Source organism: Sinohyriopsis cumingii, chromosome 3, assembly GCF_028554795.1.
Source record: "Sinohyriopsis cumingii isolate HCF-2022 chromosome 3, ASM2855479v2, whole genome shotgun sequence".
Classification (NCBI taxonomy): Eukaryota; Metazoa; Mollusca; class Bivalvia; order Unionida; family Unionidae; genus Sinohyriopsis; species Sinohyriopsis cumingii.
The window spans coordinates 154,627,786-154,699,874 of record NC_142963.1 but is presented as its reverse complement, the minus strand read 5'-3'; the positions used below and the strand labels follow the sequence as shown (position 1 = coordinate 154,699,874).

Genomic DNA, 72,089 nt, shown 5'->3' with positions numbered 1-72,089 from the left:
ACTTTTTCCAGAACTCTTGTCTGCATGCTAAATTAATTAATTAGGGTTGCAGTTAAGTTTATAATAGAGAGAAATTTACTAATTGAAGAACTTGTTTAAAATTCTTGTGCATTTTATGCATATATGTGATCTTCTTGGCAATAAAATATATTTAAACAGGTGGTTTCTCATGACAGATCGTAACGCAATGTGATAAATAACTTTGTACATTAAATTATGGTCTCAGAACAGGTGGACTCTCACAGTAGTGGTCTTTGAAGACATCTTTTACTGTACTAACAAAACTCAATCTCTATTTCTGAAACATTTTTTAAAAAATCGTTCCAAATATTTAAGAATTTCAGATGCGGTAAAGTTTTGGAAATATTTCACTGCAAGTACATTTGTAAATGTAAAGATGTCTTTTGCAACAATCCATAATTACCAGTACGATTTCAGCTGCAACCGTTAGCAGCATTTGAACCTACCTCTATGGATTTAGCACATACAATCGTGATGAAGAGTGCACCAAAGTCATGTGAACTTGATCCAATTCCATTATCACTGCTGCTTGATTGCTCAGATTTATTATTGCGTTCACTAACAGTAGCGAATAGGGACGATTCAGCCTCAATGGGAATTAGCATTACAGACCCCCCCCCCCCCCCGGGACTGTTTAGCCTCAATGGAAATTTAACGTTAACCACCCTGGGACTGTTTATCCTCAAGGGAAATTTAACATGGACGAAAAATCGTGGGACTGTTTAGCCTCAAGGGGAATTGAACATGGGAATATGGGACTGTATAGCGTCAAAGGAATTTAAACAGGGTGGGACTGTATAGCCTCAAGGGAAATTTAACATGGGATTTTTTTTTTTTAAATAAAAATAAAAAATGGGGTAGGCAATGGAAAGTCAATCTCTTTTCGAGACCTATGAGTGGCCCTGAAAAGGGCCTTAGGTTTCATCATCATCATCTTCTTCTTTTATTTCCTCCACTTCTGTAGCCATCTTCTAACTTTTGCCATTATTCCTGTCTTCTTCTTTATTTCTGATTCAGACATCCAGTCAGGATGACATATCGCTCGGAATTTCTCCTGTATTAGTATCCAGTTATTGTTGAGTTTCTCAAAGCTTTCTTTTCTCTTTCTATTTTCTTCTTCTTTTCTTTCCTTAGTCCACTTTTCTTTGATGTTCTTTACCTCTTCCGTCATCACTTTCCTCATTACTTCTTCCGTTTTTGTCAGCTGGTCCAACCCCCATTTTATGTATCGCCACTCCGTCCAATTCAATATCTTTTCTAAGAAGCACATGACTTCGATGACATTTTCAAGTGCTTCCTTTAAACTTCCCACTCTTACATAAGGCGGGTCAATCAATCCTCTCAGTCTCTTTTCCTCTTCTTCCATCATTCCTGTTACTATCTCCTTTGATACCTTCAAATTATTAAAACAGTCAAGACACTTTTCTAATTTGAATTCTTTCTCTATCTTTTCCATGACACACGTAACATCTACTATCCAATAATAAATGCCTATCAAATGATTCAGTAACGCTGTTGCTACCACCATTTTCTTTGTCTTTATTCCGTGGAATGGGTTATAATGGCTAACACTGTTAGCTTTATAGTTAAAGCGCGGACGTGATGGAAAACATCCCCCTAAAACAAAATTGATATTACCTAGATTATCACTTAAAACGCGCGGACGTGAAGGAAAACATCCCCTACTTTTCTCATTTCATATGATCTACTATCCACATAGTGAAGCATCAATAAACAAACCCCTAATCTACTATTTACACACGCAAAGCATTAAAATTAAACCCAAATCTACTATCCACACAAACCTACGTCAGCGCTTACAAACACAAACACAAACATTATAAAAAAGAGTCAGTGTTTCTATTCACACTACTCTACATACACACATTGGCAAATCGATTGTTATTTCTTTTCTAAAGGTTTGGGTAGCCCTGAAAAGGGCTGTTTGTTGTTTTTTTTTGAACTCCAGTGACACCTGATGGCACCTTCCAGGCCTGGCACCACACACACATCTTCTTCCCCAGTCTCCTTTTACCTCTTTTCTTGGGAGTGCAGAGGCTGGATAAGTGGCTTCAGAATCCCAATTTTCTTTCTCTGGGATTCTGAAATTTCTTCTCTCCTTTTCCTCCTCTTCTTTTTTTCTTCTTTCCTCCTCCTCTTTCATCCTTCCCTCTTCTACAATGGCCTCCGCGGCCAGTTCATTTAACAGGCGCCTGGCATATTCCAGGTGCATCTGGAGTTCTAGAAGCTTTACAATTCTGGTATTCATTGTCTTGTTAACGAACGAACAGGGTAGCTAGACTCCCAAGCGATTTTCAATTTATACTAAAAGCGCGGACGTGAAGGAAAACATCCCCAAAACAAAATTGATCTTACCTAGATCATAACCAAACAACGCGCGGACCTAAAAGAAACACTCACTCACTTTTTTATACTACCCATTACTAATTTAAAAATTTCATTAATCGCTTCAATATACTATCCACATACGCAAATCAAACCCCAAATCTACTCTCCCCGCACGTCAAACAGCAAAAAAAAAGACATGATCTTAATCTACTATCCACACAAACGTACATGAGCACTTACAAACACACAATCATATACACAAACACATACCCTCACACTATAAAAAAGAGTTAGTGTTTATATTCACACTACTCTACATACACACATTGGCAAATGGATTGTTATTTGTTTTCTAGAGTATAGGGTAGCCCTGAAAAGGGCTGGGGTTTTTTCTGTTTTTTTTTTTTTGTTTGCTATGGCAATCTTTTAGTTTCTAAGAATGCGACGTCCTCTGAGGATAGACTTTCTGACGATAGGTCTGCTTCTTCGGAAAGAGAAGAAGAACTCTTTGGTGTCGATACGACAATCTACAAAGCCTCTGTCAGGTTCAGGTTGCTGCTGCTGCTGCTGTTGTTGTTGCTGTTGCTGCTGTCTCTGAAGTCTGTACTTCTCTGTCCATTCTTCTTTCTCCCTGTTCACTTCTTCTCTGAAGAGCTCTTCTATCAGGTCTTCAGTGACTTTTAACATTCTCACATTCTCTATCTCTTCTGACTTCGGTATCAGACTGTGTCTGACCCTATGCAAATTCACGTAGGCTTCGTTTAGCTTAGCTAGTTTGGAGCACATCTTCGTAAGAGGATGAGTCGACAATGGATGGTTAGACTGGAAACTACCCCGGTTCTTAAAGTCAAAGCGCGGACGCGAAGGAAAACATCCCTCCACGGTTTTCGAGCCGCAACGTTCAATGAGTGTCATGAGAGGGATAGTAAGAAGTCAAAGAGCATGAATCAACATTCTTATAGCCAAACAAAAGACAAAGGCATTTTTTCAAAACACAACATTTTTTTTATTCAAAATCACTTAACACTAACAAACAACTCTAACATTTTTTAACAATAATCCAACAATATAACATCAAACATTTTTTCAAATCTCAAACATTTTTTTTCAATTAACACTCTACTTTAAACAGGGTTGACAACGTTGTGAATGAAATTGTGATTTCCACTGATGGAAGTCATTAGGCCATTAATGGACACTACGTTTCCTAGCTTGAGACAAAAGATAAGCATAATGGACACGAAACCATCGATCTACTTTCACATCGTTTCTAGAAGAAGAACGAGGATCAAAATGAGTCACTAAATGTTCTAAGGAATAGCCCAGGCTGCGATGATGCAGAAAATACACACAGTACTGTCCACACACCAAGGAATCTGTGCCTTGTAATTTCACATTATTGAATCGGGTGGTCTGAGCATTTCTTCTCATAAAGTCAATGATATCGTCTTCCAAAGGGGGCAATCCGTACGAATCAAAATATTCCACACATCCTTCTTGAGGAAAGTAGACGGCTACCCAGTGGGTTCCTGGGAGATGACTGTCGTCCGTGTTGATCACATAAGCTAGATGGTCTTGAGGTTTGCGATGAGGGAGTTCATCTTTAGCACAGACGACAGGATTCCAAGAAGCCGTATACGAACTGTGGTTCAAAAGGTAATAAAGTTCCCAGGTATTCATTTTTTGTTTCGTTTTTTTTTTCTTCTTCACAGGTAATAACAAGTCATCAATTCGATCCTGACTTTTTGCTTGAAAATGTCTGACAAATAACCGTTTCTTCGTTTCGTCTCCTCACTCTGATTCAGGAGAGCTTCGATACGATGGATCTCTTGAGTGGTTAATGATGGACAAGAATGTTCACGCAAGTCTTTATACCACTGATGCAACACGACTTCGTCCGAGATGAGACTCCAAGCTTCGTCCAGATACTCGTCCAAGTTTTCTTCTTGACTCAACATCAGGCATTTATTGTGTTGAATTTGACTGGGATGATCGTTTTGACATCCATAGCAATCTTTTTTGATCAATTTCGTCATTTTTTCGACCAAGTGTTTGGCAAAACAGGAGACTAAATGGGCTTCTTGTTCTGGCCATCTTGACTTCATCATGACAACTTCTTCGTCTTTGTCTAGGGATTCTTCTTCCACGATCTCCTCACATTCCATCTCCAAAGTTTCTCCACTAGGTAAAGAGGGATAACAGTCTTCCATGGCTTCTAATAATCTAGAATGACTTCTCTCAAACTGTTGATTTATATTGTATTATCAAATTCTGCATACAGGATGACGTTCACCGTTTCATCAGGGTCTCGTTTTGCAAACTGAATTTCCAAACGAATCTGGCCGGATTTTATAGGGTGGAAATGTCCCTCGTCGCTGCCTTGGTCTGGAGTGAAATCGAAAGCCCACAAAGCATAGCCTCCTGCATAATCCTCGTACGTAATGCCGTGACTTGTGTTGGTTCCTATCTGTCCGGTGGCTTCGTACAAGGACAAGTACGACCTCAAGTAATTTTTCTTCTCAAAGTCAGGTTCGAAAGGTCGGGTACACAAGGTCTTGCCATCGCGACTGACTTCGATCTTGGACACGCCAAAGTGTTGAAAGTAGAAAGGATTTTTATCGGCAGCTCCGTTGAAGGCTGTATTCTCGACGATACCAACGATCAAACGTTTGGGTAAATGTCCTTGGAACAGATGATCTTCGATCATGGATCGCTGTCCTTGGGAATGGTGAAGGTTTTCACTTCCACGCGTCGTATGGGATACTTGGCGGTCGTTCTGCTCAACGTCTGACTGATGTCGTTACCTACTTTAGGTAACACTTCCACACGGCGTACGTAGAGTCTGGCTTCTTGGATTTTAGTTTTGTAATCGTCAACACCAGCCATTAAATGGAAAGCGGTACTGCTACGATTCAGTCTCAGGCGGACATCCACCCCGTTCAGCAAATACTTTTCTTGTAACCACATGTCCAAATGTAAACGATCCATCAGTTCTAAACTCTGTCCATCTTTGATTTTGTTTCTTCATTCTACAAATCCCTCATTGTATTCTTTCTATCAGCTGTATCAGTTTCCAATAATTCAAACTGGCCTGCATCGTCAGCTTCCCATACCACACAGGCATTGAGATGAGTGTTCTTGGCGTCTATTCCGTAGGTCAAGAGATTTTCCAGGTAGGCACGATAAGGGTAAGTATCCATGCTGCTACTGACTAGTTTGTTATTCAAGTACAAGTCCACTCCACTAAACAAGGAATGCATGAAATTGTTGACGGGAGCTACTGCTTCAGTGTCTATATCACCTCTTGTCTTATCTAGAACTTTGACTTTCAGGTACAAGTAACTGCTATTCAGATCGATGTAATCTTCGGGCTGTCCTTTGATTTCAAACTCGATGGGAGCGGAATCGGTCAATGAGGAGAAGGGATGAAATTCCACCCACAGGGATTCTTGCATGGTCATCATGGTGGGTGGCATGGAAAACAGATCCAGTTCCGACTTGGAACAAGCGCAAGACTCTCGGTGCTTCATTTTTTGTTATTTTTCAATAATCGAAAACGTCTAGGTCTCGAACGGTTTTTCTTTTCTTTGCCTTTCTAGAAGTGTGAAGTCTGGTGAAAGGGTGTTTTCTTCGTCGTCTCTTTCTACCTTGTCCTTGCTGAATGACTGACTCGGTAGTGTGCAGGGCATTTATAGGTGTTTCTCGTCGGCCCAAAAGGTCTTTACCCGTTTGCAACAAGATATTTTTGCCTGCCCTCAAGAAAGCTTCTTTGGGGTTTTGTGTGTCGATGATGACATTTTGGAGAAATTCTTTGCCTTGCGTTAGTGCCGCATCTTTCAAGGCGTGCAATCCGCGTGTCACCATCGGTTTCAACAGGGGGGTCACCGAACGAAAGGCTGATTTTAGTATATCTCCTAAACCGTGTCCTCGCTGTCGAGCAACCCCTCGGTACACTGGATACATGACTTACGAATCGTGAGAGAACCGTTTTCGAAAATGGAGTTTCACCGTGACTTTCCCTTTGGTGAATGGAATATTTTGTCCCAAATCTCCTTTTATAGCAATGTTGACCGTGTCCAAATACGACTTGCTGACCGGCAAATAGTGAGGATGTACAAATTCGCGGTGGACGTGGTAAGTGTTTCCACCTTCCTCGTCAGCGACCATGGCAGAATCCACTTTGAAAGGAATGACACGCAGTAACGGTACGGAGGTGTGTCCCACCACGTTATACTCCACCACATCGGAGTACACAAACATCAAATTCAGTCCTTGGTTCAGTTCTACCGGGGCACGAAAAAACTTGCTAAAAGAATCGTTGTCGTAAATACCTGCTGATTCGCCTTTTTGTTGTTCTACTTTCTTCCTCAGTTCCATGTCTCCGCCCAACATGTCAAACAATTCAGGACAAAATAAAATGGACACGATTTTACTCCCGTCAAATTTCATCAAGAAGCGACGAGCTGCTTTGTGGTATTCCATAGTGAGACTATTTTGGACACTTTCCAAAGCTTTCAGAAACACGACATTAAACCTGGAGGCAATGGTGCTCGCCAAATGTTGACCACTAAAATAATAGCCTGGGGGGAATGAACAAGTGATAGGTGGTCCACTTTTGATTTTGTGTGCTACGGGTTTTCTTGTCATATTTGACATGGTTATCCAAGTACTGTTGCACTTGCTCGTCATGAACTTCCACATCAAAAATATTTTGATTGGGAAGGACATTGAGGACTTGGGTTGGGTGAATGATTTCTACTAAAGCCACTTCCCAATGGGCTTCGTAATCTAATGGTATCGCCTGAGGTAATTTGGCCGTGTAACAGCACAACGTGTTCTTGGGAAACACCTCCATGGAACTGTCACTGGGTAAGGTTAAGTAAAATTGGTTTTGGTGACTCATAATTCCAGAGTTCTGTGCTGTCAGAGGGATTACTGGACGTCAGAGGTGTGTCTCCGCCCAAAATGGGGTTGTTGTTGTTGTTGTTGTTATTGGAGTGGTGACTGGCACTGGCACTGGCACTGGACACAAGGTTCCCGTTCGAGGAGAATTTCAGGGAGGGATTGGGAAGCAGGTAACCGATGCAACTGCTCAATAAAATGGTCCACAATTGTTTGTCTCCTTGTTGCAAACTCAGATTGGCGATGGCTGCCCCGATGACACAATACACCACGAAGATTTGGCAGAAAAAGACGATTTGCGTTTTAGGCACACGTTCTCCACACCACACCCACAAAGGTTGTTTTTGTAAATCTTGCACAGAAGAACTAGGTGAAGGAGTGGTCGACGTAGCCGCGTCTGTGTGAAAGGGCATGATGGTCACTTCTTTTTATAGTCAATGACTTGCGAAGCGTCGATCCAAGAATCAAAACTGGGTGGATATCCTTTCCAACGTACTTTCACTTCTTTGACACGTCGTTTGCCCACTTTACGGGTTCTGCGTTCGAGAATGCTTTCGATGTCGTACACGTCGTCTTCTTTTTTGGTGACACGTTGTAACTCGGGCAAATAAAACGTTCCTTTGAGCACTTCTCCGTTCATGTCTTCCAATTTATAGACGGCAGGATGACGGCCATGCACTCGTCCAGTGACACGAAACAATTCGGTCGTCCAGTTAGGTAAGTAACCTTTGTCGAAAGTGCGTTTGGTTTTGCCAATGCGCACCCAATCTCCTACGGTCAACACTCCACTTTTCTTGGGGACAGCCCTCGTCGGGGATGTACCAAACAGGCGCTCAAACACCAACACTTCGTTGTCGGGAGTCACTTCTTGCGGGGCACGTCCAATGTTTCGATGGTAAGATTGGTTGTACGCTTGCACCAGGTGCGGTAAGATGTCGATGTACTTCAGAGTGTGGTGATGCGTAAAATACTTCCACATGCGTTCTTTCAAAGTGCGTTGAAAACGTTCCACGATGCTGGCTTTGTTTTCGGGATTCTCGGTGGTAAAAAAATGAATGTCAAGTTTCTTTAATTCTTTTTGGAAAGCTTGGTTCAGAAATTCGGTACCTTTGTCCGTTTGCCATCGAAGAGGGTGACGACCGCTTTGTTTCCACACTCGTTGCAGGGCTCGCACTAACTCGCTGCTGGATTTGGAAGTCAAGGGTACGACCCAGGCGAATTTGGAAAAGACGTCGATGCTACTCTTTTTCTCTTGGGCGACTTTCTTGGATTGCAATGCTTTGCGTGTGCGACCGGCAATAGGTGTCGAGAAGGATGTCGGAACAGGGGATATTTTTTCTTCTTTCACTTCTGTCTTCACTTTCTTTTTCTCTTGTGATGAAGAAGGGGTGGTCATCATCTTATTAATCCATCCAATTCTGGAGGTAGGTGGTGTTGTTAACTTGCGTACTTTTGCTGGTGAAGTTTGAAACCCTTCCTCTTCTTCTTCTCCTTTTTCTGTCTTGGTCACTGGTAGTGGTGGTACTGGTACTGGTAATGGTGCTGGACTTTTCATCAAGGTCTTAAAATCTTTCAGAGTGGGTAGAGCTGTTTCGTCTAAAGCTTTCTGGTGAAAGAGTTGCAGTCGTTGCAAGAGTTGACCGTACTTTTGCGATTTTTCTGTTTCGGACAAATCTTGGCGATCATCAAGGACTGCAATTCGTGTTGTAACTGGGACATCTCGCTCAAATGGGGATTGGGAGGTAAATGCGGGGTGCGTTGTTCTTGCCAACGATGGTATTCCATCCATCGTTTGTAAGGCACTAAAGCTAGTTTTCGTCCTTCCATGGGGTTGTCAGGGGTCGATTCTGAGATCTTGGGACTTCAGAGCGCCTTTTTATCTTTTTCCCACCAGTCCTCCCAACATGGTTCCCAAGACTCCTTTCAGTAAGGGGCCTAACAAGAGGGGTAAAATACCTTCACGTTGGACCAACATCTTCTTCTTTTGACGAATGGGAATTTTCTTTTGAACCATTTTGCGAAGAACGTGACGATGTTTGCCTAAGCAATGTTTCTGGTGTTGGGACAAAAGGATCGTGCCTTTCAAGACGTTCAAACAACATTCGCACACGGTATCGATGACCTCTTTGGAGGCCGATTGAATGAGTTTTATTCGTAGGGGTGGAAAAGCTTTGGACAGGAAAGATAACATGTCCCCATGTTTGACTAAACGAGGAGGCAGTCCTTTCCTTTTCTTTCTTTGGGGTTGTTTAGAAGAGGGATGTTTTCTGGAGGGTGACATCTTCAGGAGCACCAAAAACACTGATACCCCTACTTGGTCACATACCTTTTTTATACTGGAACGCGTCGCCACTGATTGTCTTTACGTCGTATCAATTTGAGGACAGGCATGACACGTCGTGCAGGGGTACGCAACGGACTAAATCGAGCCAGTTCTTGCTTGGACAAATCCAGTAAACTTTGTAACATGCCCGATCTTTCTTGGACTTTGATTTTGGGAGAAGGTACTTTGTGAGCAGCAGCCACTGTCACTAAATTGGAGGGTCCTGCCACTGGATAAGTTCTTGGGGTCATCAACGGAGAAGTTCTTGGTGTGATCAACGTCTCCAAGTACTCTTCAGTTCTTGGTGTCATCAACGGGGAACTGGATGAACGTGAGGCTGCCGCAGACGCAGTCACCGCCGTGGCAGGTCGTGGTTTGCGAGTGTAAGGTTGCGTCGTGGCCGAAGTGCCTCTCTTGCGACTAGTTTTTTGTGGACTTTTCTTTTTCTGGGGACGTTTTCTCTGTTTCTTTTTCTGGGGGCTTCTTTTCTTTTTCCGGGGTGGTGTCTGGTAAGAGGAGGGTCCCGCCACTGGAGAAGTTCTCCTTGGGGACCTGGTCTTTTTCTTCTTGGAGCTTCGTTTGACTTTTTTCTTGGGGAGAACTTTGGGGGCATTAGGATCCCATCTTAAGAGAGAGCGAATGATGACCCCTCCTAGAGTACCGCTCCCTCCAGGTTTCAAAATGATTTGTTTTTTGGTTTGAGTGTCGATGCGGGGATCGGCCAGTTGGGTCAAAGCGACTTTGTTTCGATCAAAAAAGCGTTTGGTTTGATGAGGAATCTGAATGATTCCTTGGAGTAATTGACGTGCCGTCACCGTGAACCATCGTAAGACTTCTTTGAAACTAGCTTCTAAGACACGAGCTCGTATTTGTGGATTTTTTTCTCGACTGATGCCATACAAGGCACCAATCAATTTGACGGGAAGATGCGACTGAAGGGACGTCATGTTCAAAATGTGTGTGAGACAGACGAAAAAGGTCTGAGGCTTTTATAGATTTTTTTTGTGGAGTGAAATTAAGTCGAGGACGGAGACGTGTACAGGACAGGCCCTCCGTCCTGGCACCAGTGGTGAAACAAGTGGGTACGAAATCGCAAATCATCGGGGGTCGTAGGTTTCAAATCGACGAGTAAATAGGCGTGTGGAGCTTGAGTGGCATCGTCATACGCCTGAGTCAGCCAAGGCGTTCCAACTGTTTGGCTAAGACTTGCACTTGCGATTTATCTCCAGAGCTTTTAAACAAGACCACATAATGCGCATTGAGATTGATGGTGCGATGGGCTTTACTTTGTTGAAACAAATTTTGGGTGATGTAAACGAGACTGGCATTACGGTGATGCCCTTTGCGCGTGAACCACAGTTTAATTTCTTCTTCGTCTTCTCCTAACATGTCGTCAAAAATGACCAAATGGGTTTGACGGGAGTCAGAGACGATGCCGTCGTCTTCTTTAGGAATGCCTTCCACAAACACGATGGAATCGCCTTGACTTTCTCGCAAGAGGCTGTACGCCGATTGGCACTCTTTGTAACACCACACGATCCGCTGAGGTGGTCGATCGATCAAATGATGTTTATGTTCGATCAAACGTTTGACGAATTCGGTTTTGCCTGAACCGCTAGGTCCAGCAATGAGCATGTTAAAGGGATGGCGAAGATACAAAGCCTCCCAACTGGCACGATCTAAGTGTTCGTCGATGACTTTGACAGTGGAGGAAGAGGGAGCAGAGACAGCAGAAGTAGCCATAGTGTCAGGAATGTCACTTGTGACACGAAAACAAACAAGACAAGAGTTTATATACTTTTTTCAGAACACGTTTATTGAATGTTTTAAACATGAATACGAAAGACAAAAATACATAAAAGCCAAAGGCTAGTACAACGATAAAAGGCACATGAAAATCATTAACGTGGAATAAACACAAGTGTCTGTACAACATGTTTTGGGTAAAGTTCTGACCAGTTCTATAGGGGGTAAGGTCACACAAGTGTCCTCCCGAAAGGGTCTTTCAGGCCTGTCCACGACAGTCCTGTCCTGGGTGACGGGTTCTTCTGGCACCATCACTAACACAGGTTGAAAAGTAACTTTTTTCTTTCAACGTTGAAAGGAAGGATCACAACTCTCGAGCATACTGGGCCACTTCTTGGGTCCAAGCCTCAAAATCCCATTTTCTCCAGGCACGGACATCTGTCCAATGGGGGTGTAAGTCACAAACTACACACACACATCGTTATACACGTCTTGGGTAGCTAAAAGTTGACGAATCTTTTTTTCCCGTAGAGGTCGAGAAGTATCCAGATGAAAACGTAAGGCTTTGCGCAAAAGGAGTCTCTCGTGAACATTTAAAGGCACCACTTTCATGTTGAATGGGGTGGTAAATACTGTTCGTAAAGAGTCCACAAGGAATCGGCTGGTAAACGAAATCCCAGAAAACAAGTCACTAAGACACACACCACTTGTCGACCCAAACTGAATGGATACAGTTCTTGTAATAATTGATGTTAATGATCCACGGTTTGAATATGGTCATTGAGTTCCTTCCACGGAATCTGTTAATCACTTGTGACATAAGGCGTGGCACGGATTCCGGTTTTTATACTCTCTTTTTTTCGGAAGCAATACACGTACCCAGAAATCTTCGTTCTCCAGTAGGAAATCTAGAATACTGTAACCTACAGTTCAAACTTCGATTAGAAGTTTTCTCTTCCACTAAGCAGATTCCACGTAAAATATGTTGGTAATCCTTTAACTCGTCTTCCTCAATGCGTTGCTCTAGATGAATCTCGAAGTAACCAAAATGATGAACATTTCGTTCATTCACTATCTCACTAACAAGGTCTGACCACTGAAACAATTTCTGACGAATCAGTTCTTTTATACCATTCAGGTACCAGTGATTAAACATCTGGTGACGTAACGAATGCAACTGTTCTTTACGTTTCACTTGTATTTTCACCAGCTCTCGGTAAATGCGTTCTCTCAACTCCACAGGCAAGCCCAAAATGTTCTCTTGTAAAGTATCCATAAGTATATACGCTGTTTCTGGAATCACTGGGTGGTGGCCAATAGCCTCTTTTACCTATGTGACTGATGTAATATCCACTCATAATCAGTCTTCTTATACTTTGGAACAGAGCATAATTTAAAAACGGATGAATAACTTTGCGTTTGCGTTTCACTTGTATTTTGATCAGTTCTCGGTAAATTCTTTCTCTTAACTCCACAGGCAAGCCACGAATGTTCTCTAGCAAAGAATCCATGAATAGGTCAGTTCGTACAATTCACAATCTTCTCCTAGAGCAAAAGTAATCCACATAGTGAGTAATTTCTGACCACTGCCATTCAGGGTAACGTCCAAGAATGTCACTGAACTCTTTTGATGTAAACGGTCTAGAGTAATACAATAGGATGAATGCACCCTTGACCCAAAGAAATCTAACACACTGGTTGACTTTCTTCACTTTCCTCTTATGAATTTCTCGGCACAAAAGTACTACAGTGACCCATTGAGATTTCACTCTGGCAAGTCCCTGCCACACTTCCTTGTAAATCTTCTCTTGTAGTTCTTTAGGTAATGATTCAATATCGTTTTTGAAATGCAGTTTAAATACTGGTCTCGGTGATGTCCAACATTTGACTCCTAGCCAAACTGGTTTCTTCTTCGTCAACGATATGGTAAGTTCCTTTAATGTCTCGGTCCCACTAAGGGTAAGTAATGACAATTCGGTGACCAACGAGCATGTTCTACGTAGGCCGAATCTTGCGGTTCCCAGTGGTGAAGTGACACACCGCAACTGAAGCACTTGACTTTATCCCCTTCGCCCAAGTAGAACAATCCGGCTCTGGCTAATTCTTCGGGGGTCGGTCCTCCCAGATACTTAGGCCATTTTCCTTTGAACGATTGAAGACGATTTTCAAAGTCTCAGTATTCCGACAAACGCACAGGAAACGAATATTCGTCTTTCACAGGTTCGTTTCGATGAGGGTTGGGTGACATGGACAGGAGTTTGCTCAGAGCTGGATGACATCCGTAGGGGGGTAGACGTGAAGGTGAACATCCCCCTTTAAAACGAAACCCAGTAAAATGTCCAAGAGGACGAGCGGCATCGCTTTCGCATCCCTCAGGTTTGACACGCACAGCATCACTTTCCATGATAGGGGTAGTGAGAACAAAGTTCCCATGATGCTTTACGGCATCGCTAAGGTCACAACGTACAGCATCGTACCCATCGCAAGGCTCACAATCGCACTCGTCTGCAAACTCCGTTACGCAATTACAATGGTAACCACATGGACAATCGCAGTTTCCTTCCGGACATTTTCCGTCGCAATGCCTGGGTCTTATCCATCCAATATTAGTCACACTAGAGGAAGATACAACTTTTTTACAATCCCCAAACTGGAACGATGTCTCTTTCAAAGTATTCATCTTGTTCGCTAAGTAGTCACAATGAACTATCGATCTTGCCTAGAGTTCCTTTTTATATACAGACCAATACCGACGTGTCCATACGGTAAAGTGAAATGATTGGGAAGTCGAACTCGCTTCTGGTACACGATTTGATAGACTTTTTCCAAGGGTCGACTGGCGATGTGGTGAGTGGGTAAACGTACAATCTTGTTCGGTTGATAGGTGGTCACTTTAAAGTGTTCATCCTCTCCGGATTGCAAGGCTTCTTTCAATACCCCAAAGTTGACCACACGACTGGTACGATAATTCAGAGTCAATCCTTTCACTTTGCACGTCGTGTGCACTTCTCCTTGTGGGTCCCTGTATTCGTAGCCGTAATTTTTGGGACCGCCACTGACGAAACTTAGAATCTTGTCGTCGGGATGCTCGTCTGTCCAGGCTCCTAAACGGTCTCCTTCGATGTCAGGGTGCTGTTTCTCGGGTGATGGATGTAAATGCAACTGTCCGTGTCAAAGTACAGGACGCGTTCCCCTAACAGTTCTAAAGCTTCGTACAATTTTAAGCGAGCATGGGCTGTCACGTAAGCCGCAATGATGACATTTCCAAAAGGGTCGTCTTGTACAAAGTCCAGATCTTCTTCGTAATTGGCCAAGATCAAATCCTCGCGAACGACGTCCACGTGTTTCATGAATTTGGTTTTGTCGTGAATCATCTGGAAGTAGCGGGAAGGTTCGGTCAAATACTCCGTCTTGGGTAAACACGGTCTTTGTGCCATTTTACCCCACAAGCAATTTAACATCACTTTGGCAAACGATCTCCTGCCTTCGTTTTTCTCGATGTGGTCTAAAGAGATGCCTTCTTGTTCATAGTATTTCTCTTTGAATTTTATTTGGTCTTCGGGAGTGTGACACCAGGACGGATAGCCACTGGCTTCTTGCTTCAGTTTCAAAAAGGAATCCACGTAGTCGGCGAAAATGCCTTTATGCGTGGGGTCACCCTTGTGGTATTGTTGTGTCTTGGGAAAGTGGCAAATTTCGTACACTTCTAACAGTTGGTATCCCATGTCCAGAGCTTTGAACAATTCCACGCTGACCCAGGTTCCCGTCAAGGCACGTTCTTCCTGGGTGTGCTGACAAGGCTGATCTTGGTTGCACGTTTCGGCACAAGTACGGCACAAAGGAAACATCAGTTTGCCTTGGCAATGGTGAGGTAACACGGTATGGTACAAGACCGTGGGCGGCAAATCTTTACACTTGATCAGACCTTCGTATTGTCGAATGTTTTTCAGATCGATGTGGTCCATGAACAACTGTGGGTGCCCTACAGGAAAGCGACAATATTTGCACACGTAGGGATACAGCGAACACACGTCCAAGTATTTGATTTCTTCTCCTTTCTCTTCGTCGGCTTGGTACAGCAAACAGGTGGCATTGGTCCTTCCTCCGTACAAACTATCCCTCGGGTTCAGCGGGTCAATGAACTGGTAACTTTCCACGAGGCGTTTAAACTCGGGATCGGTTTTCAAACGGTGATCGAATTCGTGTTCCCACATTTCCACCACTTGGTATCCTTCCTGTTCTAACTTTAGGCGTCGCTGACAAGTGGCCTGGTACAAGTCTTCCATGGTTCGTTGTAAAAACTGATTTTTAGTGCCACGGTCAGGATAACAGACGGGACATCCGTGAAATAAGCAACCGTTAAACTCGTACACGATCTTGGGGTTTTCTAAGTCCCAGCCATCGACCGAATGCGTTCCGATGGTCTTTTCGCCCCCTCCGTTGCGGGCATGCTGAATCCACTTGTCTTCCTTGTCGCATAAGTAATGTAACTAACGTAGGGCTTTGACCGAGTATTGACGTTTGACATAGTTGGTCGTTTGAGGACTGATGACAGCTACGGTGTTTTCAGGCATGAATCGTGGGCGGTACACTAAGGAACACGCTTTGGCAATGGTGCAAGCTTCCTTCAAAGGATCGACCCCTCCGTGTTCCATGAACAGTTCTCGAAATTTTCCACAGCAACGTCGTAAAATGTCCAAGTCGAAACGACAATACTTTAGCATTTCTTCCTGAAAGTCGAAAGGGTCGGAGGCGTGAGCCTGGTACCAAGCGTAGAAAGCTTCTCGTTGCTCGGTACGCATGTTGTCGGGGTCGTAATAATGAGCCTCAGGTAAATGGGGTAGAATGGCGTGTTGATTGGCTTCCGTATTGAAAAAGTGTGGAAAATACCCTTTAGCCATTTCTGTCATTCCAGACGTTTTAGGCATTCGGCTCAAAGGCATGGCCAAGTAACTCATCGAATCTTTAAACTGTATTTGTCCCACTTGCATGAAAATGATTTTGGCTCCGTTCAAAGTGACTTTAGGAGGCTCGGTGCCATGTTCCGTATAGTATCTGAGAAGAAACTGTCCATCGTATCCGGAGAAATTGTGAGCCATCACCGTGGCATGACGATGACAATCTCCGTAACGTTCGATGTCCTCTTGGCTCCACGTCTTGTCGATGGGGTCTAAGAGCCATCGAGCGAAATCGGCTAGCGTGTTCGGTCCCCGAAAGATTTTTTCACGTCCTCCAGGAATCTTGCTGCAGTGATGGCAATGACTGAAGATAGGTTCTTGAATGCATTCTCGCACGCTCGATGAGCCACGCAGAAATTAGGAATGTGAATACCGGTCTCTTGCATGCATTCGAAATCAAAAAAGATGAAATTGCCTTTCTTCTTGTGACCGTCCTCTTTCTCTGGTGGGGGCTGGTATTTTTGCACGTAGCATTGGTGTTCCAAGTCCACGATGTGGTGACAAATGTGACATTTTTTCTTTCCTCGACATACGTGTGTCTTGGCACTGTTGGTACATAGGCCTTGTCCACACGTACGGCACAATCTCAGGAGTTGACAAGCACATTTCTGCTGTGAACCTTGCGTCTTCAGATGTTGTTGGTAACAGGCAGGGCTGACAAACGTGCGCAGACAAGCAGGACAATGTACTCTTTCTTGTCCTTCGCTCAGACAGGGTGGAGAGGCCAAACATCCTGAGCATTTCAATCCGCAATGTTTGTGTTGCTCTCGATTATTATAACCATGGTCACATTTCTCACAGTAATAACCGTATCCCAGGAATGCAGTGATACTGGTAATGGTATCGAAATGGTCATCGTGATAATAGACATGAATGTATTTTCCGTCCTTAAAGTCTTTCCCTCGAAACAACAGAGGTCCGCGCACTTCTTGAGGGTGCACTTTCAAGGTGTAGAATGGAGCTAGGACATCTTGCAATTTTTGCATTTCAGGAATGCCACAGGGTGTGTCTTTGGACAGTCCGGCTTGTTGCAACAGGAGTTCTGCTTCGTTTCGTTGTTTGGCTCGGTCCGATTGTCGAATAGTTTACCAGGCTCTTTTCCATTCTGTCGTGTCGTTCTTGTTGGCATAGGTTCGTCCCACCACAATGGATCGGGCTAAACACATCTGGTCTTGAGAATTGTGAATTTGGACTAGACTCTTTTTGGTGCTGCGAAGGTCGTTCACCAATAACACCTTATTGCGTTGTCCAGTCCCTTGAGGAGGAGAGACGTGGGTCATGTCCAGTGTGGCTTTTCCATCGGTGATGTCAAACTGGTCATTAGATTGTTGCACGTGTTGAATCTTGTCCATGACTTTGGAAGCAGTCAATTCTGCGTGTCTGCTAAACTCGATCCAAACGGGATTTCAAACCGTCGTGTTGTATGGAAAGTCTCAAGCGATCGTCTTCTCTGGGTTGACATTGTCGCTTGAGTGCGGTGAGCAAAGAATCCCACACTCCAGTGATGAACCCTTCTGCTTTCTCTAACGGTACTTCAGCCTTGAAATCTTTAAACTTCACTGAGTATTTGTAAGCCGTGGTTCTAAATTTTCTAGAGGAGCGCTTTTCCGTCTCTCGAATGGAATAGTACTTTTCAGGGTTGACTAAGGGTGGTGAACTTTGTTTAGAGGGTTCGGATTCTGGTTCACTCATGTCCTCTTCAAAATCACTGGCATGAATTTGTGCCAAGACTTCAGCCCTGGTACGAGGCGATAGATCACGTTTCTGCCTCTTACTTTCTTCTTCTTTCTTCTCGAATGAATAGGATCGTTTCATCTTGAGTGAAAAACGTCAAATGACAAGTTTAAACACCATGGGCTAATTTATAGTCATGGCAGACCAGCGTATATAAAAGGGTGTGTGTCTTGTCCTTTCACTATTCATTTCACTCTCTAACCGAGCACAACGATGGAAGAGACTAGCCAAATCGAACGTTTCATCAGAGCTTTGCGAGGGGTCATTAGAAAACTCTCTTCAGACCAGCCCACGGACTACTCTCCTTCCTTTCGAGATAAAAGTCAAGGTACTTGCTATATATGTCAAAAGGAAGGGCATTGGTCTTCAGAGTGTCCAGACCATCAAAAAAGAAAAACAGGGGCTAGAAAAGACAAAAGTCAAGATACCTGTTATTATTGTCAAGAAAAAGGACATTGGTCTCCAGATTGCCCAAAAAAGAAACAAGAGGAGTCAGAAGAAGAGAGGGATTCTTCAGAAGAAGAGAGGGATTCTTCAGAGGAAGAAAGCAGACAGGTGAAGAAAAAGAAACAGGAGAAGAATAAAAGAAGGGAAGAAAGTGAGGAGGAAGAAGAGGAAAAGACTGACGGTGAAGAAATTGAAAAAAACAGAGAGAGTAAACAATGAGATAGAAGAAGTCTATGAACTTTTTAAAGTGTTCTGTTGTGAATTGTGAATTGGATTGTAACTATTGAGAAAAGAATACATTAATTATATAAGGTAAGTGTCTTTGAGTTTTGATTTTAAAATAAGAAGCTACACTCACGCACTCATATACACGTACTATAGGGGTAAAATGGGGGGGGGGGTTTGAGTTATTGGCAATTGAAAGTGTATCTCTTTTCGAGAGACGTGGGTGGCCCTGAAAAGGGCCTTTTTTGCTGTAGGGGTGAGTTTAAGCAATCAACTTTAACTGCCTTAAGCCTTTGCCACGGCCAAGGCCTACTTCTGGACTGCGTACTGTTGATGATGATGATTTGGTTGAAATCACTAAGGGTGGTACGGTAGGCTTAGTCACAGGGTTGACGTGGTTAGCTCAGGAAGGTCGTATTCTCTTCGGTCGTAATAAAGAAGTCTGATACATTTGTTTCAGACTTCTTAACTCCGCTAAAATGTCCAACAGTATCGTGACCGTTTGACTTTCACCCTCTTGTTTCTTTGCTGCTACTTCTTCTTGTTGTTTTTTTCTTACCTCTTCTTCTTGCTGCTGTTGCTGTAGGAGAAAAGCTTGTTCCGCTTCCTTTTGTCGTTGTATAAATTTCTCCAATTCTTCTTTCTGTCTCTGTCTAAAATTCTCCACGTGTGGTAATGAAGGAGACGAAGGTTCACGAAACAAATTCTTGCGAGGTAAGAAAATCCACAAAATCCCAATTTACCTCTTCTGAAAGTAAGTCCGGGTTCCCTTGGGCGGTCTCCACTGCTGGTGCACCCCAGTTAATCGTTTTCTGAGTTTCCGTCATGTTGAATCACTGTCGCATAGATTGACTGCACACAGGCGCTAGCGAATCTATATAGACCACGTGACGTCACAGACTGCTCTCTTCGGATTGGATGCGGGCTGACTGAATTTTGTAACGCGTGTTTGGATTGGTCAATGAACTCAATCCATTTCAATCCTTCCTACCCCTATAAATAAGCGCAGTTCACTGCATTGATTCACCTGTTCTCGGCGCCTCAAGATGTGGACCACAGTCGAATCATCCACCCTTGTGTGTTCAATGATGTTTAGGACGGACATGCTAATGTATGTCCGATCCAAGTGGACAGTTGTCCACAAGTCAGACACCAGTCTGTGGATACGTAGGATCTACATAGAAAGACAAGGATGCCTCAAAAGCGTCCTGATTTACGGTCCTACAGTGAGACGCAGCCTAAGGACAAGAAGAAGACCAATGCAGTGCCCCTTATGTTAATGGATACATTAACATAAACCCAAAGGCCCTTTTCAGGGCCACTCATGGGTCTCGAAAAGAGATTGACTTTCCATTGCCTACCCCATTTTTTTATTTTTATTTTTATTTTATTTTTAAAAAAAAAAAATCCCATGTTAAATTTCCCTTGAGGCTATACAGTCCCACCCTGTTTAAATTACTTTGACGCTATACAGTCCCATATTCTCATGTTCAATTCCCCTTGAGGCTAAACAGTCCCATGATTTTTCGTCCATGTTAAATTTCTCTTGAGGCTAAACAGTCCCAGGGTGGTTAATGTTACATTTCCATTGAGGCTAAACAGTCCTGGGGGGGTCTGTAATGCTAATTCCCATTGAGGCTGAATCGTCCCTATTCACTACTACTAACTGATGTTATTAATATCTCTCTCTCATCCGGGGAATTCCCATCATTTTTCAAACTGCCATTTTCAAGCCTCTACAGAAGAAACCAACAGTCAACCAATTACCATCCAGTTTCTAATTTCGCATTCATGTCAAACATCTTAGAAAAAGTTGTTCTATCCCAACTTGTATCTCATCTGAATTCAAAGTCTTTTTAGCAATGTACAATCTACATATCACCCATGCCACAGTACTGAAACTACTCTTCTAAAAGCAATTAATGACATTCTCTCTGCTTTGGATAGCGGAAAGATTACAGTCTTCACCCTCCTTGATTTGTCTGCAGCATTTGACACAAAAGACCATGATATATTACTTCACCGTCTCCATCATGTATTTGGAATTCACGATACAGCCTTACTATGGTTAAGTCCTACTTGGTCAACAGGGCACAAATTGTGTCCGCAAATGGAATACATTCCAGCCCAGTAAATCTATGCACTGGTGTTCCACAGGGGTCTATTCTTGGACCTGTTCTCTTTGTTCTATGCACTCAACCGCCCTCAGGTGTCATAGATGATCATCCAGAGTCTCAACAATTGTATGCTGATGACACCCAAGAGAAGTTGATGCTACCATCCAAGGTGTAGAGAGGTGCATTTCCAATGTGAAATCATGGATGACCTGTAACAAGCTGCAGATGAATGATGATAAAACTGAGGCCATTCTGATCACAACAGAAAGACTTTCTCATTCACATCCTTTACCGCAAACCAGTCAGTACAAAACCTAGATGTTACTCTGGACAGTACTCTCACATTGCACCACCATGTCATGAACATGAGCAAGGCTGCATATCTTGAGCTGAGACACATCAGCTCAATTCGCAAATATATTTCAGTTGATGCCACTAAAACACTTGTGTTCATTAGTACCTTCAAGACTGGATTAATGTAACTCAATTTGGTCTGGTTCATCTCAATATATACTCAAGAAACTTCAAGAAGTTCAAAACACAACTGCTCGGATCATCCTTAGAGTACCATGATCAGAGCACACCCAGAATCAAGAGCATATCTGTTTTCTTCTGTTTTTTATTTACTGCCCCAGACAGATGGTGATGCCAAGGTTGGGGAGCTTTGGATTCATCACTTAACAATAATTGTCAATTATCTAGATTTAATCTGCATATACACATATTATTCCAAGATATGCTTAAAGAATATTCTGGATATAGAAAAAGATTTCACTTAAAAGATTGAAAAAGAACATTAACAAAAACATATTCTGGCACTAAACCAAAGAGTCGAGAAGAAAACAAAAAGAGATATAGAACAAAGAAGAAACTGAGAGAGGAAATCTGGGTAATGAAAGCCTTAGAAGTTGAAAGAGAATAATAGTGCAGCAATACTATTTTAGTATACAATATAACAAATTTATATAACATAATTTCTTTTCTATTAATCATAATCATTCATTTATTGACCATTAGTGTTGGGTTATCTATCCCTAGTCCCATTCTCTTCAACCATTTCCAAAATCACTTCTCATATCTTTCATACAAGCGGCATATTTTTCAACGTTATAATAAAATCTAACATACTGTAAATATCCCCTTACACTCGTGACTGTTTTGTATGTAAATATGCCATCCCCTTGTATTCATTTTTCAAGACTAAGTTCTGTATACAAAAATATGCAATCCCCTTGTATTCATCTTTCAGGACTAAGTTCTGTATACAAAAATATGCAATCCCCTTGTATTCATCTTTCAAGACTAAGTTCTGTATACAAAAATATGCAATCCCCTTGTATTCATCTTTCAAGACTAAGTTCTGTATACAAAAATATGCAATTGTGATCATGTTTCTAGACTGCAAGTTTTGTGCGTAAATATAGAATTTTACAACATAAATGATATACTAGTAACATGTAATAACATTACTCTTATCTAAACATTAGTTTTCTAAAAATAAAAAAATTATCTTTAGCTACTGAATACACTATATTATGGTCACAACTTTAAGTAAATCCATGTTATTACTTCTTTCCAAATTTTGTTATTTTAATGTCATTCTCAAAACATATGCTGAATGGTTGTTTTGATGATTTTCAAAAGAAAGCTTGGAAAGAGAGTTCTATGTGGAATTCTAAACTGAAACCAAAAAAATGTAGAATTTATTTAGTATAAGTTTGTAAGCAAATGCCTGTCATTCAACTGCTGAAAATCTAAACCTTGTATACTTTCTATATTGTCTCACTGTTTGGTGTGTGTGTGTGTGATTAGGATTTTTAACATAGCTTTAACAATTTTTCAGTCATATCGCTACACTGTCTGCAGTGTGGCAGTTTATAGTGATGTCCAGCACTGGTGTATCGTGTCGCAGACATGCAGCATGATGTCCCACCCAGTCACATTATCCTGACACCAGGCCGACCAGTCCTAACACTAACCTCTTAATGCTTAGCACAGCTGTTAGTACCATTTTTGTAAGTCTTTGGTATGACTTGGCCATGGATCAAACCCATGACCTCCCGCTTCCGAGACAGACGTTCTAACCACTAGGCCACGAGAGCGGTCGTCTCACTGTTTGGCATATTAAGAACCCTAACCTGTCTGTCTGCTTTAAGTATAATTTTCAACTTACCGTCTTAAATCTTCTCTCTGTTCTAAGCATAATTGTCAACTTAAAAGGCACATATAATTGTCTCAAAGTACAACTGTTTGTTATATACACTTTACCCTTAGTATAAATGAAATGATCACTGTATTAAAAAGTCCATCTTTGGACAGCAATACAAAAGAAAATGTATATATCAATGGACACTATAAAAAAGTCCATCTCTGGTCAGCTATATAAAAGACACTGTATATATCAATGGACTCTTTTAAAAAGTACATCTTTGGTCAGCAATACAAAAGACATTGTGTATATCCATACATGAATCAAATATTGCTGAAACTGTAAAGCACAATGCTACATTATCTACTCTCATGGGAAATTGGTTACTTGTATGTCCATCTTTCTGAATAATAATAATAATAATAATAATATTAAAGGTACTGTTGGCTTTGTATTAGGCATTTCCATTCAGATTGTGCCCACACTGTGCTTATGGGTTGGAAAACGCTGCACAATGGGAGTGAGTAGAAAGAATATTTCTTAAAGTTTCACTTGCTGGTTTGGTCTTTTATGACATGGTAAGAAAAGGTTTATTTAGTGCTAAGGCAATCTGAGTGCAGTGACCTGGCCATACAACAGTATCCGACCCAGGCTGATATGAGGCAATTTGAGTACAGTGACCTGGCCATACAACAGTATCTGACCCAGGCTGATATGAGGCAATTTGAGTACAGTGACCTGCCCACACAACAATATCCAACCCAGGCTGATATGAGGCAATTTGAGTACAGTGACCTGGCCATACAACAATATCCAACCCAGGCTGATATGAGGCAATTTGAGTACAGTGACCTGGCCATACAACAATATCCAACCCAGGCTGATATGAGGCAATTTGAGTACAGTGACCTGCCCACACAACAATATCCAACCCAGGCTGATATGAGGCAATTTAAGTACAGTGACCTGGCCATACAACAGTATCTGACCCAGGCTGATATGAGGCAATTTGAGTACAGTGACCTGGCCATACAACAATATCCAACCCAGGCTGATATGAGGCAATTTGAGTACAGTGACCTGCCCACACAACAATATCCAACCCAGGCTGATATGAGGCAATTTGAGTACAGTGACCTGGCCATACAACAGTATCCGACCCAGGTTGATATGAGGCAATTTGAGTACAGTGACCTGGCCACACAACATTATCCAACCCAGGCTGATATGAGGCAATCTGAGTATAGTGACCTGGCCACAAAACAATATCCAACCCAGGTAGATCTGGGGCTATTTGAGTACAGTGACCTGTCCACACAACAGTATCCAACCCAGGCAGATCTGAGGCAATTTGAGTACAGTGACCTGCCCACACAACAGTATCCAACCCAGGCTGATATGAGGCAATTTGAGTACAGTGACCTGCCCACACAAGAGTATCCAACCCAGGCAGATCTGAGGTAATTTGAGTACAGTGACCTGCCCACACAACAGTATCCTACCCAGGCTGATCTAGTCAATCTGCATAAAATGACCTGCCGATAAAACAGTATCCAAGCCAGGCCGATTTGAGGCAATCTGTGTACAGTGACCTGGCCACACAACAGTAGCCTTCCCAGGTGGACCGGACCCAATGGTAGCATTCACACTCTTTCGACTAAAAGTCTGGCTTGCAAACCATTCATTGCACTAATGCAGCTCAAATATCAGTCTGTTTTCTATAATAACGTATAGATAACAGCCATGGGTCGGGGACAGTGATTATGATGAAGCGGTGGATCATATAGTTTAAGTATGTAGTTACATTCACATGAACTGGGAACATGAATTTGTTTAAAATTCCATTTTACTAGTAACATAAATATGCTTTATCTCACTGCCTGATTATTATGCAATGTGTAGTTTAATTTTTTTATGCGGTGACATTATACTTTTCACACATAATGCTTTCAATAATAGTATAAAGGTCACAATGTGTTATGCAATATGAAAAATGGAAGACACTGTAAAACAAAAAATATGGTGTACAAAAATAGACATCAATATGGTGAAGATATTTCTTCCTTACTCAACAATATGAATGTAATGGAATAATGTATATATTGATTTGTTTTATACTCTTAATACATACACATGGGAGATTTTACTCAAGAAACTTAGTCTTTAGACAGCAATATGAATGTAATGGAATAATTTATGTATTTATCTGTCTTAATACATACACATGGGAGATTTTACTCAAGAAACTCAGTCTTTAGACAGCAATATGAATGTAATGGAATAATGTATGTACTGATCTGTTTTATACTCTTAATACATACACATGGGAGATGTTACTCAAGAAACTCAGTCTTTAGACAGCAATATGAATGTAATGGAATAATTTATGTATTTATCTGTCTTAATACATACACATGGGAGATTTTACTCAAGAAACTCAGTCTTTAGACAGCAATATGAATGTAATGGAATAATGTATGTATTGATCTGTTTTATACTCTTAATATATACACATGGGAGATTTTACTCAAGAAACTCAGTCTTTAGACAGCAATATGAATGTAATGAAATAATTTATGTATTTATCTGTCTTAATACATACACATGGGAGATTTTACTCAAGAAACTCAGTTTTTAGACAGCAATATGAATACCATGTTTTAATGAAAACAGAAAAAAATAACTGATAATGCAACATATATAAACTACCATGTGCAATGACTACCTATGGAGGATTATGTACCATAATGTAGGACAATCTAATACAATGCAAGATAGTCTTCTACCACATAGGATAATCTACAAGACGAAAATCTACTACCATATAGGATAATCTACAAGATGATAATCTACTACCATATAGGATAATCTACAAGATGATAATCTACTACCATATAGGATAATCTACAAGATGATAATCTACTACCACATAGGATAATCTACAAGATGATAATCTACTACCACATAGGATAATCTACTTATGTATCATGAGATAATATTTTAGCTGCTTATTTAGTTTGTCCATTGAGATCGATATCTGTAATTCAATTATATGCATCTAAATAGAATGAACCACAAGTATGATTTTGCTAATACTACAACATGTATGATTATACTAATATTACAACATGTATGATTATACTAATACTACAACATGTATGATTATACTAATATTACAACATGTATGATTATACTAATACTACAACTTGCATGATTATACTAATATTACAACATGTATGATTATACTAATATTACAACATGTATGATTATACTAATATTACAACATGTATGATTATACTAATATTACAACATGTATGATTATACTAATACTACAACATGTATGATTTTACTAATATTACAACATGTATGATTATACTAATATTACAACATGTATGATTATACTAATACTACAACATGTATGATTTTACTAATATTACAACATGTATGATTATAATAATACTACAACATGTATGATTATACTAATCAGCTAATACTACTACAATTATAATTATAATAATAATGATAATAATAAGTAGTAGTAGTAGAGTTACTATTTAGTATCTTCATACTTAACTAGTTTGTGTGGGAAAGAGAATAATTAATACAAGTCTTAATTCTAAACAGATTCTTAAAAAGTATATGTCAAAAGATATAAAAATTTATCTATTCAATTTGTAAACAATTGTAATGAAAAAGTTAAAGTAGTGACTCAGCCATTATTGGATAATGTGCATGACCAAAAACAAATGAAGTACAACTATTTGTAAAAGGCCACCACCCAACCCAGTTTAATTAGAGCACTTGCACTCAAAAACACTGTCATATACATGAGGTTCCAAACTGAAATGATTATTTTGTGAAAAAGAAAGTTATCTGAATATGTATATCAGAATCATGCATTAATTAAAAAAAGAAATCACATAAATTACTAAAGATCGAATTTAATAATCATCGCAGTAATAATACTACTGAATGTTCTTATTGCTGTATTGTGCACATTTAGCAATATAAACTAAAACAAATTGTTTAGTCCAACACCTGGAATCCCTCTAATTTCAGACTGGGCCCCTCCTTTATTCTAAATGAGGTGCCCACTCACTTTGATTGTGCTGATAAAATGTGGAAATTTACTTTCAAAATGTTGGAAGACTAGTAAATTATCAATATTTATCCCAATGTATTCCCCTTACCATTACGAAGGTCGTCGACTTGTCATACTTCTATCTAAAGCTGTAAACCTTGTGTACAAGGGAATGCATGTAACCAATGAATGGGGAGCAGATTGCCTGGGTTAACTAAAATTACTGCTCACCTGGCTTTTAACATACACGTGATTCTACCACAAGTAGGACAAAATTTTATTTTCATATTTATATGCATTATAGAAACCAGTCAGAATCAGTCTAGAAAGTAATGAAATTGTGTTCAGTGCAATGATGCATGGCTGAGTAATGGGATTAAGAAGACTAACATGTATACACAACAAGCTGTTAATTTATTACTTTATCGTAGATGTACTAATCTGTTCAGTTTTGGCCAAATGCAGGATGCTTTTTTTCAGGTATTGTAATTAAGGGATCAAAGGTGATCCATGATGGCTTTCAAGTCTTGGATTCAAAATCGGCCATCAGAGGTGAGATAAAAAAAAAGAAAAACTCAAAAATGATTTTGGCAGGAACACTTAAGTATTTCAATTATTTTATGGCCTTGTGAGATTTATGTTGAGTTGTTTAAGATGTTTCAAGTTAATGTTCATTGAATAACAACTGAGCTGTCCCTTGCTTAAGCTTACACTAATGTACTGCAACACTAGTTAAAGGTATTAGGTGATGCCAATAAACAACACAAAAAGTGTGATGACAAACTGTACAAAGCAAAGCATGCTTCAGATGCTAATAAATATACACATGGCTGATCCAATGAGTAGGGAGAAGACTGATAGAACAATTGGACAATGGCTGACCTCAGGATCTGGAGGACAACACTTCTGCACATAAAATATTTTGAGATCTGAATAAACACACAAGTCAATCTGATATGCATTTGTTTTTCATATTTGAAGTATAGCAACTGCAAAGATGTCTGACAAATACTAGTTTAGAAAATAGGGCAAAGTTTTGGACATATGCAAACTGGAGTCAGGGCTTGTGGCATTTGAGTCAGGGTTCATGAGTTATTTTAAATCACCAGCCCTGGGCCGGTGTCTGCAGCAAAAGAAGTCACTTATAAAATGTCACTTGTATCCAATAGGTTTATTATGCAAGCACTTCCCCATACTTGAAAAAGTAGATGAGGAATTGGGGACAAAGTTAATGTATAACAATGTAAAAAAAATAATTAGAGTTAATTGAATAAACTACATATCTTTATACTTTAGGTTTGTAAATGATCTACGGTTTGTACAAAATTCCATCTGAGGTCATAATTTGAGACATTTAAATGTGTATAAATATGATGGTGGTGATGCAAGAGACTGATTCTTTATCTTCATGGTTCTTCTTTACAACTGACCTCCATAAAAACGGGTAACTGTATGTTGTGGACAACTTAAGCTATTATGAAACCAAATGCATGACAGACAGACAGATGTACAGACAAAATCATAATATGCATCACAGTGTGGTGGGGATATAAAAAAATGGGGACAAAATTCTAAATCTGACAAAGCCTATTCTTATAAATTATATAAAATCTGTCAAGGTACAAATGCATACCATGTATCAAAAACATCTCAAACAATTTGGAAGTTAAAGCTGTGCACAGTCAGGTAGAGAGAAATATGGTTACAATGCTTTAATACAATGTAGGTAACTCATAAATTTCTGATAAAACAATCCATTCTTTTACAAGACACATTCTGTTACCAGGATACAAAAGCATACCAAGTTTCAAAATGCAAAAGCATACCACGTTTCAAGATGCAAAAGCATATCACGTTTCATTAAGATACTGTAAATAATTAAGACGATTTGAAGTATACATATAATTTTTGGGTAAACAAATGAAGAAATAACTCCTTAAGAAACAATGTAACAAAACCAAATTGTATATGGAATGCAAACACTTGTTATGATACCAATGCTTACCAAGATATCTGGAGATATTAACTGAAAAGACTGATGGAAATATGGACACACTTTGTAATAAAAGAGGAGATAACACTTAAATTGATCAGCAAACAGAATCCACTTTTTATAGAACATGGCATATTGTCATTATACATGGCATATTGTCATTATACAAAAGCATAATAAATTTCATGATGATATCTTGAGTCAGCTACTGTTGTGTATCCCTGGACATGTCATTTTACTCCAATTCCCTCAGCACTGCTTGTGTTGCTGTGCCTCAAAGCACCAAACCACACCAGCAAAATATCTAAAATAGTTTATTATGTGATTCTTGTCATCTTTCCACCACACACACCCACACTACCCCCCCCCCCATGCTACCCACACCACCCACACTACCCAACTTATACTGCAGAGGATATAAAAATATCAGAAAATTCTAAACTTTAAGTGATACAAAACCTACTTCCAAGAGTAACCTGGGCTAACATAATACATATGATAATGTTACTGACCCAAAACATAAGCACTTGGATTGTAACAATATGCTGAGCACACAAGGCAACTTGTAAGGAATGGCTGCTGTACTGTATATACCTGTTAATATTTCAAGATTACTTGTACTTGTTGAGGAATCTCAAGTGGAAGTCTTTGAAGAGTCCCATGACTCGTCTGATCTCCACCAGTGGGGGCAAGATGGTAATGCGGAAGTGGTATGTGCCTTCCTTCTGCCCAAATCCACTGCCTGGTACTGTACAGATACCCGTCTCTTCTAAAAGATGGGAACAGTAGAAGAAATCAGGGGTCTGATTCAGATTTCTGGCTGCAGCTATTGCTTTATCAGGCAGATATATTCTGGGAAAAGCATACATTGCTCCCTGGACCTCATTACATGAGATGCCCTCAATAGAATTAAAAAGGTCAGTGATCAGTCTGGCCTTTTCTGCCAAGAGTTTGAGAACTGTGTTCTTCTCTTCCTGGAAGCTGGCATAGGAAGGATCCCCTTCTTGTGGAGGATTTGTCACCACATCCATGACAATCTGGCCAAGTACAGGTGGACACAGCTTGGCTGATATGGACTTCAGGAGACACTTCTGAACATCATCCTGAAAATTGACCATCTCGCAGTAGCCACCACGAAAGCCGCATTCACCCATGAAACCCTTAGATGCAGACATGAAAGAAGCAAGTTCAATCCAACTGTATGGGTGACCCATTTCCATCAAGACTTTTTTAAAAGAAAAAAATTCTGATTCCTTGGCATAAATATTATGCTGGTATACCTCGTCTGCCAAAAGCATAAGTCCCTCCTTGTGGGCAAACCTGATGATGTTCTCAATGTTGTCCCTGCTTAGAACTTGCCCTGTGGGGTTGCCAGGGTTGATGATACAGATTGCCCGTGGTATACACTTTCCCTTTGCCTCTGTCAGTGCCCTGTTCAACTCACTCACTTCTAGGGACCAGCCCTTCTCCTCATCCAGGTAATAAGGGATAGGGTATGCATTATACTCTGTAAGCGTAGCTGAGTAAAGTGGATACTGGGGTACAGGAATCATAATCCCTGCCCGCTCACTTCCTGATTTCCCAGTCATCAACATCTTCAGAATGGTTTTTATGCCTTCACTTGCCCCAGTACATAAAAAGATGTTGCTGTAGTTGCTTGGCTGACCATCTCTCTGGCTAATGTAGGCTGCAACATCTTTCTGGATAACTTCAATCCCAGGACTGGCGCTGAAACAAAGATAATTAACTTGTCAAGTAAAAGATATCACATCCACTTTACATATCCTATTGGCATGAACTGATATACCACATCCAAATCACATATCTTATTTGCATGGATTGATATACCACATCAATACCCATATCCTATTGGCATGGGTTGATATACCACATCAATACACATATCCTATTGGCATGGGTTGATATACCACATCAATACACATATCCTATTGGAATAGATTGATATACCTCATCCAAATCACATATCCTATTGGCATGGATTGATATACTACATCCGATATACATATCCTATTGGTATCAACTGATATACCACATCCAAATCACATAATCACATATCCTATTGGCATGGATTGATATACCTCATCCAAATCACATATCCTATTGGCATGGATTGATATACTACATCCGATATACATATCCTATTGGTATCAACTGATAAACCACATCCAAATCACATAATCACATATCCTATTGGCATGGATTGATATACCACATCCAAATCACATATCCTATTGGCATGGATTGATATACTACATCCAATATACATATCCTATTGGTATCAACTGATATACCACATCCAAATCACATATCCTATTGGCATGGATTGATATACCTCATCCAAATCACATATCCTATTGGCATGGATTGATATACCTCATCCAAATCACATATCCTATTGGCATGGATTGATATACTACATCCGATATACATATCCTATTGGTATCAACTGATATACCACATCCAAATCACATAATCACATATCCTATTGGCATGGATTGATATACTACATCCGATATACATATCCTATTGGTATCAACTGATATACCACATCCAAATCACATATCCTATTGGCATGGATTGATATACTACAACCAATATACATATCCTATTGGTATCAACTGATATACCACATCCAAATCACATATCCTATTGGCATGGATTGATATACTACATCCGATATACATATCCTATTGGTATCAACTGATATACCACATCCAAATAACATATCCTATTGGCATGGATTGATATACTACAACCGATATACATATCCTATTGGTATCAACTGATATACCACATCCAATTCACATATCACATTAGCAAGGAATATAAATGATGTTCATGTAATTTGTAACCAAATATAAATATCTATTTTAACTAAAACAAAACCAAAAGTCTGCTAAGTTACCAACTCCCTGAAAAGGAGGAAATAATATTTTCAGCACCAATTTATTTTCAGCATCAATTTATAAAGTGGAGCAACTAAAAATGAAGTATTCATCACACTATCTATTAACCCTGTTTATTATAAAATAAATGCCTCCAATAAAAGAGAATGAGTCATGCTGGCCTAATGATCATCAGTCTGGTGTAACACTATATGGAAAGTGTTTCATGATTAAATTCTTCCAAACCCACAGTCTGAGCAACTGTGTAACACTATATAGAAAGTGCTTTATGATTAACTTCCTCCAAACCCATTTATGAACTTACACAACTCAATACATTTCTCTAAGTTTCTAATCATTTACTGTTAATTAAATATTTTCATCACTAAAATATACCTCAAATGCAGTTCTGCTAGACTATTTATTTGAACACAAAAATGCATGTAGTTTTATTTATGTTTTACAGTAATGGTCAGTATGCAAAAGGAACTCTCAACATTTTGAGAATCACCTACCAGTAGTATAACAATCTGAATAAAGCATGGTACAAGATACCCCTTCCAACTGTATAACAAAATAAATATATTATGGTATGAGAAACCCCAACCAATAGTATAACAATCTGAATAAAGCATGGTACAAGATACCCTTACCAATAGTATAACAATCTGAATAAAGCATGGTACAAGATACCCCTACCAATAGTATAACAATCTGAATAAAGCATGGTACAAGATACCGCTACCAATAGTATAACAATCTGAATAAAGCAAGGTACAAGATACCCTTACCAACAGTATAACAATCTGAATAAAGCATGGTACAAGATACCCCTACCAATAGTATAACAATCTGAATAAAGCATGGTACAAGATACCCCTTCCAACTGTATAACAATCTGAATAAAGCATGGTACAAGATAACCCTTCCAACTGTATAACAAAATAAATATATTATGGTATGAGAAACTCCTACCAATAGTATCACATATCAAACTGAATACAGTATGGTATGAGATCCCCCTACAAATAGAATAACAAACTGACTAAGACATGGACGACTGTCATCGATGTTGACATTTATGTTAACCCTTTACTCACAGAGTGTATGGCTTTTTAGCCCTCCAATACACATGTAGCAAAGTTACACAGTGCAGTGCACTATAAATAGAACACCTGTTACCTATTTGACTCCATACACATAGGCCTGCCTGTTAACTGTTAAGCAGTGTACTGTATATTACGTTTAACAGCAATTTTAACCATTTTACATTTTTGGTACCTATTATGTATGGAAAAATTTATAGTCCGATCATTATAGCTGTGTAATTATTTTTCACGTAAGAATTTTTTATGTGCTTTAAAATCTTGAGAGAACTTGTTCACCGTCAAGTCAGGGAAGCTGCGTGACCAACCGTAGCTGCCATTTCTCATACTCGAAATTTACAAGTTCTTTGTCTGCGACTACATCACTAAATCATCTGAATCTGATTATTTTATAAAAACTAACTGCTGCCTACATAAGTATCAGAGCCCTTACCTAAGTTATTGAAGCTTTCATAATTGTGATTCTAATTGTGAAAAGTACTGAACGAAATCCGTGACCTCCATTTTGGAGAGTGGAGAATATGTCCCAGTTACTTTAAATAGCAGATTTCGACCACAGCATAAATAGCGACACCATGAGCTGATGTAATGGTCATTCACAGCAATGAATGAGGTATCTAACAGGGTGTTTTCCCCTAAGGTGGCGCTATTAAAACCCACTAAAAATGGCCGATGTTTATGGCAGGTGTTAAAAGGCGCTTCCATGCAAATGGAGAAGAGGCATCAAAAGGTGCTTCCATGGGAATGGAGTAGAGGCGTCCAAAGGTGCTTGCATGAGGTAAAGGGTTAAGGTCATGTAATAACTGTTTTGAAAGTTCTATATTTTCTGTATCACTTCTTGTATTCAAAAATGAAGCGTTGAAACCACACTAACATGTCTCAGGCTTCTGGACTGCACTAACATGTCTCAGGCTTTGGGAATGCACTAACGTGTCTCAGGCTTATGGACTACACTAATGTGTCTCAGGCTTATGGACTGCACTAACATGTCTCAGATTTATGGACTGCACTAATATGCCTCAGATTTATGGACTGCACTAACATGCCTCAGATTTATGGACTGCACTAACATGTCTCAGGCTTATGGACTGCACTAATGTGTCTCAGGCTTATGGACTGCACTAACGTGTCTCAGGCTTATGGACTGCACTAACGTGTCTCAGGCTTATGGACTGCACTAATGTGTCTCAGGCTTATGGACTAAACTAATGTGTCTCAGGCTTATGGACTGCACCAAGATGTCTCAGGCTTATGGACTTCACTAACATGTCTTAGGCTTATGGTCTGCACTAATGTGTCTCAGGTTTATGGTCTGCACTAATGTGTCTCAGGCTTATGGACTGCACTAATGTGTCTCAGGCTTATGGACTGCACTAATGTGTCTCAGGCTCATGGACTGCACTAAGATGTCTCAGTCTTATGGACTGCATTAACGTGTCTTAGGCTTATGGACTTCACTAATGTGTCTCAGGCTTATGGACTGCACTAACATGTCTCAGGCTTATGGACTGCACTAATGTGTCTCAGGCTTATGGACTGCACTAAGATGTCTCAATCTTATGGACTGCATTAACATGTCTTAGGCTTATGGACTACACTAACATGTCTTAGGCTTATGGACTGCAGTAATGTGTCTCAGGCTTATGGACTGCACTAACGTGTCTCAGGCTTATGGACTGCACTAACATGTCTCAGGCTTATGGTCTGCACTAATGTGTCTCAGGTATATATTCTGCATACTCCATTCAAGTGGCCCACTGAAAGGTTGCAATGGTTACCTAATGGTACAATCAACACTAGGAAAGATCATTAAGTGGTTTGCCTACATCCTCAACAATGTTAATGTGGTCCACAGAAAAAAGCTTGAGGACTACCAACATGTATGGCAGTCGGTGTATTCAACAGTATAGCATATCTTCTAGGGCAGCTGGTGTATTCAACAGCATAGCATATCTTCTAGGGCAGCTGGTGTATTCAACAGTATAGCATATCTTCTAGGGCAGTCGGCATATTCAACAGTACAGCATATCTTCTAGGGCAGTCGGTCTATTCAACAGTATAGCATATCTTCCAGTAGTTGTGTACTTTAACAATGCAGCCCACCAACAAGCATTGTTGGTTTATTCAACAAATCAGGATACCTCCTAGAGCAGTTGGTGTATTCAACAATGCAGCCCACCAACAAGCAAGTATACCTTCTAGTGCAGTTGGTGTATTTTGCAGTGCAGTATACCTTCTAGTGCAGTTGTAAATTTAGCAGTGCCATATGCCTTCTAGAACATTTGGTGTATACGACAATACAGTATACTTTCTATTCCTGGACCAGTTGGTGTATTTAACAAAGCAGTATACCTTCTAGAGCAGTTGGTGTATTCAATAATGCAGTATACCATCCACAGCAGTTGGTGTATTCAACAAAGCAGTACATGTATACCATCTAGAGCAGTTGGTGTATTCAATAATGCAGTATACCATCTAAAGCAGTTGGTGTATTCAACAAAGCAGTATACCGTCTAGAGCAGTTGGTGTATTCAACAAAGCAGTATACCTTCTAAAGCAGTTGGTGTATTCAATAATGCAGTATTCCTTCTAGAGCAGTTGGTGTATTCAACAAAGCAGTATACAATCTAAAGCAGTTGGTGTATTCATTAATGCAGTATACCTTCTAGAGCAGTTGGTATATTCAACAAAGCAGTATACCTTCTAGAGCAGTTGGTGTATTCAATAATGCAGTATTCCTTCTAGAGCAGTTGGTGTATTCAACAAAGCAGTATACAATCTAAAGCAGTTGGTGTATTCATTAATACAGTATACCTTCTAGAGCAGTTGGAGTATTCAACAAAGCAGTATACCTTCTAGAGCAGTCGGTGTATCCAACAATGCAGTATACCATCTAGAGCAGTTGGTGTATTCAATAACCCAGTATACCATCTAGAGCAGTTGGTGTATTCAACAAAGCAGTATACCATCTAGAGCTGTTGGTGTATTCAATAACGCAGTATACCATCTAGAGCAGTTGGTGTATTCAACAAAGCAGTATACCATCTAGAGCTGTTGGTGTATTCAACAAAGCAGTATACCTTCTAGAGCAGTTGGTGTATCCAACAATGCAGTATACCATCTAGAGCAGTTGGTGTATTTAATAACCCAGTATACCATCTAGAGCAGTTGGAGTATTCATTAATGCAGTATACCTTCTAGAGCAGTTGGTGTATTCAACAAAGCAGTATACCTTCTAGAGCAGTCGGTGTATTCAATAACGCAGTATACCATCTAGAGCTGTTGGTGTATTCAACAAAGCAGTATACCATCTAGAGCAGTTGGTGTATTCATTAATGCAGTATACCTTCTAGAGCAGTTGGTGTATTCAACAAAGCAGTATACCTTCTAGAGCAGTTGGTATATTCAACAATGCAGCATACCATCTAAAGCAGTTGGTGTATTCAATAACCCAGTATACCATCTAGAGCAGTTGGTGTATTCAACAAAGCAGTATACCATCTAGAGCTGTTGGTGTATTCAACAAAGCAGTATACCATCTAGAGCTGTTGGTGTATTCAACAAAGCTGTATACCTTCACGAGCAGTTGGTGTATTCAGTAATGCAGTATACCTTCTAGAACAGTTGGTGTATTCAGTAATGCAGTATACCATCTAGAGCAGTTGGTGTATTCAACAAAGCAGTAAACCATCAAGTGTATTCAGTAACGCAGTATACCTTCTAGAGCGGTTGGTGTATTCAACAATGCAGTATACCATCAAGAGCTATTGGTGTGTGTGTGTGGTTTGGATTTTTAATGTAGCTTCAAAAATTTTTCAGTCATATTACTATGATGTCTGCTGTGTGACAGTTTACAGTGATGTCTAGCACTGGGGCATCATGCCGCAGACATGTAGCATGATGTCCCACCCAGCTACATTATCCTGACACCAGGCCGACCAGTCCTAACACTAACCTCTTAATGCTGAGCGCCAAGCTGTGTATGAGTGGACCAAATGGATGCTTTGTTTTGTTCATCATCAGGAGCTGTAAAGTGGAATGTGAGGAGGCAAGGCCTAAAGGTATAGCCAGCAACGAGGAGTCATGTGAGGAGGTGTCTTTGATCATGTAGATTTCCTGCATTTTGTAACTGGAGAGCCCTTTGTCAATTTATCTCCCTTATTTGCCAAAAATTCCCATGAGGCCATGTCAGTATGTATGCTTATAGTGTCTTCGTCATTTGTTGTGCATTCTGCACTTTGCTCATGGTATAATCTGCATGAAAAATTGAGCAAAGAATATAAACCTGTTGAAGTTGTGCCTTTCTCTTACTGAACAGAATGTTGGTGCAGAGCTATGCCTTATAGCGTTACCTGTACAACAGCAGACAAATTTTGCAAAAATAATTCAACATACTACCTGTAAGATTTTCAAGGATGACCCATACAGGTCATTGCAATGAATCATGGCATCCAGACACTAAATGTATTAGCAGAGAAAACACCTGTATGGAGCCAGTTCATTGTGGAATTATATAAATATTAAGCGTTTTCCACAGGTCTCAGGGACTTGCATGTTCACATAATAACAGTCTGAACTTATATGTGAAGTCTTATAGGCTACCCTTGCAAGTATCTAAGTATAATTAAATGTGTGAAGATGACAAAGTGTGGCTAAACTGTAAAGGCAGAACTTTGTCAAGAAAGAAAGAGAGACAAGTAGGAAATTTAGATGGAGTATACTTTCCTTGTGAAGTGAAAACTCCAACAGGTCTCTCGGGCTGAAGCATGCTTCTCAGCACGAGCAGAAGTAGTAACTGAGATATTCATGGGTTTTGGCACCAATTCCTACATCAATGGGAGATCACTCTGCCTAAATGCCACCAAGGTGGGCAGATAACCTATAGCTAGTTTTAGCTAAAAGTTCTGTCTGGAAGGGCTGGATTTGCGAAGCTGTAGTAGTTCTCCTGAGGTCTTTTGATTCAGTAATTCATTTAATGAAAAAAATCTCTTAATTTCATACAACTCTATGATAATTTCAACTAACTGTTTTCCAGTCCAAGTGTTACATTACAATGAAGGAAACAAGATAAGCTGCTGTGTTACCTGTATGACCCAACACTGTAACCATTACAGGCTGCCAGAATTCTCTTGGCCTTCTGTTTGGCATCTTCTGGGAACATTGGGCTCTGCATTAGCTGAGGATATGTACAAAGGGCTACCACCTGACGAATAAAAGTTATTGGGGTTTGACCTGTAGCATGACAGTCTCCTATGTTGGCTTTCACTACTGTCTCAAATGGCTTGGCTTTCCCCTCATCTAGTTCCTTTTCTAGCTCGGTTGCCCGAGTAACGATGGGTCCACGAACTGCATACTCCATCTTGACTACATTGGGGTTTACTGTTTCCATGGTAAGTACCTTAGTGCCACCACATTCTCCATGTATCAACTGTTGGTCTCCCATCTCAACATATGATTTTCTGCACAAAAAGAATTTACAGTTAACTGCAGTTCAGTTTTAATTTGAACCTTTAAAATACATCAACCTAAACAAGTACAGTAATATCACCCTTTAAAATACATCAGCCTAAACATGTACAGTAACATCACCCTTTAAAATACATAAGCCTAAATATGTACAGTAACATCAAGGGATACACAGAGGTTATTGTTTTTATGTTAACTAGAATGTTATAATCTATCAAAGTCAGTTCAAATAGCAACACAAACCTATCAACAGCACAATATGTGACACGTACTACTTTAAACAAATTCTTAACTACCATTCTGAAACAATGGACATACCACCTTCACAGAATGTAAAATTACTCCGCACCTTCTCTATCATGGCAACAGATCTAGTAATTTTGTTGCAGTTGTGATTGTCATCATTCTTGTTATTTTCTAGAACATGATGTAGCAAGGAAACTTTTGTGAATAAAAACTGCATCTTACATTGCTCTTTTATTAACATAGTATACTTTCAGTTGGTGTTGCCCTATGAATTTCTTTTCTGTCCTTCCAGAAGGATACACACAGATTATATAGTTATGTATATTTAATTTGCATTGTTTGTTAGTTTTTATTTATTATATGCTATAGATAATTGTCTTTTGGACTTGACCATGTCCGAAATCAAGTTCATTTTCTACCTGACCTGAATCATTGATTTTGGTTTTGTAAACATGTTTATCTCAATCCGTGTCCATAACACTAGAAATTCCTCATGAATTGCTGGGTCTACCTGTTGTCTACCACATTTTATATTATATTTTGACCTTCTAATTATAACTAAGAATTTATCTTGTAAACATTTGGAACTTTCTAGGATTAAATTTTCCATTAGGTAATAGGGTTGTTTTAGAAAATGCTAATTATGACCCGAGGTCAAGTAGAGGACTACATAATCTTGTTTATCTAGAAACTATTCATTCCACTGATAACATCTGAAGCAGAAATTAGTTTTATTGTGTTCAGTATTTTATTTGGGCTGGAATTATTTATTGAAGTTTTTCTTCTCTGGAAATACAAAGTGCACACAAATAACACTTCCACCATTGGATTAATGTTTTATATACCATTAAAGTTTATTCATAACTTTAATCATTAGGACAATAACAGCCACCATATCTGATGGCAGATTGACATCATCTGTATAAATTGAAAAGCCCTTCATACTAAAATGTATTTAACAAAATTTAGTAAACTTCTGTTGTGTTATTTTTACCAATCATTTAAAAGATGTTCTATTTTTAGCAACATCAGCCATAATTGATTGAAAAATGCCAACAACTGTATACATCTTTTAAAAGCCCTTATTAACAGAATGCCTTCTGTCAAATTTTTATCAATTTCTGCTGAATAAAAGTCATTTAAAGGTATTTTACTGGATGTATATAATCAAACTCTGTTCAGCAGATTTTGATTAAAAAAATTCTTTTAACGGTTTATTTTTTAAAAATAATGGTGGTTACATCTGATGGCAGATCAGTAACATTTTCTGAACAAAAGTGAAAGACCTTTATGCTATGATGTTCTATACTAGGTATTATTAAAATTGGTCCTGTTTGTTTTTATAAGTTGAAAATGGCAATTACTGATGGACAACAGACGAGTTTTTCTTTTTTTCATTATAATGATGATAGTGACCTCATTTGAATATGGATTAGCATCAATCTGTACACATGTGAAATGTCTTAGTGCTTGGATGCATTCTGTCCAAACTGATATAGAGAAATAGTGATGGATTTATTTTCATTTAAATATGTAGAATTAAAAAAATTTATGAATTTATCTTTTATTACTCTTTTATACATGAATTTATCAATTAATACTTTTTGATACATGAATTTATCAATTAATACTGTTTTATATATGAATTTATTTTTTAATACTCTTTTATAAGTGAATTTATCAATTAATACTGTTTAATATAATAATTTATCAGTACTGTTTTATCCACGAATTTATCAATTAATACTGTTTTATATATGGATTTATCCATTAATACTGTTTTATATATGAATTTATCAAATAATATTGTTTTATGTAAGAATTTATCAAATAATACTGTTTTAAAAATAATCTAAGAATTGCAACCTTTCAGATGGATGCAGTGAATCCAATACATTGCCTTGATTCCATTTTAGAGTTAGTAATATCAACTGGCATAAATGAAAAATCTTTCGACTTTTGGACACCTTCATTAAAATGTGTAGCAACACTGGATCTTAAATTTTCTGTTTCAGCTACTGAAAGAAGCATTTTTAGTAATAAAAAGAACAGCACAAAAGCTGAGTCTATTATACTTAGTTGACAAACCACCCATAAATAGTTACTATATAAATTTAGAAAACAAGGAAATCTTAAAGATTTCTATGTTAAGTGATTTAATATTTACAAGGTAACTCAAAGGACCAATATTTGTTGATACTTTTTTTTACAATTTGGTGTTTCTCCTTTAAATACTTGGCACACAATCAAATCTCACTAATATATTTTATAAGACTACATTTAAAGGTCTATATTTTAATATCAACAGCCCATATCCAAAGATAGATCAGCATCTTTCTGTACAAATTTGAAAACCCTTCATGTCAAGATGTTTTCTGCCAAATCTGGGCAAATCTGGTCCAGATGGTCCTCTTTAAAGAAGAAGTTTAAAATAGCAACTGTAGACAGAAACATGATGCATGACATGTTGTACACAGGGCCATACCATAAAGCTCATTTGGTCTTTAAGGCCAGTTGAGCTAAAAGGGTTAAGGTCAGTTGAGCTAAAAGGGTTAGGGTTAAGGCCAGTTGAGCTAAAAGGTTTAGGGTTAAGGTCATTTGAGCTAAAAGGTTTAGGTTAAGGCAGCTGAGCTAAAAGGTTTAGGGTCAGCTGAGCTAAAAGGTTTAGGATTAAGGCCAGTTGAGCTAAAAGAGTTAGGGTTAAGGACAGTTGAGCTAAAAGGGTTAGGATTAAGGCCAGTAGAGCTAAAAGGGTTAGAGTTAAGGCCAGTTGAGCTAAAAGGGTTAGAGTTAAGGCCAATTGAGCTAAAATGTTTAGGATTAAGGCTAGTTGAGCTAAAAGGGTTAGGGTTAAGGCCAGTTGATCTAAAAGGGTTAGGGCAAGTTGAGCTAAAAGGTTTAGAATTAAGGCCAGTTGAGCTAAAAGGGTTAGGGTTAAGGCCAGTTGATCTAAAAGGGTTAGGGCAAGTTGAGCTAAAAGGTTTAGGATTAAGGCCAGTTGAGCTAAAAGGGTTAGGGTTAAGGCCAGTTGAGCTAAAAGGGTTAGGGTTAAGGCCAGTTCATCTAAAAGGGTTAGGATTAAGGCCAGTAGAGGTTAGGATTAAGGCCAGTAGAGCTAACAGGGTTAGGGTTAAGGCCAGTTGATCTAAAAGGGTTAGGATTAAGGTAAGTTGAGCTAAAAGGGTTAGGGTTAAGGCCAGTAGAGCTAAAAGGGTTAGGGTTAAGGCCAGTTGAGCTAAAAGACAGAAAGCAACAACTTTCAGTTGGCAAGTTGGCCAGTTTTATATCAGCTAAAGTCAGTTAGCAATAATTATTCCAATACTGGATGCAACCTTCCTATCACTACATGTACAGTGTGTACAAATTAATAAATCAATGTTACAGAATAGAAACTTCTCCACCATTTTCTACACAAAGTTCCTGCAATGAATCTATTGCTTCAATCACATTTTCATTTATCAGCACTCTGAAAAGCACTAAACAATTTCAATGACCTTCACCTTTGACTTTTTCATTCCAAAATAAATAGGCTTTTCCTTATCCATATGGAAGACATCCACAATTTTTAAAGCAAAACAAACTTATTGTGTGGAAACCAGTATTCTTCTTTCAATCTCAGAGACCTTGATCACTGATATTTTGACTCCAAAAACTATAGTTTTCCTGCTTACACCAAATGCAAGTCAACCACAAAGTTTAGTCCACGTACATGATGCAGAATTAATGTCATTGTGTGGACACCATATTTCTTCCCTCAATCACAGTAACCTTGATCTCTGACCTGTTAACCTGAAAAAAGACTTTTTCCTTTCCCCAAGGGCAAGCCATGCACAAAGTTTGTTGTAGGTATGTAATGTTATTGTGTAACAACCTTTCTTCTTCATTCTGTTACAGTGACTTTGATTTTTTAACTACACTCCATGGGCATGTCATCCCTAAAGTTTAGTCCAGACCATTTTTCTTCTTTTAGTGATAATAAACTTGACACTTAATGGTTGAGATTGACCCAAAAATGAACAGGCCTCTTCCTTACTCCATGTTTAAGCCACCCCTAAAGTCTGGTCACTGTATATTAACAAAATTGATAACAGATGGACTAACATCATATCATATATGCATCATCTTATCATGAATATATAACAATTTATTTGTTTCCCTTTTACATCCCACAATTTTATTACTAGGTTGGTTGTTGTTGTTGTTGTTGTAGGGTTTAACGCCATTTTTCAGCACATGATAGGCTATACATGGCGGCCAGTATCAATGGAGGAAGAACCCAGGAAAACAAAGGAAAGAACCACCGACCCATGAGAAGCTACTGGCAAGCTTTCTCACATACCCACATTGGCCGAATCCGAGACTCGAACCCATGCAGACAGAGGTGAGATGGTAGTGATCCATAACGGAGAGCACTTTAGACCACTCGGGGCCCCACTAGGTTGGTAAGTATGTCAGAAAACAATTCCTGGTTGGCAACTTCAAGAAATTTGCATATGTCTTAAGCAGCAAGTGTATAATAGGAATGAAACCCACACAAACATTGGTGTTACCTTAGTCATTTAATTAAATTAAAAAAGTGGTATAAGATTAAAAGATTAAATATGAAAGACTATAACTTCCAAAAACTAGCTTTGAAATATTTAGCAGTTGTCAATATCCATCTTTGTGCAAAAAACTGGACAAATTTAACTTTATTTAAGTTTTAAAATGGATTGGCAAGTATAATATCAACTTTAAAAGATTCAGTATTCTGTGTTTTGTAGTACTGTAAGGATCTGCTTCCTAAACCAAACCACACCTTGATCTCAAGTATAAAGTCTTAGAAAAATAATTTCCAGGGTATCAAGAAAACATCATTACGGAAAGTAATGTTGTTCCGATTATCGGTTATAATCCATCGTCAGTTGGTAGAGCGAACCGATAAGATAATTGATTGTGAACAACCATAATCGATTGGGTGTAAAGGGAGACTACTTCATTTTAGTGGCATGCAAAACACTAAGTCAGTAAAACTCCAGTGTAAATGGTAAGCTAAATAGGGCTTCCAATCCACTAAATCTGATCTGAATTATTTATTCCCTTCACCACTTAACAAATATAAAATCATACCGTATTCCTTGGGTGCAAACTTTCATAATCAGAAACATATAGTCATGATTACAAGATTTAGCTGTTAAATTGAGTTAATAAATTTTAAAAAATTCTGATGATTTGCTTCACTTAAAATGTAAAATCCTTTGTAGTATTTTAAATAATGATGAACAAGAAAACCATGTCCTTCTATACTTTAAATTACTGAAACATCACATATGAATGAAAGAATTTTGGGGATTGCAACATTATTTCAGTTACATAAGACTGATCAGCCATAAAAAGCTCCTTTCATTTAGCAAAGTTGGAGAATAAAAAACACAACACAAGTGAAAAAAAAATTAATATTTTTATCAGGTAAAAATATACATGTCATTAAAAAAGATTACTCCTGTACATTTATTCATATTTAGAACTCTTGAGCAAAGATATAACTGTAAAACAAAACAAAAATTAAAATTTGTTCCTAGTAACCGACTATAATCGATTATCAGTTGGTTAAGTAAAACTGAATATCGATTATGAAATTCTGACCAATTCCAATCACTAATGCCTAATGGAAAGTATTTCATATAAAACAAAATTAAAATAGCCAGTCTCAACCTATAGTACATTTTTAAGATTCTGAGAATTTGTCACCGTTTTATTTGTGTCCATTGTAGATACCGATATCTTGTAAATTGAATGATCTAAGTATGTACTGACCTTCTGGGCACTAGTCCATATCATGTCAATGCCCAATTCATGTATAGGAGGCTATTCGGTCTCCAAAAAATTGCATGGATTTAACACTTCAACTGCCATTCACCATGATATATTTCATAATAATATCCTATATACAGAAAGGTCCACTAGGAAACTTGTTACAAAACAATTTAACCAAAAAAATTAAATTACATCATGCAAATGTCAAAGCTGATTGACAAACTGACTAAAACGTTTTAGTTGAATCAGCCTGGTGCCCTGCTAGCAATGGTTCTAGTCAAATCAGCCCCGTGCCCTGCTAGCCATGGTTCTAGCTGAATCAGCCTGTTGCTCTGCTGGCCATGGCTCTAGTTGAATTAGCCTGGTGCCCTGCTGGCCATGGCTCTAGTTGAATCAGCCTGTTGCCCTGCTGCCATGATTCTAGTTGAATCATCCTGGTGCCCTGCTGGCCATGGCTCTAGTTGAATCAGCCTGGTGCCCTGCTAGCAATGGTTCTAGTCAAATCAGCCTTGTGCCCTGCTAGCCACGGTTCTAGCTGAATCAGCCTGTTGCCCTGCTGCCATGATTCTAGTTGAATCAGTCTGGTGCTCCGCTGGCCATGGCTCTAGTTGAATTAGCCTGGTGCCCTGCTGGCCATGGCTTTAGTTGAATCAGCCTGTTGCCCTGCTGCCATGATTCTAGTTGACTTGGCCTGGTGCCCTGCTGGCCATGGCTCTAGTTGAATCAGCCTGTTGCCCTGCTGCCATGATTCTAGTTGAATCATCCTGGTGCACTGCTGGCCATGGCTCTAGTTGAATCAGCCTGTTGCTTTGCTGCCATGATTCTAGTTGAATCAGCCTGGTGCTCTGCTGACCATGGCTCTAGTTGAATCAGCCTGTTACCCTGCTGGCCATGGCTCTAGTTGAATCATCCTGGTGCCCTGCTGGCCATGGCTCTAGTTGAATCAGCCTGGTGCCCTGCTAGCAATGGTTCTAGTCAAATCAGCCCTGTGCCCTGCTAGCCATGGTTCTAGCTGAATCAGCCTGTTGCTCTGCTGGCCATGGCTCTAGTTGAATTAGCCTGGTGCCCTGCTGTCCATGGCTCTAGTTGAATCAGCCTGTTGCCCTGCTGCCATGATTCTAGTTGAATCATCCTGGTGCCCTGCTGGCCATGGCTCTAGTTGAATCAGCCTGGTGCCCTGCTAGCAATGGTTCTAGTCAAATCAGCCCTGTGCCCTGCTAGCCACGGTTCCAGCTGAATCAGCCTGTTGCCCTGCTGCCATGATTCTAGTTGAATCAGTCTGGTGCTCCGCTGGCCATGGCTCTAGTTGAATTAGCCTGGTGCCCTGCTGGCCATGGCTTTAGTTGAATCAGCCTGTTGCCCTGCTGCCATGATTCTAGTTGACTTGGCCTGGTGCCCTGCTGGCCATGGCTCTAGTTGAATCAGCCTGTTGCCCTGCTGCCATGATTCTAGTTGAATCATCCTGGTGCACTGCTGGCCATGGCTCTAGTTGAATCAGCCTGTTGCTTTGCTGCCATGATTCTAGTTGAATCAGCCTGGTGCTCTGCTGACCATGGCTCTAGTTGAATCAGCCTGTTACCCTGCTGGCCATGGCTCTAGTTGAATCATCCTGGTGCCCTGCTGGCCATGGCTCTAGTTGAATCAGCCTGGTGCCCTGCTAGCAATGGTTCTAGTCAAATCAGCCCTGTGCCCTGCTAGCCATGGTTCTAGCTGAATCAGCCTGTTGCTCTGCTGGCCATGGCTCTAGTTGAATTAGCCTGGTGCCCTGCTGTCCATGGCTCTAGTTGAATCAGCCTGTTGCCCTGCTGCCATGATTCTAGTTGAATCATCCTGGTGCCCTGCTGGCCATGGCTCTAGTTGAATCAGCCTGGTGCCCTGCTAGCAATGGTTCTAGTCAAATCAGCCCTGTGCCCTGCTAGCCACGGTTCCAGCTGAATCAGCCTGTTGCCCTGCTGCCATGATTCTAGTTGAATCAGCCTGGTGCTCTGCTGGCCATGGCTCTAGTTGAATTAGCCTGGTGCCCTGCTGGCCATGGCTCTAGTTGAATCAGCCTGTTGCCCTGCTGCCATGATTCTAGTTGACTCGGCCTGGTGCCCTGCTGGCCATGGCTCTAGTTGAATCAGCCTGTTGCCCTGCTGCCATGATTCTAGTTGAATCATCCTGGTGCCCTGCTGGCCATGGCTCTAGTTGAATCAGCCTGTTGCTTTGCTGCCATGGCTCTAGTTGAATCAGCCTGTTGCCCTGCTGACTATGGCTCTAGTTGAATCAGCCTGTTGCCCTGCTGGCCATGGCTCTAGTTGAATCAGCCTGGTGCCCTGCTAGCAATGGTTCTAGTCAAATCAGCCCCGTGCCCTGCTAGCCACAGTTCTAGCTGAATCAGCCAGTTGCCCTGCTGCCATGATTCTAGTTGAATGAGCCTGTTGCCCTGCTGCCATGATTCTAGTTGAATCAGCCTGGTGCCCTGCTGGCCATGGCTCAAGTTGAATCAGCCTGAAAGCCCAGCTAGCTGTGGTTCTAGTTGTGTCAGCTTGATGTACTCCTAGCCATAGTTCATGTCTCTAGATCAATGAGCCAGAAGCCCTGCTGGCCATGGTTCTAGCTGAATCAGCCTGGTGCCCTGCTGGCCATGGTTCTAGTTGTGTCAGCTTGATGCCCTCCTAGCCACGGTTCATGTTTCTAGATCAATCAGCCTGGTGAACACCTTGCAATTTCACCTGTTTTAGTTTTTTTATAATTTTTTAAAATTTTTATTGGAAAAGCGTCAGACTCACAATCCTAGGGTTGTGTGTTTGTTCAAGGCAACAGACCCTTCCCCACCCCCCGGCTGTCCCAGGTTGGCTGCCTCCCTGTGTTCTTGGAAAAGGCACTTAGCTCCCATTTCTTCTGTATGATAAATCAAATAATGTGGTAAAAGTTCAATTAAAACCAACAAAAACAATAACAAAATTGCCAACCTTCCTTTTCTTTTAATTCTTTGTATGTACTTCTAATATGCCTTAACACGTTTCTTTTTCTTGGCATAACTGTATTTATTTGAAAATATATTGGGTCCATGTTTTTATTTACTACTTGTCATTTTGATGTACTTTCAGTATCAACTTATTTGTTGCGTTATTGGCCTACATTTGATTTTTATGTAGTGTCTGTGAGAAATTCATTCAATTTAATGTTAGTGTGTTTGTATTTAATGCAGAAATAAACTCATATTTTCTTAACTTATAAACCAGAAGTGAAAAATGTCACTTGCCAAAAGCAATGTTGCTTGAAAATGCTTTTGTTTTTCAGTTCTTTAGTTACAGGGAAACCTTGCCATCTGGACACCTGGACCACAAATTCTTTAATATAGGAGGTCCCCCAGAAAAATAGGGATCACTTAAAAAGAGAGTATCCATTAACACATTAACCCCTAGCAACGAGTTAACGTGGCAGGATGTAGTAGTCTACTGCCGAGCTCTGTAGTGTTATGGCCATGCACGATACACTAAAGTGGGTGGTATTATATAAAGGTAGACAGATGCAGCTCTACAATGATACAAAATAATCTGGAATTTCTAGTTGCACTAAAAAATACAGAGGGAAAAACCTCAATTTTTGGAATCGATATTTTCTATCTAAAATTGGCCTGTGGTCGGAATCTGATTTTGTGTCAGGATTTTAGACTTTTTGGTCTCAGATCTAAGGCACACCAGTATGAACTGCAAACAGACAGATGAACCTTTGAAAAAAATAGGATAAGATGGGTATTTGGAACATAAACAGTGGTCTCGATACAAAAATAATAGGTCCGTCTAGCAAAGAAAAAAGAAAAAAGAACTCCAACTTTTACCCTTCTGCTCATGCACGAGCCAAATAGCCAATGAAAAACAATGTTTCTAATACAACTAGGCAGTATGCTATTGAAAGGTCACCTGGGATTTGGTGTTTTCAGATGCATTGAGAAATAGCTTTCAAAATTTGGTTCCTACTCGAATTTCAGGTGAAAACAACAAAAATGTGTTAAAAAGCATATTGTTATTATTACATTCTAGGCAAACTGATAAAAGACTACCATATATTCTTACTTACAAGTCACTGAGTCAAAGCAACACACGCTGATCTGCCATCACATAATTTACTGGCAGATAAGGGTTTATGTTGTTTGTTCTGCTGATAACTCCTAGCAAACTTTAAAAAAAACGAGATCTGCCAGTGTATTATGCAGTGGGTTAGGGTTTCAGCTGACCCTATCCCTGTTAAATTTGTATCTGAACTCAACTTATAAATAGGTGTACCAGTATATATTATTATAATAATCGTTGACCATAACTATTACAAATGTTTATTTCATTTAAATATGTTATTTTCCTCACTTTGGTGATAATGAGGTTCCTTTATTCAATTTTTGTTTATGTAATTAATATTCTTACCCGGTATAGCCTTTATTCTTTCTAACCTATTAATTAAAATATACACAAGAGTTTCAGAACACTGAGCATCCAGGGGTACATACTGAGGGTCCTCAGGATGCAGTCCTAGAATAATGGATGCCCAAGCATTTGTAGGTCCATGATGTGCTGGAAGTACTTGAACTGCGGGTCCAGAGCAAGTTATTGAGGTTCACTGGGAAGTACTGGAATTGAGTCCAGAACAATTATTGAGGTTCAATGGGAAGTAATGGAAATGAGGGTCTAGAGCAAGTTATTGAGGTTCAATGGGAAGTACTGGAACTGAGGGTCCAGAGCAAGTTATTGAGGTTCAATGGGAAGTACTGGAACTGAGGATCCAGAACAAGTTATTGAGGTTAAATGGAAAGTGCTGGAAGTATCTGAATGAAGAGTCAAGAGCTAGTTATTGGAGGTCCACAGGATGCACTATCCTAGAATAATGGAGACCCAAGCATTTGAAGGCCCAAGATGTGATATGTGCCTACCTCAGGTTAATTTGTTTTTATCAGCTAATATACTTGACATAGTCAGTTATTTCTTTATACAACTCAGGGAAAGAATAATATAGGAACCTTGTTTTACATTTTATTTTGTTTTTAATTCCTACCCAACCCACCATCAGCGAAAAACATTTAAACGGGTGGGGTGGCTGAAGGTATCCTGCCCCTGAATGAAGGTCGAATGCTATGTTCAAAGTCTTTAACTATGTATCAGGGTATATATGGGAAACTCTAACATTTGTCGCAATGGCAGTTATCTATACATATGTTCCATGGTAAACTAGCTAATAAGTATCCACCAAACCTGACCCTTACAAATCGGCTATTACTTCACCAACTGTGTCCTCGTTGTATGAACATATGACACGAACATCTACCACAATCGGAACGTTATCGGCTATTTCTGTCCGACAAAAGATTGACCTCGACGAGGCAAAGACTGCCCCCCATTCGGAACATCTTGTCACTTTCCAATGCTAACCAATAAATTTTACACTGAAAGAGACTCGGAGGTGATATCGTGGAGACAACGTCAATGACGTTTTGGGAGGACTAATACTCGGCTCAGTGTGCAAGAACAGATTTCTATAAAATGACAACCATTTAAAAATAGCACTCGATGACTTTTTAAAAGGCAATTAAATACCTGCAATTTAAATTTTAATTGCAACTTTTGTAATAAAAATGGAAGCAATTATTCAGTTCAGTGAGCCTGAAAATGTAGCTTACATTTCTGTTATAACACCATATGTCTTCTTAGTTAGCATGAATCATGGGCTTGACAGCAGTTCAAAAATAAAACGCTATTATTTACCTCAGCATCTTTGTATATTTTTTTCTTGTAGCACGCTATGGAAAAGGCACATAACGCTCCAAATGCAAGCGCCACCCCCACCTCTCTCTCTCTCTCTCTCTCTCTCTCTCTCTCTCTCTCTCTCTCTCTCAGCAGCCGTGACATTTGTGGTCGCGCCGCCTCTGCAATTTTCAGTCTCATCCAAAGTTTTTATCAAGTCCTATGGGTTGTTTTCACAGACGTCACGATTGTGTACGCAAATACCCATAATGCAAAACGCACGCACCTTGTGCCGCCAGTTTGAGTCCCTAACAAAATTATGTCAACATCAGTCATAACGTATATTCAAGACGAAAATATGATTTAATTGTCGATAAGAAAATTTACTTCATCGCAATAATACATAGATTATACTTGAAATTACAAAAATAAAAATGAAGCTTTAAGTTAAGTGGCTTATATCGAAAGACAAAATAGTGAGTTCAATCGCAATCATGCATTTTGCTGTCAAATAGAAATGCAGTTATTTTTGACAGACAATATTTATATTTTTTTGTATAAATATTTTGTATACTGTCCCTTTAGATTGTCATCATGAAAGAGAATTTCCAGACAATGATCATCGGGATACAATATCAGTTACGGAATTAAAATTGCATAGCATGTGTCTTATGCCAGAAATTTTATGCACAAATACTTTTTCGCAAAAAGAAGTGCTTGTGCCAGTAGAAAGCTGACAAAACAATTTTAATTAGTACGGTCAAATATTGTATTTGTGGTGGTGATAATGGACGTCAAGTGAGAGTGAATGAAAGCGAGAAACGTTCTAAGAAGTTTCATCTTTAGTTTATTAAAATGATACATGTTCCTAACGGAACATTAACATGTGCCAGTAGTAAATGGGGATAGATTAGCGTCAATGGGAATTAGCATTACAGAGACCCCTGGGACAGATTAGCGTCAAGGGAAATTTAACATGGAGAAAAATCGTGGGTCAGATTAGCGTCAAGGGAAATTAACATGGAGAAAAATCGTGGGACGGTTTAGCGTCAAAGGAATTTAAACAGGGTGGGACTTTATAGCGTCAAAGGAAATTGAACATGGGAATTTTTTTTTTTAATTTTTTTAAAAAAGGGGTAGGCAATGGAAAGGCTATCTCTTTTCGAGAAATATGGCTGGCCCTGAAAAGGGCCTTTGGGTTTATGTTAATATTAATATTAACATAGATGGCATCTGTCACATCTTCTTCTTCTTCTTCTTAAACTCCTTCTAACTGCCGGTCCATACACAAGTACCCTCTTGAGACATCCTTGTCTTTCTATGTAAACTCTCCTCATCCATTGACTAGTATCTGTCCTATCAACAACAGTCCACTTGGACCTGACATACATGAGCATGTCCGTCCTAAACATCATGGAAGACACAAGGGTGGATGACTCAACTGTGGTCCACATCTTGAAGCGACGAGAATAGGTGAATCAATGCACTGAACTGCGCTTATTTATAGGTACAGGAAGGATTGAAACGGATTGAATTCATTCACCAATCCGAACACGCGTTACAAAATTCAGTCAGCTCGTATCCAATCCGAAGAGAGCAGTCTGTGACGTCACGTGGTCTATATAGATTCGTTAGCGCTTGTGTGCAGTCAATCTATGCGACAGTGATTCAACATGACGGAAACTCAGAAAACGATCCATTGGGGTGCACCAGCAGGAGAGACTGCCCAAGGGAACCCGGAATTACTTTCAGAAGAGGTACATTCGGAGTTTGTATATATTTTCTTACCTCGCAAGAATTTGTTCCGGAACCTTCGTTACCTTCTTCATTACCGCAAGTGGAGAATTTTAGACAGAGACAGAAAGAAGAATTGGAGAAATTTATGCAACGACAAAAGGAAGCGGAACAAGCTTTTCTCCTACAGCAACAGCAACAGCAACAAGAAGAGGTAAGAAAAAAACAACAGCAACAACAGCAAGAAGAAGTAGCAGCAAAGAAACAAGAGGGTGAAAATCAAACGGCTACGGTACTGTTGGACATTTTAGCGGAGTTAAGAAGTCTGAAACAAATGTATCAGACTTCTTTATCACGACCGAAGAGAATACGACCTTCCCGAGCTAAACACGCCAACCCTGTGACTAAGCCTGTCGTACCACCCTTAGTGATTTCAACCCAGTCATCAGAAGTAGGCCTTGGCCGTGGCAAAGGCTTAAGGCAGTTAAAGTTGATTGGTTAAACTCACTCCTACACCATAAAGAAAAAAGGCCCTTTTCAGGGCCACCCACATTTCTCGAAAAGAAATACAATTTCAATTTGCCAATAACTCAAAAATAAACCCCACCCATTTTACCCTTATAGTACGTGTCTGTGTATGAGTGCGTGAGTGTAGCTTCTTATTTTAAAATCAAAACTCAAAGACACTTACCTTATATCATTCATGTATTCTTTTATCCATTTTTTACAATCCAATTCACAATTCACCACAGAACACTTTAAAAAGTTCGTACACTTCTTCTTTCTCATTATTTAGTCTCTCTGTTTTTTGAATTTCTTCAACGTTTTTTCCTCATTTTCTTCCCTTCTTCTTTTCTTCTCCTGTTTCTTTGCCTGTTTTAAATAGAATTGTCTTCTTTCTTCCTCTTCTTCCTCTGAAGAATCCATCTCTTCCTTCAAAGAATCCCTCTCTTCTTCCGAAGAATCCCTCTCTTCTTCTGAAGAATCCTTCTTTTCTTCTGACTCCTCTTGTTTCTTTTTTGGGCAATCTGGAGACCAATGTCCTTTTTCTTTACAATAATAACAGGTATCTTGACTTTTGTCTTTTTCAGCCCCTGTTTTTTTTTCTTTTTTGACGGTCTGGACACTCTGAAGACCAATGCCCTTTCTTCTGACAGATATAGCAAGTATCTTGACTTTTATCTCGAAAGGAAGGAGAGTAGTCCGTCGGCTGGTCTGAAGAGAATTTTCTATCGACCCCTCGCAAAGCTCTGACGAAACGTTCCATCTGGGTAGTCTCTTCCATCGTTGTGCTCGGCTTGAGAGTGAAATGAATAGTGAAAGGACAAGACACACACCCTTTTTATATACGCTGGTTTGCCATGACTATAAATTAGTCTATGGCGTTTAAACTTGAGTCATTTGACGTTTTGCACTCAAGATGAAACGATCCCATTCATTCGAGAAGAAAGAAGAAGAAGAAGAAAGTAAGAGGCAGAAACGTGATCTATCGCCTGGTACCAGGGCTGAAATCTTGGCACAAATTCATGCCAGTGATTTTGAAGAGGACATGGGTGAACCAGAATCCGAACCCTCTAAACCAAGTTCACCACCCTTAGTCAACCCTGAAAAGTACTATTCCATTCGAGAGACGGAAAAGCGCTCCTCTAGAAAATTTAGAACCACGGCTTACACCTACACGGTGAAGTTTAAAGATTTCAAGGCAGACGTACCCTTGGAGAAAGCAGAAGGGTTTATCACCGAGATGTGGGATTCTTTGCTCACCGCACTCAAGCGACAAAGTCAAGCCAAAGAAGACGATCGCTTGACACTATCCATAGATCACGACGGTTTGAAATCCCCTGTTTGGATCGAGTTTAGCAGACCCACAGAACTGACCCCTTCCAAAGTCATGGACAAGATACAACAGGTGCAACAATCTAATGACCAGTTTGACATCACCGATGGTAAAGCCACACTGAAAATGGCCCACGTCTCTCCTCCTCAAGGAACTGGATGCAAAAAGATGTTATTGGTGGACGACCTTCGCAACACCAAAAAGAGTCTCGTCCGAATTAACAACCCTCAAGACCAGATGTGTTTAGCCCGTGCCATCGTGGTGGGACGAACCTATGCCAACAAGAACGACACGGTAGAATGGAAAAGAACCTGGAAAACTATTCAACAATCCGACCGAGCCAAACAACGAAATGAAGCAGAACTCCTGTTACAACAAGCCGGACTGTCCAAAGACACACCCTGTGGCATTCCTGAGATGCAAAAATTGCAAAATGCCCTAGCTCCACGCTACACCTTGAAAGTGCACCCTCAAGAAATGCGTGGAACTCTGTTGTTTCGAGGCCAAGATTTTAAGGACGGAAAATACATTCATGTCTATCATCACGATGACCATTTCGATACCATTACCAGTATCACTGGATTCCTGGGATACGGTTATTATTGTGAGAAATGTGACTATGGTTATAACAATCGAGAGCAACACAAGCATTGTGGAATGAAATGCCCAGGATGTTTGGCCTCTCCACCCTGTCTGAGCGAAGGACCAGTGCCTTGTTCGACTTGTTTGCGCACGTTTGTCAGTCCTACCTGTTACCAACAACATCTGAAGACGCAAGGTTCACAGCAGAAATGTGCTTGTCAACTCTTGAGATTGTGCCCTACGTGTAGACAAGGCATACGTACCAATAGTACCAAGGCACACGTATGTTCAGGGAAAAAAAAATGTCACATTTGTCACCGCATCGTGGACTTGGAACACCAATGCTACGTGCAAAAATACCAACCCCCACCAGAGAAAGAGGACGGTCACAAGAAGAAAGGCAATTTCATCTTTTTCGATTTCGAATGCATGCAAGAAACCGGCATTCACATTCCTAATTTCTGCGTGGCTCATCGAGCGTGCGAGAAGTGCATTCAAGAACCTATCTTCAGTCATTGCCCTCACTGCAGCAAGATTCCCGGAGGGCGTGAAAAAATCTTTCGGGGACCAAACACGTTAGCCGATTTTGCCCGATGGGTCTTAGACCCCATCGACAAGACGTGGAGCCAAGAGGACATCGAACGTTACGGAGATTGTCATCGTCATGCCACAGTGATGGCTCACAATTTCTCCGGATACGATGGACAGTTTCTTCTAAGATACTATACGGAACAAGACACCGAACGTCCTAAAGTCACTTTGAACGGAGCCAAAATCATTTTCATGCAAGTGGGACAAGTGCAGTTTAAAGATTCGATAAATTACTTGGCCATGCCTTTGAGTCGAATGCCTAAAACGTTTGGAATGACAGAAATGGCTAAAGGGTACTTTCCACACTTTTTCAATACGGAAGCCAATCAACATGCCGTTCTACCCCATTTACCTGAGGCTCACTGTTACGACCCCGACAACATGCGTACTGAACAAAGAGAAGCTTTCTACGCTTGGTACCAGGCTCATGCCTCTGACCCCTTCGACTTTCAGGAAGAAATGTTAAAGTATTGTCGTTCCGACGTGGACATTTTACGACGTTGCTATGGAAAATTTCGAGAACTGTTCATGGAACACGGAGGGGTCGATCCTTTGAAAGAAGCTTGCACCATTGCCAAAGCGTGTTCCTTAGTGTACCGCCAACGATTCATGCCTGAAAACACCGTGGCTGTCATCAGTCCTCAAACGACCCACTATGTCAAGCGTCAATACTCGGTCAAAGCCCTACGTTGGTTACATTACTTGTGCGACAAGGAAGACAAATGGATTCAGCATGCCCGCAACGGAGGAGGCGAAAAGACCATCGGAACGTATTCGGTAGATGACTGGGACTTAGAAAACCCCAAGATCGTGTACGAGTTTAACGGTTGCTTATTTCACGGATGTCCTGTCTGTTACCCTGACCGTGACACTAAAAATCAGTTTTTGCAACGAACCATGTAAGACTTGTACCAGGACACTTGTCAGCGACGCCTAAAGTTAGAACAGCAAGGATACCAAGTGGTGGAAATGTGGGAACACGAGTACGATCACCGTATGAAAACCGATCCCGAGTTTAAACGCCTCGTGGAAAGTTACCAGTTCATGGACCCGCTGAACCCGAGGGATAGTTTGTACGGAGGAAGGACCAATGCCACCTGTTTGCTGTACCAAGCCGACGAAGAGAAAGGAGAAGAAATCAAATACTTGGACGTGTGTTCGCTGTATCCCTACGTGTGCAAATATTGTCGCTTTCCTGTAGGGCACCCGCAATTGTTCACGGAACACATCGACCTGAAAAACATTCGACAATACGAAGGCTTGATCAAGTGTAAAGTTTTGCCTCCCACGAACCTATACCATCCCGTCTTACCTCACCATTGTCAAGGCAAACTGATGTTTCCATTGTGCCGTACTTGTGCCGAAACGTGCAACCAGGACCAACCTTGCCATCACAGCCAGGAAGAACGTGCCTTGACGGGAACCTGGGTCAGCGTGGAATTGTTCAAAGCTCTGGACATGGGATACCAACTGTTAGAAGTGTACGAAATTTGCCACTTTCCCAAGACACAACAGTACCACAAGGGTGACCCTACTCAGAAAGGCATTTTCGCCGACTACGTGGATGCCTTTTTGAAACTGAAACAAGAAGCCAGCGGCTATCCTTCCTGGTGTCACACTCCCGAAGACCAAATACAATTCAAAGAGAAATACTACGAACAAGAAGGCATCTCTTTAGACCACATCGAAAAAAACGAAGGCAGGCGATCGTTTGCCAAAGTGATGTTAAATTGCTTGTGGGGTAAAATGGCACAACGACCGTGTTTACCCAAGACGGAATATTTGACAGAACCTTCCCGCTACTTCCAGATGATTCACGACAAAACCAAATATATGAAACACGTGGACGTCGTTCGAGAGGATTTGATCTTGGTCAATTACGAAGAAGATCTGGACTTTGTACAAGACGACCCTTTTGGAAATGTCATCATTGCGGCTTACGTGACAGCTCATGCTCGCTTAAAATTGTACGAAGCTTTAGAACTATTAGAAGAACGCGTCCTGTACTTTGACACGGACAGTTGCATTTACGTCCATCACCCGATTCAACAGCACCCTGACATCGAAGGAGACCGTTTAGGAGCCTGGACAGACGAGCATCCCGACGACAAGATTCTAAGTTTCGTCAGTGGTGGTCCCAAAAATTACGGCTACGAATACCGGGACAAACACGGAGAAGTGCACACGACGTGCAAAGTGAAAGGACTGACTCTGAATCATCGTACCAGTCGAGTGGTCAACTTTGGGGTATTGAAAGAAGCCTTGCAATCGGGAGAGGATGGAAACTTTAAAGTGACCACTTATCAACCGAACAAGATTGTACGTTTACCCACTCACCACATCGTCAGTCGGCCCCTAGAAAAAGTCTATCAAATCGTGTACCAGAAGCGAGTGAGACTTCCCGATCACTTTACGTTGCCGTACGGTCACGTCGGTATTGGTCTGTATATAAAAAGGAACCCTAGGCAAGATCGATAGTTCATTGTTCATTGAAGTAACTTATCATGTCGTTGACGAAGAAGAAACCAGATTGGTTAGGAGTCAAATGTTGGACATCACCGAGACCAGGGTTTTGAGGCTTGGACACAAGAGGTGTCCCAGTATGCACGAGAGTTATTCAAGGAAAAAAGTTACTTTTCAACCCGTGTTAGTGACGGTGCCAGAAGAACCCGTCACCTTGGACAGGACTGTCGTGGACAGGCCTGAAAGACCCTTTCGGGAGGACACTTGTGTGACCTTACCCCTACTATAGAACTGGTTAGAACTTTACCCAAAACATGTGGTTGTTGTACAGACACTTGTTTTTTATTCCACGTTCATGGTTATCATGTGCCTTTTATTCTTGTACTTAAGCCTTTGGCTTTTATGTATTTTTGTCTTTCGTATTCATGTTTGAAAAAAACATTCAATAAACGTGTTCTGAAAAAAGTATATAAACTCTTGTCTTGTTTGTTTTTCGTGTCACAAGTGACATTCCTCACACCATGGCTACCTCTACTGTCTCTGCTCCCTCTTCCTCTACTGTCAAAGTCATCGACGAACACTTAGATCGTGCCAGTTGGGAGGCTTTGTATCTTCGCCATCCCTTTAACATGCTCATTGCTGGACCTAGCGGTTCTGGCAAAACCGAATTCGTTAAACGTTTGATCGAACATAAACATCATTTGATCGATCGACCCCCTCAACGGATCGTGTGGTGTTACAAAGAGTGGCAATCGGCGTACAGCCTCTTGCGAGAAAGTCAAGGCGATTCCATCGTGTTTGTGGAAGGCATTCCTAAAGAAGACGACGGCATCGTCTCTGACTCCCGTCAAACCCATTTGGTCATTTTCGACGACATGTTAGGAGAAGACGAAGAAGAAATTAAACTGTGGTTCACGCGCAAAGGGCATCACCGTAATGCCAGTGTCGTTTACATCACCCAAAATTTGTTTCAACAAAGTAAAGCCCATCGCACCATCAGTCTCAATGCGCATTACGTGGTCTTGTTTAAAAGCCCTCGAGATAAATCGCAAGTGCAAGTCTTAGCCAAACAGTTAGGAACGCCTTGGCTGACTCAGGCGTACGACGATGCCACTCAAACGCCACACGCCTATTTACTCGTCGATTTGAAACCTACGACTCCCGAGGATTTGCGATTTCGTACCCACTTGTTTCACCACTGGTGTCAGGACGGAGGGCCTGTCCTGTACACGTCTCCGTCCTCGACTTCATTTCACTCCCCATAAAAAAATCTATAAAAACCTCAGACCCTTTTTCGTCTGTCTCACTCTTAGTGCGAACATGACGTCCCTTCAGTCGCATCTTCCCGTCAAATTGATTCGTGCCTTGTATGGCATCAGTCGAGAAAAAGATCCACAAACACGAGCTCGTGTCTTAGAAGCTAGTCTCAAAGAAGTCTTACGATGGTTCACGGTGACGGCACGTCAATTACTCCAAGGAATCATTCAGATTCCTCATCAAACCAAACGCTTTTTCGATCGAAACAAAGTCGCTTTGGTCCAACTGGCCGATCCCCGCATCGACACTCAAACCAAAAAACAAATCATTTTGAAACCTGGAGGGAGCGGTACTCTAGGAGGGGTCATCATTCGCTCACTCTTAAGATGGGATCCTAATGCCCCCAAAGTTATCCCCAAGACAAAAGTCCAACGAAGCCCCAAGAAGAAAAAGACCAGGTCCCCAAGGAGAACTTCTCCAGTGGCAGGACCCTCCTCTGACCAGACACCACCACCACCCCGGAAAAAGAAAAGAAGCCCCCAGAAAAAGAAACAGAGAAAAAGTCCCCAGAAAAAGAAAAGTCCACAGAAGAAAACTAGTCGCAAGAGAGGCACTTCGGCCAGGACGCAACCTTACACTCGCAAACCACGATCTGCCACGGCAGTGACTGCGTCTCCGGCATCCTCACGTTTGTCCACTTCTCCGTTGATGACACCAGGAACTGAAGAGTACTTGGAGACGTTGATCACACCAAGAACTTCTCCGTTGATGACCCCCAAAAGAACTTCCCCAGTGGCAGGACCCTCCAATTTAGTGGCATTGGCTGCTGCTCACAAAGTACCTTCTCCCAAAATCAAAGTTCAAGAAAGATCGGGCATGATACAAGGTTTACTGGATTTGTCCAAGCAAGAACTGGCTCGATTTAGTCCGTTACGTACTCCTGCACGACGTGTCATGCCTGTCCTCAAACTGATACGACGTCAAGACAATCAGTGGCGACGCGTTCCAGTATAAAAAAGGCCTGTGACCAAGTCGGGTATCAGTGGGGTTTTTTTTTGTGTTCCTGAAGACTCAAAGATGTCACCCTCCAGAAAACCCCAAGTAAAGAAAAGGAAAGGACTGCCACCACGTTTAGCCAAACATGGGGACATGTTATCTGTCCTGTCCAAAGCTTCTCCACCCCTACGAAAAAAACTCATTCAAACAGCCTCCAAAGAGGTCATCGATACCGTGTGCGAATGTTGTTTGAACGTTTTGAAAGGCACGATCCCTTTGTCCAAACACCAGAAACAATGCTTAGGCAAACATCGTCACGTTCTTCGCCAAATGGTTCAAACGAAAATTGCCATTCGTCAAAAAAAGAAGATGTTAGTGCAACGTGGAGGTATTTTACCTCTCTTGTTAGGCCCCATACTGAAAGGAGTCTTGGGAACCATGTTGGGAGGACTGTTGGGAGCAAGATAAAAAGGCCTCGGAAGTTCCAAGATCTCAGAATCGACCCCTGACAACCCCATGGAAGGAAGAAAACTAGCTTTAGTGCCTTACAAACGATGGATGGAATACCATCGGTGGCAAGAACAACACACCCCGCATTTACCTCCCAATCCCAATTTGAGCGAGATGTCCCAGTTACAACACGAATTGCAGTCCTTGATGGATCGCCAAGATTTGTCCGAAACAGAAAAATCGCAAAAGTACGGTCAACTCTTGCAACGACTGCAACTCTTTCACCAGAAAGCTTTAGACGAAACAGCTCTACCCACTCTGAAAGATTTTAAGACCTTGATGAAAAGTCCAGCACCATCACCAGTACCAGTATCAGTACCAGTACCACCAGTACCCGTGACCAAGACAGAAAAAGGAGAAGAAGAGGAAGGGTTTCAAACTCCACCAGAAAAGTACGCAAGTTAACAACACCACCTACCTCCAGAATTGGATGGATTAAAAAGATGATGGCCACCCCTTCTTCCTCACAAGAGAGAAAGAAAGTGAAGACAGAAGTGAAGACAGAAGTGAAACAAGAACCGATATCCCCCGCTCAGACATCCTTCTCCTCTTCGACACCTATTGCTGGCCGCACACGCAAAGCATTGCAATCCAAGAAAATACCCCAAGAGAAAAAGAGTAGCATCCTCCAAGAGTGGGTGTCTTATTAACACACCAACCAACACAAAAAATGGAAAAAGTCTTAGCCAGCATTTACTACGATCCCTCCCATCCTGCAGGTTACGCAGGAGTTCAAAAATTGTATCGTGCTGCCAAAACGCGACTGAAAAGTCTCCGTTTACCTCAAGTGCAACGATGGTTACAAGAACAAGCTACCTACACTTTACACAAACCCATTCGACGCAAGTTTGCCAGAAGTCGCACCCGAGTGGAAGGCATCGATCATCAATGGCAAGCCGATTTAGCCGATGTCTCTCATTTGGCCAGCTACAATCGTGGCTACAAATATTTGTTTTGTGTCATCGACGTCTTTTCCAAATTTGCCTGGGTCGTGCCCTTGACTTCCAAATCGAGCAGCGAGTTAGTGCGAGCCCAGCAACGGGTGTTGAAACAAAGCGGTCGTCACCCTCTTCGATGGCAAACGGACAAAGGCACCGAATTTCTGAACCAAGCTTTCCAAAAAGAATTAAAGAAACGTGACATTCATTTTTTTACCACCGAGAATCCCGAAACCAAAGCCAGCATCGTGGAACGTTTTCAACGCACTTTGAAAGAACGCATGTGGAAATATTTTACGCATCACCACACTCTGAAGTACATCGACATCTTACCGCACCTGGTGCAAGCGTACAACCAATCTTACCATCGAAGCATCGGACGTGCCCCGCAAGAAGTGACTCCCGACAACGAAGTGTTGGTGTTTGAGCGTCTGTTTGGTACGTCCCCGACTAGGGCTGTCCCCGAGAAAAGTCGAATGTTGGCCGTAGGAGATTGGGTGCGCATTGGCAAAACCAAACGCACTTTCGACTAAGGTTACTTACCTAACTGGACGACCGAATTGTTTCGCGTCACTGGACGAGTGCATGGCCGTCATCCTGCCGTCTATAAATTGGAAGACATGAACGGAGAAGTGCTCAAAGGAACGTTTTATTTGACCGAGTTACAACGTGTCACCAAAAAAGAAGACGACGTGTACGACATCGAAAGCATTCTCGAACGCAGAACCCGTAAAGTGGGCAAACGACGTGTCAAAGAAGTCAAAGTACGTTGGAAAGGATATCCACCCAGTTTTGATTCTTGGATCGACGCTTCGCAAGTCATCGACTATAAAAAGAAGTGACCATCATGCCCTTTCACACAGCAGACGCAGCTACGTCGACCACTCCTTCTTCACCCAGTTCTTCTGTTCAAGATTTACAAAAACAACCCTTGTGGGTGTGGTGTGGAGAACGTGTGCCTAAAACGCAAATCGTCTTTTTCTGCCAAATCTTCGTGGTGTATTGTGTCATCGGGGCAGCCATTGCCAATTTGAGTTTGCAACAAGGAGACAAACAATTGTGGACCATTTTATTGAGCAGTTGCATCGGTTACCTGCTTCCTAATCCCTCCCTGAAATTCTCCTCGAACGGGAACCCCGGGAACCTCGTGTCCAGTGCCAGTGCCAGTCACCACTTCAACCACAATCAGAACCCCATTTTACACGGAGACACGCCTCTGACATCCAGTAATATCCCCTCGGACAGCCTCAGAACTCTGGAATTATGAGTCACCAAAACCAATTTTACTTAACTTTACCCAGTGACAGTTCCATGGAGGTGTTTCCCAAGAACACGTTGTGCTGTTACACGGCCAAATTACCTCAAGCCATCCAGTTAGATCACGAAGCCCATTGGGAAGTGGCTTTAGTAGAAATGATTCACCCGACCCAAGTCCTCAATGTCCTTCCCAATCAAAATTTTTTTGATGTGGAAGTTCATGACGAGCAAATGCATCAGTGGATGGATAGCAATGTCAAATATGACAAGAAAACCCGTACACAAAAGTACACCACCTATCACTTGTTCATTCCCCCAGGCTATTATTTTAGTGGTCAACATTTGGTCAGCACCATAGCCTCCAGGTTTAATGTCGTGTTTCTGAAAGCTTTGTAGCATGTCAACAAAAGTGTCACCATGGAGTACCACAAAGCAGCTCGTCGCTTCTTGATGAAATTTGAACGCAGTAAAATCGTGTCCATCTAATTTTGTCCTGAATTGTTTGACATGTTGGGCGGAGACATGGACATGAGAAAGGCCATGCTCAAGAAAAACGAATTACCCATCGTTTACGACAACGAGTCTTTTAGCAAGTTTTTTCGTGCCCCGGTAGAACTGAACCAAGGACTGAATTTGATGTTCGTGTATTCCGATGTGGTGGAGTACAACGTGGTGGGACACACCTCCGTACCGTTACTGCGTGTCATTCCTTTCAAAGTAGATTCTGTCACGAACGCTGACGAGGAAGGTGGAAACACTTACCACGTCCACTGCGAATTTGTCCATCCTCACTATTTGCCTGTCAGCAAGTCGTATTTGGACACGGTCAACATTGCTATAAAAGGAGATCTGGGACAAAATATTCCATTCACCAAAGGAAAAGTCACGGTGAAACTCCATTTTCGAAAACGCTTCTCTCACGACTCGTAAGTAAGTCATGTATCCAGTGTACCGAGGGGTTGCTCGACAGCGAGGACACGGCTTAGGAGACATGCTAAAATCGGCCTTTCGTTCGGTGGCCCCAGTGTTGAAACCGATGGTGACACGCGGATTGCACGCCTTGAAAGATGCGGCACTGACGCAAGGCAAAGAATTTCTCCAAAATGTCATCATCGACAAACAAAACCCTAAAGAAGCCTTCATGAGAGCAGGCAAAAATGTCTTGCTGCAAACGGGCAAAGACATTTTGGGTCACCGAGAGACACCTATAAATGCCCTGCACGCTACCGAGTCAGGCATTCAGCAAGGACAAGGCAGAAAGAGACGACGAAGAAAACACCCTTTCACCAGACTTCAAGCGAGAAAGGCCAAGAAAAGAAGAACCGTTCGAGACTTAGACGTTTTCGATTATTGAGAAAAGAGACAAAAAAAATGATGCACCGAGAATCTTGCGCTTGTTCCAAGACGGAACTGGATCTGTTTGCCATGCCCCCCACGATGATGACGATGCAAGAATCCCAATGGGTGGAATTTCACCCCGTCTCCTCACTGACCGATTCCGCTCCCATCGAGTTTGAAATCAAAGGACAGCCCGAAGATTACATCGATCTGAATAGCAGTTACTTGTACCTGAAAGTCAAAATTCTAGATAAGACTGGAGGTCCTATAGACGATGAAGCCGTAGCTCCCGTCAACAATTTCATGCATTCCTTGTTCAGTGGAGTGGACTTGTACTTGAATAACAAACTAGTCAGTAGCAGCATGGATACTTACCCTTATCGTGCCTACCTGGAAAATCTCTTGACGTACGGAATAGATGCCAAGAACACTCATCTCAATGCCTGTGTGGTATGGGAAGCTGACGAACCTACCAAGTTTGAAATATTGGAAACTGATGAAAAGAAAGACAACAATGATGGATTTCTAGAACGAAGAAAGAGAATCACGGGAGTCGACACAAGTTTAGAACTGATGGATCGTTTGCATTTGGACATGTGGTTACAAGAAAAGTATTTGCTGAACGGGGTGGATGACCGCCTGAGACTGAATCGTAGCAGTGCCGCTTTCCATTTGATGGCTGATAGTGACGGTTACAAAACCAAAATCCAAGAAGCCAGACTCTACGTACGCCGTGTGGAAGTGTTACCTAAAGTGGGAAACGACATCAGTCAGACGTTGAGCAGAACGACCGCCAAGTATCCCATACGACGCGTGGAAGTGAAAACCTTCACCATTCCCAAGGGACAGCGATCCATGATCGAAGATCATCTGTTCCAAGGACAGTTACCCAAACGTTTGATCGTTGGTATCGTCGAGAATACAGCCTTCAACGGAGCTGCCGAAAAAAAATCCTTTCTGCTTTCAACACTTTGGCGTGTCCAAAATCGAAGTCAGTCGCGATGGCAAAACCTTGTGTACCCGACCTTTCGAACCTGACTTTGCCAAGAAGAATTACTTGAGATCGTACTTGTCCTTGTACGAAGCCACCGGACAGTTAGGAACCAATACCAGTCACGGTATTACGTACGAGGATTATGCAGGAGGCTACGCTTTGTGGGCTTTCGATTTCACTCCTGACCAAGGCAGCGACGAGGGACATTTCCACCCTATAAAATCCGGCCAGATTCGTGTGGAAATTCAGTTTAAAGACCGAGACCCTGATGAAACGGTGAACGTCATCCTGTATGCAGAATTCGATAATACCATAGAAATCAACAGTTTGAGAGAAGTCATCCTAGATTACTAGAAACCATGGAAGACTGTTATCCCTCTTTACCTAGTGGAGAAACTTTTAGTGTTGGATTATTGTTAAAAAATGTTAGAGTTGTTGTTGTTTAGTGTTAAGTGATTTTTGAATAAAAAATGTTGTGTTTTGAAAAAATTGTTTGATGTTATATTGTTGGATTATTGTTAAAAATGTTAGAGTTGTTGTTTAGTGTTAAGTGATTTTTGAATAAAAAATGTTGTGTTTTGAAAAAAATGCCTTTGTCTTTTGTTTAGCTATAAGAATGTTGGATTGATGCTCTTTCATCTCTTACTATCCCTCTCATGACACTCACTAAACGTTGCGACTCAAAAACCGTGTGGGGATGTTTTCCTTCACGTCCGCGCTTTGACGTTAAGAACCGGGTTGTTTCCAGTCTAACCATCCATTGTCGACTCATCCTCCTACGAAGATGTGCTCCAAACTAGCTAAGCTCAACGAAGCCTACGTGAATTTGCATAGGGTCAGACACAGTCTGATACCGAAGCCAGAAGAAATAGAGAATGTGAGAATGTTAAAAATCACTGAAGACCTGATAGAAGAGCTCTTCAGAGAAGAAATGAACAGGGAAAAAGAAGAATGGACAGAGAAGTACAGACTTCAGAGACAGCAGCAACAGCAGCAACAACAACAACAACAGCAGCAGCAGCAACCTGAAGCTGACAGAGGCTTTGTCGATTGTCGTATCGACACCAAAGAGTTCTTCTTCTCTTTCCGAAGAAGCAGACCTATCGCCAGAAAGTCTATCCTCAGAGGACATCGCATTCTTAGAAACTAAAAAAATGCCATAGCAAACAAAAAAAACAGCCCTTTTCAGGGCTACCCCAATACTCTAGAAAAGAAATAACGATCGATTTGCCAATGTGTGTAGGTAGAGTAGTGTGAAAATAAACACTAACTCTTTTTTAAAAAAATGTGAGGGTATGTGTTTGTGTGTTTGTGTTTGTAAGTGGTTAAGTAAGTTGGTATGGATAGTAGATTAAAATGATGTCTTTTTTTTGGTGTTTGAGGTGTAGATTAGGAGTTAGATTGGATTGCTTTGCGTATGTAAATAGTCTATTGAAGTGATTTATAAAAAATTTTAAAATAGTGATGGGTAGCATAAAAAAGTGAGTGAGTGTTTCTTTTAGGTCCGCGCGTTGTTGTTTTTGGTCATGATGTAGGTAAGATCAATTTTATGTTTTTAGGGGGATGTTTTCCTTCACGTCCGCGCTTTCACTATAAATTGAAACTCGTTCGGCAGTCCAACTACCCTTGTTGATTGATCAACACCAAAAATGAACACGAGACTGACGAAACTGTTGGAACTTCATGTGCATCTGGAATATGCCAGGCGCATATTAAATGAACTGGCCGCGGAAGCCATTGTGGAGGAGGGAAGGATAAGAGAGGAGGAGGAAAGAAGAAACAAAGAAGAGGAGGAGAGAAGATATAAAGAAGAAGAAGAAGAAAGAAGATACAAAATGGAGGAGAGAAGAAACAAAGAAGAGGAGGAGGAGGAAAAGGAGAGAAGAAAAAATTTCAGAATCCCAGAAACCGAAAATTGGGATTCTGAAGCCACATATCCTGCCTCTGCTCTCTCCCCCAAAAAGGTAAAAAGTAACTGGGGGACAAGATGTATATGCGGCGCCAGGCCTGGAAGGTGCCACCATTAACCAGGTGTCCATGAAGTTCCAAAAAAACAGCCCTTTTCAGGGCTACCCAATACTCTAGAAAAGAAATAACTATCGATTTGCCAATGTGTGTATGTAGAGTAGTGTGAATATAAACACTAACTCTTTTTTTTAATTGTGTGAGGGTATGTGTTTGTGTGTTTGTGTTTGTAAGAGCTCTGGTATGTTTGTGTGAATAGTAGATTATGGGTTAATTTATTGTTTCTTAGCGTATGTGGAGAGTATAGTTTGGGTTTGATTATATGAAATGAGAAAAGTGGGGGATGTTTTCCTTCACGTCCGCGCGTTGTTCGGTCATGATCTAGGTAAGATCAATTTTATGTTTTTAGGGGATGTTTTCCATCACGTCTGCGCTTTAACTATAAAGCTAACAGTTTAGCCATTAGAACCCATTCCAAGGAATAAAGACAAAGAAAATGGTGGTAGCAACAGCGTTACTGAATCATTTGATAGGCATTTATTATTGGATAGTAGATGTTACGTTTGTCATGGAGAAGATAGAGAAAGAATTCAAATTAGAAAAGTGTCTCGACTATTTTAATAATTTGAAGGAAGCAAAGGAGATAATAACAGGAATGATGGAAGAAGAGGAAAAGAGACTGAGAGGATTGATTGACCCGCCTTATGTAAGAGTTGGAAGTTTAAAGGAAGCACTTGAAAATGTCATCGAAGTCAGGTGCTTCTTAGAAAAGATATTGAATTGGACGGAGTGGCGATACATAAAATGGGGGTTGGACAAGCTGACAAAAACGGAAGAAGTAATGAGGAAAGTGATGACGGAAGAGGTAAAGAACATCAAAGAAAAGTGGACTAAGGAAAGAAAAGAAGAAGAAAATAGAAAGAGAAAAGAGAAACTCAACAATATTGGATACTAATACAGGAGAAATTCCGAGCGATATGTCATCCTGACTGGATGTCTGAATCAGAAATAAAGAAGAAGACAGGAATAATGGCAAAAGTTAGAAGATGGCTACAGAAGTGGAGGAAATAAAAGAAGAAGATGATGATGATGAAACCTAAGGCCCTTTTCAGGGCCACTCATAGGTCTCGAAAAGAGATTGACTTTCCTTTGCCTACCCCATTTTTTTATTTTTATTTTTAAAAAAAAAAAAATCCCATGTTAAATTTCCCTTGAGGCTATACAGTCCCACCCTGTTTAAATTCCTTTGACGCTACACAGTAAAATGGGGGTTGGACCAGCTGACAAAAACGGAAGAAGTAATGAGGAATGTGCTGACCGAAGAGGTCAAGAAGATCAAAGAAAAGTGATCAAAGGAAAGAAAAGAAGAAGAAAATAGAAAAAAAGGATGAACTAGAAAAACTGAACACAAACTGGATGAAAAATGGGGGTTGGACCAGCTGACAAAAACGGAAGAAGTAATGAGGAATGTGCTGACCGAAGAGGTCAAGAAGATCAAAGAAAAGTGATCAAAGGAAAGAAAAGAAGAAGAAAATAGAAAAAAAAGGATGAACTAGAAAAACTGAACACAAACTGGATGAAAATCCAAGAGAAGTTCCGGGCCATGGGCCACCCGGACTGGCTGCCGGAAACAGAAAAGAAGAAGAAAGGAATGATGGGCAAAATAAGAGGATGGTGATAAAAGTTAAGAAGTTAAAAGAAGAAGAAGAAAAAAACCCAAAGGCCCTTTTCAGGGCCAGCCATATTTCTCGAAAAGAGATAGCCTTTCCATTGCCTACCCCTTTTTTAAAAAAATTTAAAAAAAAAAATCCCATGTTCAATTTCCCTTGACGCTATAAAGTCCCACCCTGTTTAAATTCCTTTGACGCTAAACCGTCCCACGATTTTTCTCCATGTTAATTTCCCTTGACGCTAGTCTGACCCACGATTTTTCTCCATGTTAAATTTCCCTTGACGCTAATCTGACCCACGATTTTTCTCCATGTTAAATTTCCCTTGACGCTAATCTGTCCCAGGGGTCTCTGTAATGCTAATTCCCATTGACGCTAATCTATCCCCATTTACTACTTGTGCCGATTGTTAAAACCGAGGTTTCTTGAAATGCTATTAGAAATTTAAAATTATATATTAACCTTTAGCTTTATAAATTTGAATGACAACCAAATGATTGATTTCAGCCTATGAAAATTGAAAATCATTACATGTTTCTACTTGTTTGCGTATCTATTTGTTTATTGATAGATCTATTTGTTTATTGCTCGATCTATTTGTTTATTGCTGGACCTATTTGTTTATGAAAGAATAGCAAAGATGGTTGAAATTTAAATGTTTTACTTGAAGAAAAAAAGGGGAAAAGACATACATTCAGTCTCGTGCGGCTGACATACCCAATAGAATGTGATGTACTAGGATTTCCTTGCGCACAAAATGAGAATTGTCTTCGCAGTTATATTGGAATAACAATGTTGTTAAGTACCGTTTTGCGTGGCTAGGGAATCAACATGGCAGCATAAAATTACACTCGTTTTGTGAAGTCACGTGAAAACAACGGATACCATCGGGGATCATGTAAATTTATTGTTATAAATCCGTGTGGGGTTAACTGTGCTCGCAAAAAGAAGTTCTTGAACTTAATTATATCCATGTCTCTGCTAAACCAAGTCTGGTGAACATTTCGCAGAGTATGTTTATCAACTCCGTTAGAAACAACTAAAATATTACAGTTGTCTGGGATCACTTTTGGTATGTATGTATATCGTCTAGTAACATAAATCACGTCTGTGTTTTTATGCCTACCTCGAGAAAATGTTCTTGCTGGATTTGATTGTTTTTCCAGCATCACATCATCATAAACTACTTAATTATTAATAAATACATCAATGTCATCTACCGATATCAATAATAAATTCAATAATATCATCGCCATCTTCATTTAACAATTTTGCATTTTCATTAAAATCTTTAAGCTTCTCGTAGCATCACTGATTATCTACCGATGGAGCCAGTAGCGTCGCTAGGGGGTGCGGGGGGTGCGGACCGCACCGGGTGACACCATCTCAGAGGGGTGACACCAAAATGAAAAACTGCAAATTTTACAGAGCACACACTGCTCGGTCTAGTCGGATTTCATAAGCGGATAACCTATCATAGTTAAATACATGACTAGCAGGCACAGCAGTGGCGTCGCTAGGGGGATGCGGGGGGTGCGGACTGCACTGGGTGACACCATCAGAGGGGGTGACACCAAAATTACGTTGCTAAGGATTCTGTATGGTCTTTTACGGAAGGAGGACCATGGGGGTGACACCATGAGCTACCGCACTGGGTGACACCAACCCGAGTGACGCCACTGGATGGAGCTACTAAATACAACTTATCCCATATGATCCATCGCATTATCAAATTAAGTAGCAATTTTGTTTTACCAGACCCAGATAGACCTATGATAATTGCTCTGATAGAATTTGGCAACGCTGGATGATGTTTGACTGGTTCTTGCTATCGTGACGCTGAGAAATCAATTACATCCATACACTTATAAGATGAATATGTATTGTGTTCTATACAGAACACATACTCCTACGAGTATGTTGACAACTACGATTACAAAAAATAACAAGCGTGCGGTTACAGGCAAGTGTGTACGATATGGTACAAATAAATATAAATTTATTTCGTCCTTGAGGGATGTCATTGGTGATATCGCTACTTCACTGGGAAAATTACCAGGAACACCATGGGCCAAATACCCAGGACAAAAACATCTTCCAGGATACAGTTATTGTGGTCCTGGAACCAGACTTGATATCCGACTCGATAAACAAGATCAACCAAGATCTGGAATCGATTTATTATTGCCCAAGAGGGTATTGGAAGGGTAAAGCAGCGATTAGTAAACTCGCTGACGCAGCAAATTTTACACGACGCAGCAAATGTTACACGATCTGCCGCCGCAAATTGGTTAGCACGACTGGCAATATGGCCAATTAACTACCACCGCCTAAACGAATCGAGTACGCACATATACCTGAAATATACAGACTGGATTCAACTGCTACTCAACGTGGATTTACACGTGAACAATTGCAAGTAATTCCTGAAGATACACAATTACCACCGTCTTGATTTAACTAGCACCCATAATTCGATAACATTCAAGACGGGTAGGCATCACATTTTCACGTGTGTGACCAAGGCTACTATTAATTCTATCTACGGTAAATTGTCTAGGATTTCTATTTGAATACTGCCACAACATTACTGTGTTACAGCTCGTACAATGATTATTCTAGTGCTGTTTTAATGTCATGATAATTTTAGCGTCAAGATCAAAATCGCGCTTTTTTTATACCACATTGTTTATAACTAATTTTTTCTTACTATATCATCGCTAACAACTTGGTTATTGGTGCTAGCAGTTTCTGTAAAATTTACAATAACCCTCCGCAATTGAGATATTTTCTGACTCGAGACACTGCGAGATAAACTAAGTTTGACATTTCGATACGATCATCAAAGATCCAAACAACTGTATCAGAGATGTTTAATCCTTGTTATGCGTATCCTAACATCCACGGAGATTTGTCCATTTTCAACGCATCCTCAACGGCACTGCCATCAACTAAAACAATATCATTTAATACAAGATTTTGTTTCGTCCTTGACTCTGTCAAGGGTCCTGGTATATCAACGTCAATATTCTGTCGTCGCGTATCTGCTAGTCGATTACACAACGGTACAGGCAATTCTGAAAACTTCTCTCGTTGTAACTGAAATAATTTCTGCTGAAGTGTATCACGTACTATCTTCCTACTTGCAACTATAAAGTCGCTTGCTCTCCACCTATCCCTAAATTCATTTATGGGAGTTTCTGAAATTATCTCACGCATTATTTCACACTCAATTTTATTCGGTTGTAGTCTGATTATTTCTTAAACTCTCTTAATTCTGGATCAAGCGCTCTATGATCATCAGTTATCTCCTCATAATAACCTACAAACTTTATTAGCCATTTGTGCGGAGACAATCCTACAAAAGGTGGTGGTTGACCATGATCCCCACACATGACCGTAGCTGTATTCTTCAACAATAACCGATCGAGAAATATTTTTAACATATCTTTAGATACTGTGCATACTTTATCCCAAATGATGATCCTTGGAATATATTTCTCAACCATTCGATCATGAGTCCATGCGTCCCAATTCCATCGGAAGAAGCTATGTGAAGTACATGATTTTACTCCTCGTTCGCTCATTTCTCTTGCGAGTGTGTGTGTAGATGTTAATACAACCATATCAACTGAACTCTGCCCAAATATTTCAGTAACATGAGTTGTTTTACAA

General features: G+C 40.6%; 1 protein-coding gene across 3 annotated transcripts; it reads right to left on the bottom strand.

Moving 5' to 3' along the window:
- Positions 1–21,423: 21,423 nt before the first annotated feature.
- LOC149804189 (alanine aminotransferase 2-like) lies at positions 21,424–49,955 on the bottom strand. 3 transcript variants are annotated; one of them, XM_089954181.1, is made up of 3 exons: positions 49,794–49,955; positions 38,142–38,516; positions 21,424–30,773 (listed from the first exon to the last, which is right to left on the bottom strand). In XM_089954181.1, exons 2-3 carry the CDS (start codon positions 38,498–38,500, stop codon positions 29,657–29,659), a joined length of 1,476 nt encoding a protein of 491 aa, XP_089810307.1. In that variant the 5' UTR covers positions 38,501–38,516; positions 49,794–49,955; the 3' UTR covers positions 21,424–29,656. The 3 variants fall into 3 exon arrangements, with proteins under 3 accessions (XP_089810307.1, XP_089810306.1, XP_089810308.1); XM_089954180.1 differs by having other exon boundaries at positions 49,799–49,954; XM_089954182.1 differs by having other exon boundaries at positions 49,805–49,953.
- Positions 49,956–72,089: the final 22,134 nt, after the last annotated feature.

What these genes read in the sequence shown, in the direction of transcription:
- LOC149804189 (XM_089954181.1), bottom strand. Translation starts at nt 38,500, where the DNA reads ATGGGAGACCAACAGTTGATACATGGAGAATGTGGTGGCACTAAGGTA. An exon ending in TACAGTGTTGGGTCATACAG is followed by an intron (nt 30,774 to 38,141) that starts GTAACACAGCAG and finishes TCTTTGTTTCAG; the next exon opens with CGCCAGTCCTGGGATTGAAG.